At 47.2% G+C, this 60,188-nt stretch overlaps 2 protein-coding genes across 2 annotated transcripts in view; one reads left to right on the top strand and one right to left on the bottom strand.

The window, feature by feature from the left end:
- Positions 1-7,172: 7,172 nt before the first annotated feature.
- On the bottom strand, positions 7,173-48,431 carry TECPR1 (tectonin beta-propeller repeat containing 1). Its single transcript, XM_028706150.2, is given in 26 exon segments — positions 7,173-10,981; positions 12,809-12,928; positions 14,838-14,944; positions 15,679-15,771; positions 16,687-16,822; positions 18,459-18,633; positions 20,582-20,638; positions 21,891-21,970; positions 22,977-23,073; positions 25,441-25,543; positions 26,568-26,695; positions 27,237-27,394; positions 28,260-28,409; positions 29,392-29,547; positions 31,118-31,263; positions 33,289-33,794; positions 34,157-34,302; positions 35,297-35,398; positions 36,234-36,334; positions 37,674-37,848; positions 38,457-38,582; positions 39,522-39,644; positions 42,111-42,293; positions 43,901-44,133; positions 47,943-47,998; positions 48,000-48,431. Coding segments are annotated over 26 exon segments (3,771 nt in total). The 5' UTR covers positions 48,116-48,431; the 3' UTR covers positions 7,173-10,783.
- A 4,869-nt stretch (positions 48,432-53,300) lies between these two features.
- The window catches only part of BRI3 (brain protein I3), a 16,041-nt gene continuing 9,153 nt past the window's right edge, over positions 53,301-60,188 (top strand). Inside the window, exon 1 of the mRNA XM_028705558.2 lies at positions 53,301-53,913. Coding sequence (XP_028561391.1) covers positions 53,748-53,913 — 166 coding nt within the window. The 5' untranslated portion in view covers positions 53,301-53,747. The remainder of the gene's footprint in view (positions 53,914-60,188) is intronic.

Raw genomic sequence — 60,188 nt, 5'->3', positions numbered from 1 at the left:
CCATTAATACCGTCTTCCCACCTCAAAAAAAAAAATCTGCTGCCCAGTTAATTAGGAAGGACCTCTTTAGCCTATAAGATATTGTTTTGAACATAAATAAGATATACCAATGTCCCCCACACACATATCTGTGCACTGACGCCCCCATCATTTGTGGAATGGGTGCAGGATGCAGCCCCTATTTGCATAAGATAATACAAAGAATCACACATCCCTGCATGCCTTCTTGCTGCACTGAATATCTGAAGTTATTCTTATCTTTGCTCATATAAATCACCATTATCACGCTGCCTTTAAAATGCCGTTTGTCACATCCTTCACCGATGCTGCTTACGAGAACCAGAAGTTTGGAGAGACACAACACTCCATTGCGAAGGAAAAGGAAATTGTGAAAAAGGCGTATTCCCTGCTAGGGATTATTAGGAATTGCAGGTAAAACTGCGGCTTTCATAATGCCGTTATACAAATCTTTGGGGTGACTGCGTTGGGAACAGCGGGTATACTTCTGGTCACTACACCTCAAAAATGGGTATTGTGGAGTTGGAGAAATGTCCAGCAAAGCACAGTGAAAATGACCCCAGAGATTAAGATGACCCAGGAGATTAATAATAATAATAATAATAATAATAATAATAATAATAATAATAATAATTTATTTATACCCCGCCCTCCCCAGCCAGGACCGGGCTCAGGGCGGCCAACAACCAATAATAAAAACAGGTTGATTGAAATACAACTTTAAAAACAAGATTAAAATACAACACTAAAACATTAAAATGCCGCCTCATCACAGGAGAAGAAAGGAAAAAAGAAAGAAAGAAAGAAAGAAAGAAAGAAAGAAAGAAAGAAAGAAAGAAAGAAAGAGGAAGGAAGGAAGGAAGGAAGGAAGGAAGGAAGGAAGGAAGGAAGGAAGGAAAGAAGGAAGGAAGGAAGGAAGGAAGGGGAGGGAGTCAAATTGATTCTAAGCCAAAGGCCAGGAGCAACAATAAATGCTTGAAGCATTTAGGACTTTTTGATTTAGAGCAAATGCTCTCAATCGACGTGTATGATATTATGCACTGCATGGTAAAAGAGGATAGAGACAGGTTTTTTCTCCTTGTCCCATAACACCATAGCATGTGAACACCCAGTAAAGCTGAACGTTGAGTCGGGTCAGCCAAAAGAACATACTTCTTCATGCAGTGCTTAGTTAAACTATGGAACTCACTCCCACTGGAGGCAGCGAAGGTCCCTAACTTGGATGGATTTAAAAGATTTGACAAATTTGTGGAGGAGGATGTTATCAGTGACTGTGAGCCACAACGGCTCTGGTCTGCCTCCACCGGTTGCTGGAAACTGCAGGCAGGGAAAGTGCTCTTGCATTTGGGTCGTGCTTGTGGGTTTTCCATAGACATCTGGCTGGCCATCGTGAGAAGAGGATGCTGGAGTAGATGAGCCATTGGCCTGGCCCAGTCTCCAATGCTGGTCCAACTCAGAGCCCACCCATTGGAATTAATTGACACAACGAGCTTAGCGCCATGAATGACAATGGGTCTACCTCTGAGTAGAAGTCAGTTGGTGTCAGGCGTGGAGAGTCCTCCCCTCCCTTCTGTAACTTCCAAGGTAAGAATTAAGGAGCAGCTGATAGATTTATAGTCCTTTTATTACAGCGTCATGTTGCAAACACAAATACACAGCTCTCCGCAAGGAGGCCAGTTGGCTGGTCTAATCCTCCTTCTGGCTTCCATAGCATTTTGGGCGCCAATGGGAAGTTCCTCCCTCCCTCTGACTCCTCTGCTCTCTGATGCATTCGGACCTCTGGGGGTGGGGTCCCCCATGCTCTGAAGTGCCATCTCAACTAGCTGTACCCTCCCTTCTGGTTCTGTTGTCATTATCTCGTAACTGGGTAACTCCTCCTTTAGCTGTTCAGCTTCTCTCTCTCTCTCTCTCTCTCTCTCTCTCTCTCTCTCTCTCTCTCTCTCTCTCTCTGGCTTCTGAACGCTGTGGACAAGGGGGGCGACTTTCCCCCCTCCAGCTCCCCATCAGAAAGAAGCTGGTTTGCCATAGGAATGCATTCCCCAGTCCTTGTCTTCAGACCATTCCCTGACAGTTGGTTACAACCTCATGAATAAAAACACAATTACACCCTGGGTCTAAAACAGGGTCCAGGGGTCAGCAAACTTTTTCAGCAGGGGGCCAGTCCACTGTCCCTCAGACCTTTTTGGGGGGCGGACTATTTTTTTTTTTGGGGGGGGATGAACGAATTCCTTTGCCCCACAAATAACGCAGAGATGAATTTTAAATAAAAGCATACATTCTACTCATGTAAAAACACCAGGCAGGCCCCACAAATAACCCAGAGATGCATTTTAAATAAAAGGACACATTCTACTCATGTAAAAAACACACTGATTCCTGAACCGTCCGCAGGCCGGATTTAGAAGGCGATTGGGCCTTCTAAATTACCTTATTTAAATTACCATGGGGTAACTCGTTTTAGAACCATGACTTCCATCACTCCCAATTATTGGCCACGCTGGCTACGTCTGATGTTGTGGTCTGGGGTTGCGGGAAACCCATTACTATTTCTGCAGCAGGGTCCCAGTCTGCAGCATCCTATAGCTGCCCCACCAGCATGGAAGAGGAGCTTTCAGCCACTGAGAAGGCTTCTTACCCTTTGTGCTGATTGGAGCCAATCAGAGCGAAGTGAGGTAAGTCAGCCACTGGGGATTGGCTCCTTGGGTCACTCTGGAGAAGGTCCATGCTTAAAACTGTCAGGAGCTTGTCCTACACTTGAGTAAGACCCTGGCAGAGACACATGCCCGACCGGCATGTTCTCTCCCTCCTGGTCGTTCATTTGGGAGCTTCAAAAGCTTGCTTCAGCCTGAACATCACAGCGACTGATGTCAACAGACATTGGCACACTTAGGGATCCTCAAAGTCTTCACAGCTTGCGTAATGGACCTCAGCAACTCAGCATTTTGGCTAATCTACTTTTGTTGTTGTTTAGTCATTTAGTCGTGTCTGACTCTTCGTGACCCCATGGACCAGAGCATGCCAGGCACTCCTGTCTTCCACTGCCCCCGCAGTTTGGTCAAACTCATGTTGGTAGCTTCGAGAACATCCAACCATCCTGTCCTCTGTCGTCCCCTTTTCCTTGTGCCCTCAATCTTTCCCAGGAACAGGGTCTTTTCCAGGGTGTCTTCTCTTCTCTACTTTATTTACATATAAATACACACGGAGCACTGCAACATGGCTCCCTCGCTCTTTAGCATCAGACAGCAAAGAGAAAGAACAAAGGACAATAGTCCCACTTCACGGAACACAGGAACACAAACATCCTGTCTCTGTCACTTCCCACTCTGTGGAGTCAAAACATACACCGCCATGTGATAGACAAAAATCCCATGACTGCAATCACAGAGCAGGAATTCTAACAAAAACACCAAAGAATTGTTGTTTCTACAGTGGTACCTCGGGTTAAGTACTTAATTCGTTCCGGAGGTCCGTTCTTAACCTGAAACTGTTCTTAACCTGAAGCACAACTTGAGCTAATGGGGCCTGCTGCTGCTGCTGCGCCGCCGAAGCACGAATTCTGTTTTCACCCTGAAGCAAAGTTCTTAACCCGAGGTACTATTTCTGGGTTAACGGAGTCTGTAACCTGAAGCGTATGTAACCTGAAGCGGATGTAACCCGAGGTACCACTATATATGCTTGAATGCTAAACATTTAGGAATACTGAAAACACAGGGCATTTCCATTCCAAGATAATGGTGTGCAAGTTCTGTTATGAACAATGGACCTTCATGCAAAACACACCGTAAGTCATTCCGAAAGAAGATGTCAGAGCACTCCAGATCATTTGGCCAAGTACGTGCAGGGAACATAGTAGACCTAGTGGACAGGCAACACATGGAGATCTGCATTGGTTGTTGCAATGCACCCCTAATTATCACTTTTGTATAATTATAGAATTCTTGCATACCCTTAGAAGGGGCAGGGCTGTAACTTGCACAAAGGGACCCTGAATTTGCCACTACACTACTGGATGGGGGTTGCAGTAGTAGAACAACTTCTAGAGGCACTACATTGGTAACTGTGGCTCGAAAATTACTTCTGCTGCTGCAGAAGACCAAACACACACACACACACACACACACACACACACACATACACAAAACAGGCAAGAGAGAAAGAACAGCAGGAAGAATTGTTGAGAAAGGTCACCATTGTTTGCTCCCAAGAGATTATGGCAAAGGCACCTTTGCTAAAAGTCAAATCATCTGCATCATTTAGGAAGAACAGGAAAAGGGCTATTAGGCTGCAAAATGAGCATGAACAATGCAGCCCTCACTGCGGGCAAAATGGTTTTAATAGGATCTGCAGGGAACTTGATCTGCCACCAAGTGTTTGATCCTTTCCTATAGACAATCTCTCGTCTATATTCACGCACATACAGAACCCTGGATTGTATTCGAGTGGCATTTTAAGTTCAAATGTCACATCTGATTGGCTAACATAACTCTGGACGCAAGCCAAGGAGAGAGAGAGAGAGAGCCAGAGCTAATGTCTAACTGGATGTGACAGAACATTAAACCGCCGAGCAGCAGCTAAGGAATTCCTTTCTGTTGCTTTCAATAGGACTTTCTCAGGACTCGACCAGCCCCACTGAAATCAATGGAATTCTGTATCTGAGAAGTCGTGCCCACAGATTTGCAGTTTGTCTCCCTTTTGCTCGGTTGTGGTCTGGGTCATTTTAAAAGGCTTTCCCTGGAAGCATGTGGCAGTGTTGGTATCTCGCTTATATCCTCTGTACATGCATAGCCCTTGTAAGCTTATGCAAAGGTGTGGTTGCCATCCACTGTAATCCACAGGGCGGAAGTAGCTCTGCGGCAGGCTAATGTGTGGTCGACAGAGGTGTAGTGGCCAGGATCACAGGGAAGGGCTGGCGCTGTGGGTTAAACCACAGAGCCTAGGACTTGCTGATCAGAAGGTCGGCGGTTCGAATCCCCATGAAGGGGTGAGCTCCCGTTGCTCGGTCTCTGCTCCTGCCAACCTAGCAGTTTGAAAGCACGTCAAAGTGCAAGTAGATAAATAGGTACCGCTCCGGCGGGAAGGCAAACGGCATTTCCGTGCGCTGCCCTGGTTCGCCAGAAGCGGCTTAGTCATGCTGGCCACATGACCTGGAAGCTGTACGCCAGCTTCCTCGGCCAGTAAAGCGAGATGAGCGCCGCAACCCCAGAGTTGGCTGTGACTGGACCTAATGGTCAGGGGTCCCTTTACCTTTAAGCATTAGGAACACTGAAAACCAAAGCGCTTCATTTTAAAAAAGAATGGCGCGCAAGTTCTGCTATGTGCAACAGATCTTTGGGCATACACTAAGGCAAGCATAGTCAATATGGAGTCCTCCTTTCATACAAGAGCGGACATGGCACTCGAACTCAGTACCCACAAGTCTAGCTTGAAGGTTGGTTTCCAAATCTTACCTTTCACAAAATCTAGACATTATTTCCTTTAAAAAAATAATTTAAAAAAATACAGCTTTGTGAAACTTGAGCAATTGATTCATTCTCACAGGCAGGAATTTAACCCGAGAGAACCAAAAAGGAAGGGGGGGGGAAAGATATCACCTTACCTACTTTATAACAGTGTCCTTGTGCAGGGGGAAGACAAAGTTATTAATGCTTTTGGCAAAGGGATCACTAGACTAACAGTTTAGCAAGTGGTACAGAGCGTACTGCTTAAAGTGTATACCTACCTTGAGTAAATATCAGCTCTGCCTTTGTTAGGCTCTGCTTCTTAATGGCACTGGAGGGAGAAAAACGCTGGAGGGGAAGCTGGCACTCTGAGATTGGGTTACTTTTCAGAACGACAACTTTGGAGGGAAAGTATTTATGCAATTAAAGAACCCCGGAGTGCCAATTAAAAATAAATAAATACAAAGAGGACTTTTCCAAACTACAGTGGACGCTCCGTTTGTGAACGTGATCCATGCGGGAAGCACGTTCGCAACCCGCAGTGGTGTGTCTGCGCATGTATGGGTTGCGATTCGGCGCTTGTGCGCATGCGCAAAGCGTGATTTAGCACTTCTGCGCATGCACGATCCCCAAAACCTGGAAGTAACCCATTCTGATACTTCTGGGTTTCAGTGGGTCCGTAACCCGAAAAAACACAACCTGAAGCGTCTGTAACACGAGGTATGACTGTATTCTGGGGAACCTGAAAGGTGTGACTGTCTGTCACTCATATATAATGTAGCGTACTTTTTACTAAAAAATGTTAAAAAAGGGGGGGATAGTCTTATACATGGAGGCAATCTCCCCCCAATTTCTTAATTTTGAGTGCCCAAAAATAGGGGGCGTCTTATACTTGGGGGCGTGTTATACAAGGAAAAATAAGGTCTTTGTTTCTATTGATTTCAAACTGTAAACTGCCTTAGATGCCTTGACAGAAAGGCAGAATATACATAAATCCAATACAGTCAAACCTTGGTTTTTGAACGCCCCGGCTGCCTAATGTTTCGGAAGCCGAACGCCGAAAACCTGGAACTGAATGCTTCTGTTTTCAAATGCGCCTCGGAAGTTGAAGGCGTGTTTCTCAATTTTCCCCATTGAACTTGCTGACGGGCCTTTGATCCTTGGTTTTTTAATGTTTTAGAAGTCGAACGGACTTCCGGAACGGCTTACGTTCGAAAACAGAGGTTCCACTGTACATAAATAATCGATCAATTCCCAGCAACTGGGCCAGAGGCAAAAATGGGCAGAGGGCAGATTCTGTCTCGGTACTGTAGGCCCAGTTTCAACACCCTCCCCTCTCTGTCTTCCACCACACAGGCAAGAGGCATTATCAAAGTTCAAGCCAGGCCAAAAACACTCAGGGTGCAAAGGCAGGGGTAGTGAGGGGTTCAGGAGAGTTGTGAGGGCCAGTTGGAGAGGTCTCAAGGGCTGCATGTGAGGTTTCCCACCGCTGATCTAAACGCATCATGTTAACTGGAGATTCATGCAATTGCCATAGATATCTCTTTATAACCGCAGAGCGAAAAAACAACCACCATAGGGCTAAAGCAACACCATAAAAAACAACAACTTTGGATCCCACCCGAAACTGGAGTGGGGGGCTATCAAAAATAACACTGCTCCAAAGTGGGAAAGGTTGACAAGAACACGAGAGAAAGAAAGAGGCAGGCTGCAGTCTTCACCTTTGATTGTGAAACGTCGCTTTTTTTTTTTACTTGGCATCAAATACGTTTACATATAGAAGCTCTCTAAAATGGAAGGACATGCGACATTAACTGATTTTACTTCAAATATAGAATTGCTCTAAAACCATGCCACAGTGCAATTTCGCTCCCTCTCCGCATGCCATCACACGGGACCGAGAAAGACGCAGAACGTAAACCTCACCCTCACAAAGTGTTCTCCTGGCTCAGACCAATGGAGTCAATGAAATTAATCCCAGGATTCCTGCGGTGCAGAATAGGCCCTTCAGCAACGCAGCTTTCTCTTAAACCAAGGTCTTTCCTTAAAAAGGTAAAAGGTAAAGGTACCCCTGCCCGTACGGGCCAGTCTTGACAGACTCTAGGGTTGTGCGCCCATCTCACTCAAGAGGCCGGGGGCCAGCGCTGTCCGGAGACACTTCTGGGTCACGTGGCCAGCGTGACATCGCTGCTCTGGCGAGCCAGAGCCGCACACGGAAACACCGTTTACCTTCCCGCTAGTAAGCGGTCCCTATTTATCTACTTGCACCCGAGAGTGCTTTCGAACTGCTAGGTTGGCAGGCGCTGGGACCGAACAACGGGAGCGCACCCTGCCGCGGGGATTCGAACCGCCGGCCTTTCGATCGGCAAGCCCTAGGCGCTGAGGCTTTTACCCACAGCGCCACCCGCGTCCCTATGAGGGTCTTTCCTTAGACCAGCTTAAATCCACTGGACTGCTAATTCAGGCACGGGGAACCTTTTCCGCTCCCTGTGTTGCTGAACTACAACTCCCATCAGCTCCAACGAGCACGGCCCATGTCAAAGGGGGTGATGGGAGTCGCAATTCGGCAACATCTGCAGGGTCGAAAGGTTTCCCACTCCTGAGATAATTGGAAGGCATAGTTTTCAACTCAGATGCCCACCCATCAACCTCTCACAGCTATTACATTCTTCTAGACCAGGCTTCCTCAACCTCGGCCATCCAGATGATTTGAGACTACAATTCCCATCATCCCTGGCCACTGGTCCTGCTAGCTAGGGATCATGGGAGTTGTAGGCCACCTGGCTCAGATGTCCAGCAAACAGCTCCTTTTCTGATCAAGGCTGCTGTGCCTTTAATAGTTGCTCCGATGAGGCTTCTGTGATGGGAAAAATCTGTGCCTTCCACATTCTTAGCCACACAGTTCTTGTTTGTTTGTTTTTTCTAAAAAAGTTCAAGAGTTGCAACCTGCAAAGTCCCAGTAGTGAACTTTTGATCATTTTCCTGCTTTCGATTCTGACTTGCATCCAGCATGTAGCCTAGGGCAGACACGTGTTGGAGGAAGCCTTAATGAAGAAGCCCCTACGAGACCCTTTCAGCAAACACAAGATTGGGCTGTCCGTGTTGAACCATACATCAAAAATATTGCATGGCGCAGCTGCGCCTCAACTGCACCACTTTGGCATATGCATGGAGGCAATCGTAGGTTTGCTTTGAAAGGCTCCAACATGTCAGAAATGCCATCGTGGGAAGTGAGGATATAGGTTTGTCTCTCTCTCTAAATGTGCCATTTTTAAAAAAACATATCCTGGTCACATACACCCCACTCCTGCATTCTGAAGTGGTATAGTCTAGGAGGGCTTCTACCAGCACCGATTTAGGGCCCAGCAGAACATGGAACTGATTGTCTGGATCAAGCAGAAATTAGTAAAACACGTTCTGCTCTAGGGGCAACTGTAGATGATTCTGTGGGGTGCCCTATGCGGCTGGCAAGATCCCTCACTCGTGGCAATACAAATCTCCCAAGCTCTGCGAAAGATCAAACCTGGACTAAACGGAGTGGCAGCGCAACGGTTCATGCCCAAACGGCTCCTGCGAACTGCTTTGCTGCAGCAGCAAACAAGGAACAAAGCGTGCATCTTTTATCTCTCCCAAAAGGACGGTCTAATTTTAAAGTGCATCTTGAGAAGAGCTAGAGATAAAATAAGCAGCAAAGAACAAGAACGCTCCAAGTTTATCCACACCTGGTGCAAGTGACTAATGCTTTAAGAAGTGAAGTTGTGTCGATATTTGCTGTTATCAGCTGATCTACATTTTTCTTTTATTAAACTGCATACACGAGGAAATGTCCTTTTTTTCTTTTAAAAAAGAAGGCAGTAAACCAAGTGTTGCCAACCTTTGGCCCAACCAGATGCTGCTGAACTACAACTCCCATCACCCCTGGGCCAAGCTCGCTGGGGCTAAGGTGAGCTGTAGTTCAGCAACAGCTGGAGAGCCACAGGTTCCTCACTCCTGTAATATACCTTCCTCTTTCCACCCCCCAATTACAGACCAGCCTGACCTCCAAAATCGAAAGACAGGTGAGTGATTGTGATCAGCAACTAGATTGGCTGGCAGGGCAATTCAAAAGGGGCAAGGAGTCGGGCTGCTTTGGCTCTCTGCCTCAATTACAAGCCAGGTTACACCATCCAAGCCTTCAACAATATGGTGACCTCCATATGTTATTGGACTATATCTGGAGGGTGCCAGGTTGGCACTATCTAACGTGGGTGAGTGGTGGCAAGGAGCTGTAAGGTGCAGGAGCATCCAATGTGCTTTCTATTGGCTTGCCCCACTTGCAGTTGTTAGAAGATGTGCTGGTGATTTTTCATGGGCGCCAACTGACACAGGGCAGCCAGTTGCTGACCAGTGCTGCTGACTTAACATTGTTTCGCTACTATTTTAGAGCAGATCTAACTGGTACTGCAAAAGGAAAGAAGAAAGCAGTAGCACATTACACAGGATTAATCCTAAGAGTTTCAGTTTCGGCAAATCACCTCCGAAAAGGGAGAGGGATTCTCACCGGTCAAGAATTTGACCTCACACAGCAGATCCAATGAAATTAGTGGGATCATCATTTCACAGGTTTGATGAAAGGGGGGTTGGGGAACCAGGACGTCACGAGTCCTATTTACATTCGTCTCAGTTTTCATAGCAGCTGCCTAAAAAAAGGGCTCAGCTTAATTGGGAAGATCTGGCATCATCGTAGCCTATTCGGCAGTGCTGTGCATAATAAATATTATGAAGAGAATAAATTAATTACAAAAAAGACCCAACAACAACGCCCTCCCACAAAAACAAACATAAAAAAAGGTTCACTTAGAAAAATCCAGTTCTAATGAACAATGCATCTAAAGGACGGAAAGTTGGGACTGTCCTGCTCTTGTTGTTGTTAGACTACAGCTCCCATCACCACCAACCATTGGCTGTGTTGACTGATGGAGCTGGAGTCCCGCTACAATCAGAGAGGACCAGCTTTGATTCCCTGGATCCATGGTTCTGATCTGCAGAGGCTTGTGGCTGTGCAAACTCCTCAGTGTTTCAAGGGGGGGCTTGCATGGGGGGGGTCTTCTATTATAGTCTCCCAAAACCCACTGAAATAAACAAAAGGTCTACAACCAACCACAGAACTAGGCAGATTTGGACTCCTTAAGCCTTCACGAACACACAACTCCCTCTTCCGTCTGGGCAAGACTAAAGTGTTCAGAAACAGGCACAGATCCACTGAAACTTTACACTGATTGGGAGTGCGTGAAGTGAGTGGAGAGGAAGCAAAATCCTACACCCACGTCTCTAGAGAATGGAGCGCATTAACATTGCACAGCGTGCCGGTCCAAGCCCTGAGCCGTGTCCACCAAGACGGTGTTTTGGGGAGGGTCTCCTCTTCCTTCGCTCTCTCCAGTTTCAGTTTCGTTGGGCTCAGTGGGACGCCCTGCAGAGGCTTCCGGGGCTACGGCCTTGGTGCTCTCCATGGCGTTCGCTCTTACTGTGATGTGCTCCCATCCTCCCTGCCAAAGAAGAAAAGGGAAAAATCAGCCACATCTTTGGAGAAGAGTCTGCTGTGCAACAGCTACCCGACATGGACAAGTAAAGCCTCTTTAAGAATACAAGAAGAGCCTTCCTGGATAAAGACCAATGGCCCACTTAAGTCCAGCACCCTTTTGTCTTGTAAATGGACCCGTGGGCAGATTTACAAGCCAGGGAAAATATCCGGAAAATGAGCGAAGTCCCAACCAAAGAAGAATGGCAACTTAAAAGTGATGGAATATGCTCAGCTTGCAGATCTAACTTATAGAATAAGAGAACAAAGAAGAACATTCGTTTAAAGAAGATTGGAAAATGTTTACTGAATATATGGGGGGGAATTGTATACACTTGAAAACGCCGGCAGCATTAAGATAAATTCAACAGTGCAAATTAGTTTTGACGGAAGTAATAATGGGAATACTGAATGGTTTAGTTTATATAAAATAGGCAGGGATTTATGCTATGCAAAATGAAGCATGGAAAGAGAAGGAGGGAAGTCACTGATATTTTAAGGTTGTCTAAATGAATATTCTAAATTGTAAAACAGAAAGTTCATTAAAATTTATATATATATATACTTGTAGTCAAGCAACCTGCTCTTTTGCTATAATGGAATGATTCTTTCAGTCCTAATTTCAGCACGTAGAGAAGACCCTGCGGACACCAGGGGAATGTTTTTGTGGGCATGTGTGTACCTGTAGTCACCATACTGGCAACCCTTGGCATAGTGTGTGTGTGTGTATGTGTGTGTGTGTATACAGTCTAGGCACCTGCCAACCATACATGTGGCTGTTCTACCCGGCTTTGCTTACAAATTTTCTCCAAATGGTGCCCGGAAAATCAGCAGGCCCTAACAAATTCCAGCTGTTTGTGTCTTTTATTATTATTAGTAGTAGTATTTGTAGTAGTATACAGCCCCTGTAGATCATGGGTAGGCAAACTAAGGCCCAGGGGCCAGATCCGGCCCAATCGCCTTCTAAATCCAGCCTGTGGGTGGTCCGGGAATCAGCGCGTTTTTACATGAGTAGATGTGTCCTTTTATTTAAAATGCATCTCTGGGTAATCTGTGGGGCATAGGAATTCGTTCATTTTTATTATTTTTTCAAAATATAGTCCGCCCCCCCACAAGGTCTGAAAAAGTTTGCTGACCGCTGCTGTAGATCTTAGGGCTGATCACAACATAAAATTACAATGTAAAAAACTCGCAAAATCCGTAACAGAAATGAGAACAGAAACAAACCAATCGCCCCCACTTCCACAACACATTTAAAAGGCCATTGGATGTCCATCAACCAAAGACCTGGCTGAACAGGACCATTTTAGCCTGGTGCCTAAAGGTGTAGAATGAAGGCGCCAGGCGAGCCTCACTGGGGAGAGCTTTCTCCAACCGGGAACCACTGCAGAAAAGGTTCTTGGGTTGCCACCCTCCAGACCTCTTGTGGAGGAGCAACACAAAGAAGAAGAAGAAGAGAGTTTGGATTTGATATCCCGCTTTATCACTACCCTAAGGAGTCTCAAAGCGGCTAACAATCTCCTTTCCCTTCCTCCCTCACAACAAACACTCTGTGAGGTGAGTGGGGCTGAGAGACTTCAGAGAAGTATGACTGGCCCAAGGTCACCCAGCAGCTGCAGGTGGAGGAGTGGAGACGCGAACCCGGTTCCCCAGATTACGGATCTACCGCTCTTAACCACTACACGACACTGGCTCTCAGAAGGGCCTCAGAAGTTGATCCCGGGGTCTGGGTAGCTTCATATGGAGAGAGGCGATCCTTGAGGAACTGTGGTCCTGTGCCGTTGAAGGTACTCACCCCAATGCCGTAGTCCCAGGAATGGCCTTTTGGCTCCATTGGCTGGACTCCCGTCCGATGACAGACCGTTCCACAGCTCAAGCTATGGCTCCCTTGTACTTTGTCAGCTATCACCCAGACCTAGAAAACAGGAATAGGGCTGATGATGCCACGCACACCATGTGATTTCTTCCTACACTATTGATTACCAATACTAAAAACAACCAACCAAGGGGGGTGCTTTTCCCATCACCAAAATCCCTGTGCAAAAGGAGGACACGTCCATGTAGCAATTTACATGCTTCTCAGGTGCAGTCAGCTATGCATGTGGACAGGTTTTTCATTCTGGCTGCAGCTTGGGAGTTGGCAAGTTGCAGCCAGCTTCCAAAACATGCAAACAGAAAGAGAAGACAAAAACTCGCATGTTGCAAACGCAATGGATCTCCGTTCAGGCTGGGTTGAAAATGTGAAGTGGCTTTAAACTGGGAATGGGGAAACTCTGGCCTTCCAGATGTTGTTGGACTACAACTCCCATCCCAAATTTCAGCAGCGCCCTGTGCGACACAAAGGTTCGCCTCTCTCATTCCATTCTACAGCATTTTTCAGTGTGGCGCCCAGTCCGAATGGACCATTCGCCCTACCCTAAAACCACCTCTGCTCCCCTCATTTCTGACCACTCTCCATGCTGGTTGGAGCTGATGGGAATTGCAGTCCAAAAGATCTGGCGGGCACCAAACAGATGCACTCTGATGTAGATGTATCAGATCATGGGGACCATTCCAATGTCACAACAGAGAAGAATGAATGAGAAGCACCAAGCAATTAAATCTTGCTTTATTACTTGCAAAAACCGACAGAAAGAAGTGGAAGGAGCCACACTACAACTTTCCATAAACCCCTTTTCTCTCTCTCTCTCTCTCTCTCTCTCTCTCTCTCTCTCTCTCTCTCTCTCAAAGGCTGGGCCAGGATTGGTGGAAGCTGGTCCATGAGGGTTAAGTCTGGTGGTTCCCTCCCTGCAAGAAGTGAGGTTACAGGGAACCAGGCAGAGGGCCTTCTCGGTAGTGGCACCTGCCCTGTGGAACACCCTCCTGTCAGATGCCAAGGAAATAAACAGCTATCTGACTTTTGGAGGGCATCTGAAGGCAGCCCTGTACAGTGGTGCCTCGCAAGACGAAAATAATCCGTTCCGCGAGTCTCTTCGTCTAGCGGTTTTTTTGTCTTGCGAAGCAACCCTATTAGCGGCTTAGCGGATTAGCGCTATTAGCGGTTTAGCGGCTATTAAAGGCTTAGCGGCTTAGCGGCTATTAGCGGCTTAGCAGCTAAAAGGCTATTAGCGGCTTAAAGGCTTAGCAGCTTAGCAGCTAAAAGGCTATTAGCGGCTTAGCGGCTATTAAAGGCTTAGCAGCTTAGAAAAAGGGGGAGAAAAGCGAAAAAAATTGCAAGACGTTTCCGTCTTGCGAAGCAAGCCCATAGGGAAAATCGTCTTGCGAAGCGCATCGAAAAACGGAAAACCCTTTCGTCTAGCGGGTTTTTCGTCTTGTGAGGCATTCGTCTTGCGGGGCACCACTATATAGGCAATCTTTTAATGTTTGATGGTGTTGTTATGTTTTGCTGGAAGCCGCCCAGAGTGCCTGGGGCAACCCAGTCAGATGGTCAGCATATAAATAATAAATTTATTATTATTAAGTGTGCCACTGCCCCACCAACCTCAGGCTGCTCTCAGTTGGCCCCCACCTGGCTACGTATCAGCCCAGGGGGTGGGCCCTGGCTGTCACCTTCATCCTCCTTAGTGCTGCCCTTGTAGAACTCAGCAAGGAAGAGGATGGGGGCAAAACCAGAATGAGTTGGCTCTGCCCGTCATTGGCTCTGGCGCCACCTACTGTTGGACCTCCCTGTCTTACTATAGGGACTAGTCACCACAGACCAGGGTGGTCTGTGCCCTTTCCTTAAGGTAAATAAACAACCTTAGTGAACAATCCTTTACAAAACAAGTTTATCGTGTCCCCTTCAATCATCGTTCCAAAGAGATACATTGACGGCGCACTCAGACCTGGTCCAAAGGCCCAACGGACACTTTGCGGACGTTGTTTGAAATGTGGTCCCAGCTGGAGCCTTGAGGGTAGCTTGGTGTGATTCCCTGGCGATACCACAGATTACCTACAAAAGGAAAAGTTTGGCATGGACATGAGATGATCTGCCCCGTTATTGCATTTGTGAACATCATACTTTAAAAGTCGGAAGACAATCCTGTAATGCAGAAGAGGTGAACTTTTTTTGGTTCCCGAAGTGCTGATCACTGAGCTGGCAAAGTCTTATTTTTCCCCTTCCCATCAACTGATGGGAAGGGGGAGAAGAAGCCTGCATTTTGCGAACATTGGCTGCATGCAAGAAAATTCCCACTGGCAGCCAATGCGTGCAGAAACCCCTGGCTCTCACTCCCTGGGCTGGGAACAAAATTACACACAGATCCCATGAAATTGCACTCCCATGAAATTGATCATTAGGCAAATGTTCACATAATGAGCTGATGATTTCCATTATTTTCGATGGGAACATTTCTAATCCGTGATTTGTCTGATTTCTCTCCCTCCCTCCCTGGTTTCCCTCCGAAATGGTTGAGGATGACCATCAAAACACAAACGAGTAAGAAAGTGGCAAACTCCAAATGTCTGGATATCTGAATCAGCTGTTCGTGTAGCAAGATTCGGGTTCATTGTGTTTGGATAACCGAGATTTCAGATAATGAGAGTTCCAACAATGGGACTTGCATGTACTTCCTCTTGCTCCCTTATCTTTTAAGGTGCCATAAGATTCCTGGTTGTGTTTTGGTGCAACAGATTTAAGACAACTGCGGACTACACCCCTCTGGAAACAGAAAGCAAGCAGCTCACCATTTTTATCCACAACAAAGACAGAGGTTCGTCCAACAGAGACTTGCTTTATCTTCTGCTTCGGGGGAGAAGGAATATGGTACCAGCAGTCACCTGTACAATGACAGAGACAGCCAGACAGCCATGAAACAAGACTAATAATTATAGCATGATTTATAGTCAGTGATGCAAAACCCAGAACCTTCAGAAACACCCGCATGCAGGAATCAACACAGCAGAGGGCCTGTTCTGGCCCTTTTCCAATAGGGCAGCTATACTTTGGCTTATCACATGTTATCTTCACCATACTCAGTGGTGCCTCTAGATCTGGACTTGCACAGGATTCCCCCAGTGGGACCCCCTCCCAGAGTGGATTCACCTTTTTGCCATGGTCCATCTGCTCGCCTTCTTCTGCAAGACCTAATCCACATCACTCCAGAGAGGGCAAAGTGATCTGGGTCCATGCACACAGGAAAACAAGCCTAAAACTCTTCTCCTGGACATGCTAATTTTGTAGGTGCAGGGATGCAGGTGTTGACGTGCTTCAATCTTTCTTCTTTTTACTGTTAATTTTAATTATCTTCAAATGTTTTTAATGGCTCTTAACTGTTTTGATTGATAAAATAATATATATATTTTTTTAAAAAAATTCTAATCGTTTTAGCATTGCCAATACAGTGGTACCTCGTGTTACGTACTTAATCCATTCCGGAGGTCCGTTTGTAACAGGAAACCGCTCATAACATGAGGCGTGCTTTCTCTAATGGCACCTCCCACTGCTGCTGCGCTGCCGGAGCGCGACTTCCGCTCGCATCCCGGGGCAAAGGTCGCAACAAGGGGCATCTACTTCCGGGTCAGCGGAGCGCATAACCCGCAGCATTCGTAAGGGGGGGCGGTACGTAACACGAGGTACCACTGTGGTTTAAATGTTTCCTGCAAACCACTTAAGAGGTTTTACTTCAATCAAAGCAGGGAGTTAAGTTTTGTTAACTAAAAAAATAAACATGTGGCCAGTGGCCACAGGCTTACCTTCAGGTTTCTTTGGCGATACTGAACCGCGATAGAAGATGGAGCCATCGCGGGCCACGGCCCAAACCTGGTGAAATGCTCCAATGGAAACCGAAACGAAGGGCTGATCTGTTCCCACGTGGAGCCAGGATGTTCCCTAATTGGGGGGCAGGGGAGGGGAAGAGAGAGAATGCACTAGCTACCCAATTTCAGTGGTTCCTGAACTTATAAGACAGGTAACAATAACAGAGGATTTCATCCTTCTGCAAAGCAATTTCCAGGGCAAGCAAAGTTGCATGACTGTGTCCTGAGACTGGAACGGCCTACTAAAAATGCACAGGACTTCTTCAAAGACGCATTTGGTTCTAGATGCAAGGTGGGCTGACTACAAGCACCGAAGTTCAAAACTCCAATGCTAGATGTGGTCTCAGGCTGCTGCTGGGGGATGAGGGGGCCCAGTCAGACCCCCTTTGTTGACCTGGTTGGGCTCAGTTAGGGCAATGGGGCACTGCCTCACCAACCTCAGCCTTCCTACTTTCTAACGGGTCCAGAAGGTGGCTCTGTCTGTTCTGCTTCCTCCTCAGCCTCAGTGCTGCCCTTGTAAAACTATGTGGGAGAATGGGGACAAAGGATATGGCCATCGTTGGCTCTGCTTCCATCTGCTGCTGGGGTCCTTCCTTTCCCCAAACCCCTCACCACTTTCCAGAACTGTCTCCATCAGAGGCAAGACAGGAAGGCCTTGTTTAGTAAGTTCAGTGGGGGGGGGGTCACTTGCCACTTGGCTCCTCCCATCCCATCACTGCCTCCCTTCAGTGGTCGTTCCACCTTGCCATTGCTACAATTGTGTAATGTTAAGCATTGGCTCCTGGATTTTCATCAGCCCTCCTCTTCCCCCTTTCCTTTTGTGTCGTGTCTATTAGATTTAAATGGAACACAATGGCAAAAAAGAGGTGGCATTCCGAGTATAGAAATGGTACTTGAATAGAAAGATAGCTAGGATAGCTAGCAAGAAGATAAAACTCCACGGGTCCCCCTAGGTATGTTTGAAGTGAAACTTGCACAGCTGACACAGTTTCCAAGGGGGTAGCCACCTTATTGGTAGTAGAAGCATTTATGGGCTACAGTCACCTATCAGATGCATGAAGTTATGGCTGGGACTGATGGGAGTTGGAGCCCAAGATCAGCTGGAAAAGCATGAAACTTTTAATCTCAGGGTTGTGGGTTCAAGACCCATGTTGAGCGAAATATTCCTGCATTGCAGAAGGTTGGACTTAGATGACCCCCATGGTCCCTTTCCAACTCTAAAATTCTATGATGCGATCCTAACACCTGGAAGGCCACAGGTCCCCCAGGCCTGAACTAAATGAAGATTGACCCTAACATGCCCCATTAAAAAAACAACATTTATAACTGATTACCGAAGAGCATAAAGGTAAAGGGACTCCTGACCATTAGGTCCAGGCATGGAAAACTCTGGGGTTGTGGCACTCATCTTGCTTTACTGGCCAAGGGAGCTGGCGTACAGCTTCCAGGTCATGTGGCCAGCATGACTAAGCCGCTTCTGGCGAACCAGAGCAGCGCACAGAAACGCCATTTACCTTCCCTCCGGAGCGGTACCTATTTATCTACTTGCACTTTGACGTGCTTTCGAACTGCTAGGTTGGCAGGAGCAGGGACTGAGCAACTGGAGCTCACCCAAGAGCATACAAACTAGCAAAGTGCACAAGTGATGTTATTTAGATTCATTTCAGGTGCTCAGTTTGCACAAACACACGAGAAAGTAAAAGGCTCACAGCTGGGTTTTGGGGCGTGATGCATAGTCGACAAAGCACATCTCCCTTGTCGCTGATAGCCCAGAGAGCCACAAACTCGTCCTCAGCAGCCAGAGATTCAGGAATGATGGAAACGTCCCAAAGGGCTATTGGGGGGACTTCCAGCCAAGGACCACTGGTGACGTATCTGCATTTCCTGGAAAGGCAAGGGAGAGAGAAAGGCGGTGAGTAAAAGGGCAATGGCAGAGCACCTGCCTTGCACGCAGGAAGTCCAAGGTTCAATCCCCAGCATCTGCAGGTAGCTCTGGGAGAGACTCTCTGCCTGAAATTATTGGGACTGCTGCCAGCCAGAGCAGACAATACTGAAGATCAATTTCTTACAAATGCACGAACATTTATGATGCTATGAAGCACTGTGAGAAGGATCGTGGGTGGCAGGGTGCAAACACTTTCAAAACCTGATGCAGGGAATTGAGGTGGGGAACATGGCTAAACTTCGAGGGCCAAACAAGAAGAGTTTGGATTTGATATCCCGCCTTTCACTCCCTTTTAAGGAGTCTCAAAGCGGCTAACATTCTCCTTTCCCTTCCTCCCCCACAACAAACACTCTGTGAGGTGAGTGGGGCTGAGAGACTTCAAAGAAGTGTGACTGGCCCAAGGTCACCCAGCAGCTGCATGTGGAGGAGCGAAGACGTGAACCCGGTTCCCCAGATTACGAGTCTACCGCTCTTAACCACTACACCACACTGGCTCTCACAACCCCTTCTTTTCCCCATCTGCAGCTGCAGGATATACAACGGTTTGAGACCCGAGGGGGCCTTGCTAAACACCAGGAACTGGCGCTTCAGGGGCCAGAAAAACCTGAACCTGCAGTCAATGGGAGGCCAAAAACTGCGGTGGGCAGCAATTCAAGTTGTAGGTTTACAGAAGCTAACGAAGGCATGTGTGTTTTACCGATTAGCCAAATGAGCATGATGCAATGTTGGGCCTGGATGAACAGCAGTTCAGCACAAGAAGATACTTAGAAAGCCAAGCTAATAAGAGCACTGTTGTGTGGTGGTCGGGAGGTCAAAGGGCAGAGAGAATAGTCAGGGCACTGATGCCTTCCAGCTTGGCATGGAAATAAAAAAAGTACCCAACTCGTTCCTCCTACATTTACTTTGCTTTATTGGGCTGGGGGGGGGGGGAGGTTGAGTGGAGACTAGATGGCCGGTCCAAAAGGATCTACACTGGCTCCCAGTATGTATCCGAGCACAATTCAACGTGTTGGTGTTGACTTTAAAAGCCCTCGATGGCCAGGTGCATTTCGCCAGGTCGGTGGCGAGCAATGGCCCCAATCCTTACACTAGTCCAGGGGGCAGGGGCTGGGGGTCTCTTCATACTGAAACTCACAAAGACCAGAGAGATCAGGGAGACTGCGTATTCACCATTATATTCACCATTATAACTCTGAATAGGAGTTGTTGGGAATTGCAAGTGGGGCAGGAGTGCTGTTGAACACTCATCGCGTCCAGTTTGCAAGCTTCCCATAAGCATCTGGTCCAGGGGTCGGTAACTTAAGGCCCATGGGCCAGAAGCGGCCCACAAAAGCTGTTTAACTGGCCCACGAACTGCTCGCTTGGTAAGTCCCCGTGCGCTGTGCTAAACCGGCACAGCGCGGCACGGGTATTCTCTTCTGTGGCTCTGGAAATCGCTTCTGCACATGCCCAGATGCCGGAAATTGCTTCTGCGCAGGCGCAATTTTGGCATCTGGGCATGCACAGAAGCGATTCCTGCACCGTGGACATGCGCGGACGCGACTTCTGGCATTGCGCTGCGCCAGTCTGGCCCACGGAGGATCTCTGCGGGAGTGATCCAGCCCATGCCCGGTAAGCCTTGCCGACCTTTGATCTGGTCAGTCACTGTGAGAACAGGATGGCAGGGCTATTCATAGATTCTTATGAACCATCCTTTAACAGCTGCCAATGACTCCGTAGTAAGGCCGTTAACTAAAAGCAGTATAGAATAGAATCAGATTTTAAAAATCAAAAAAGTGTGGTAAGGGAAGCAGGCCAATGTACGTGCAAAGGAAGGGAAAATTCTTTCCCCCTCCCGCAATATACCTGAGAGGTACCTAAACTATTTTTGAGTGTGATGTGCTTTACCTGGCCCAGCGCCTTCGCCGCACAAAGTCCTTCATTGTCTTGTGCCCGTGATAAGACCTGCAGGAAGGAGAGACGCACTGTTTTTTAATGCTGTCCACCGGCAAAAAGATAAAGAGGTCCTGGCCCTTCGCTCCTCTCAGACAAAGGGTGGCTTGTTGGGCCAACCAGGCTCCCATGTTGGGGGTTAGCCACTTGTCACGAGTGAACTTTTGCTGAAGAGCAAAGCAACACCCCGGTGCCAGATTTATTTTTCGTATAAATGGAGCTTATTGAGTTCTGTACAGTCCAATGGGACATGAGTAATGAAACAAATCCAGATCTTCTTGCTGTTGGTTCCATAAACTGATACAGGCACAAAGAGCACCAGATTTTGAATTTACTTTGATCCTCCCCATTTCCCTCCAAGGTGCACAAACTTGGTCCCTTTCCTCTTCACAACAACCCTGCAGTGAGGTCCAGCTCCAAATTTGAAGGAGGCCTTGGTGGGATTAATCTGGTGGCAGCAGCAGCAGCGGATGTGCTGTAATCAGTGCTGGGCTACTTGGACATACAGGTGTCTAGAGAGCGAGGGGGCTGTTCTCTGCCCCCTGCCTCCAAGAAGATCCTAATTTTTTTAAAAGCAAGATTTTAGCATTTGTAGAACCTGAGCTATGAGGCAAAATGTACAAGCACCAATCTTCTCCATTTAGCTTTTTACTTCTCCCACCACTGGAATGCTTCCTGTGGACAACCGTTCTTGGAGATGCCATTTTAATTTCCCACAATCCCCTGGAGCAACACTCTGTGGAGGGCATCGTGGGAAATGAAAATGGCAGTGCCCAGACAGCAGCAGGCCCCGCCTGAACGTTAGGTAAAAATAAATTTTAACCCAATAAATGCAGAAACGAGAATCTCGGGTCACATTCATACTGTACATTTGAAGCACTATGATACCACTTTAAGAAGTCATGGCTTCCCCCGAAGAATTCTGGGAGCTGTAGTTTGTTAAGAGTGCTGAGAGTTGTTAGGAGACCCCAATTCCCCTTCACAGGCCTTTAATTTCACGAGTTCCCTCTGAAGAGGGATTAGATTGTTAAACCACCCTGAGAACTATTGCTCTGTGAGGGCAACAGAGGTCTAACAAGAACTCCTTAGATGTATGGTGTGGAAGTAACCTTGGATGGATTACAACCTAATATTTCCCCCCTGTATTTTTTCTCAAAAGCTTCTGTTCCTGTTGCTATTCTTAAGACTTCATAAGCAGATACAGGGGAGGTAACTTATGCAAGCCAAACCCTTTAGCAGTAGCAAAGAAAACAATAAGCCTTACGCTGGAAAGTCAGCTGCGTATTGCCACCCTTCCCGATCAGTGCCACCCGAAACGCTAAAATCGATGTACCAGTCAGAGACCTGGATTGAGTGGAGAGAGTCAAGACTTCAGAAGGAGAAGGAGAAGAAATCTGATCCCTATCCAGGACCAGCAACATAGATTTTGAGAAAGCTCCTAGCAGGGTGCCCCCTGGTGGCTTCCTCCAGTAGCAGCAGTTGGGTCTGGGAAGCCACTCATCCAGGTTAAAGTCACCACAATGACCTGGAGCAAAGCTATGGTTGGGCACTTTGGGGGAATTGTGGGAAATTAAAAAATGGGAGGTGGGAACAGGCGAGGGGGTGGGCCAAGGCAGTTCTACACCAGCAGTCAAGGGTTCTCACACTGATCCTATCCATACACCCCCAAACGAAAAACTCCCAGTGCAAAAAAGAAAAAAAACTAGTTTAGGGAAAAACTAGTTATCACACAGGGTTTTCCGATATCCTTTTCGAAACTGGAGTAGGCAGCAAATAGAGCGGTGGGACCCGAACTAATGGATTCAAGTTACAAGAAAGGAGAGTCCAACGAAATATCAGTAAGAGCTGTTCGACAGTGGAACAGACTCTCACAAAGAGGTGGGGGAAATCTCCTTCCTTGGGAGATTTTTAAGCAGAGGTTGGATGACCATCTCTCATGGATGCTATAGCTGAGATTCCTGCTTTACAGAGGTTTGGACTAGATGACTCGGGGTCCCTTCCAGCTCTAAAATTCTATGCTTCCAAGAACCTTCCTTCCAGGGAATGGCTGTAGCTCAGTGGTAGAGAATCTGCCTTGCATGCAGGAAGTCCCGGGTTCAATCCCCAGCATCGCCCAATATGGAAGGGAGAGACTACGCTGCCCAAAGCCCTGGAGAGCTGCTACCAGTCAGTGTAGACAATACTGAGATAGGTGGATCAATCATCTATCTCTGTACATGGTGTACAGGCTTGTGACTTGTCCAAAGGCACCTAGCTGGGACAGGGAGGGATCCAACTCTAGGAAATCTATTGCTGCAAGTCAGTTCATCCTTGCAACAGGGCAATGTCCAGAAAGGTCCAGTCCGCTTACCCAAGACCATTGTGGCGACGGGGGCTTGGTATTGGTCTTTGTACACTCCTGCAAGCCGGAGGCATCGCTCCACATATACCGATCCGTGGGGAGGCCCCTGTAAGACAAAACACACACAGGACGCTCAGTGCCTGATCTTCTGTGTGCTGACTCAGTTAAGTCCCACTCTGTTCAGTGGAGTTCAGTCCTGTGTGCTGCAGCCTAAAAGAAACCACTTCACACCAGTAATGCCCTCCTTTCATAACAGAGTACAGTGGTACCTCGTGTTACGGCTGGGATCCGTTCTGGGGGCCCATCCGTAACATGAAATGCCCGCAACTCAAAGTGCTGTATCTGCGCAGGCGCACGGCGCAATTTAGCGCTTCTGTGCATGCGGCAAAACCCGGAAGTAACCCGTTCCGATACTTCTGGGTTGCTGCAGGATGTAACGTGAAAAGACACAACATGAAGCGGATGCAACATGAGGTATGACTGTATTAGGGAGCAGCCTTTGAGACTCTGCTGAGTTGGGTCCATGTGTAACATCCAACCATGGTTTAGCGGTGCTTGAGCTTCTGGGCTCCCTTCTGCTCCTCTGCTATTTCCCAGTGTGATTTTCAGAGCTGGAATCCAGGCCCTCCCTTACGTGGCAGCAAAATGAAGGAAGCTGTGGTCAATTTCAAGGTCATCGATGAGAGTTCTTGCATGAAACATAGTTCCAAGCCCACCTTCTCTCGGTTTCATAAACATCGGAGGCACAGTTGGTGGTGACATGAGACAGAGCCTTTTCGGTGGCTGCCCCAAGATTGTGGAATTCCCTCCCAAAAGAGGTTGGACTGGCTCCCTCACTATCTTTGATGTGTTTTTTTTTAAAAAAAATATTCTGTTGGAAGCCGCCCAAAGTGGCTGGGAGGCCCAGCCAGATGGGTGGGTTATAAGTAATAAATTATTATGATTATTATCATCCTTCTGCCAGCAGTCTAAGACCTTCCTATCCTTTGAAAACTAGGCACAGATTATGTTGGTGGTTTTTTAAAAACTAATAATCTTTTTTACTGATTTTCAAGGATATAAACATACAACATAAAACGGTACGAAATCCAAATATTGAGATTACTCTGAATCTCCTGACTTCCCCTTCATCCCTTCCATGGGTCCTTTTAATTCTATTTTCAACTGCATATCAGTACTTCTCCAATTTTTCATCTTCCTAAGTTATCTATACATTGTTACAAGTGTTATTTAAAATCCTGCTAATGTTTTGACCTGTTTACAATGATTTTGTATATACATTATAAACATTTTCCATTCTTTTTAAAATTTCTTGTCTTCTTGATTCCTGAGCTTCCCAGTTAATTTTGCCATTTTGGCATAGTCCATCAACTTGGTTGGTGTTAATGCCACTTCTAAATGTGTTTTATTGTATTTTAGATACCGTTTTTAACCAGTTTCTATTACTGTGTATTTTATAATGATGTCTTTAAAGTGTTGCTGAGCCACCTTGAATCCCAACTTTGAAGAAAGGCAAGATATAAATACATCAAATCAATAAGCAGATTTATCTTATTCAGAAGTTACATTTCTTGACAAATATATAAGCAGAAGATTTGTTTGTCTTGACAACAAAATTGAGCCGTGCAGTTTCCACAAAGCGAGTCCTAGGCATGCTTTCTTCCACCCAACCACCTGGTCCCCGCATCCATGCTAAAAGTTTTGGGCAAATACACCCTCAAGTGGTGAAATCTAGTATTTACCCAGTGCAGAGAACTTCCTAGGCCTCCCAAGCATGGTGAACTTTCAGACCTAAGAGTCTGAAAGGTCCTGAAAGACCTATATTGGCTCCTAGTACATTTCCAAGCACAATTCAAAGTGTTGGTCTTGACCTTTAAAGCCCTAAACAGCCTCGGCCCAGTATACCTGAAGGAGCATCTCCACCCCCATCATTCAGACCAGACACTGAGGTCCAGCTCCGAGGGCCTTCTGGCGGTTCAGGCACTGCAAGAAGAAAAGCTACAGGGAACCAGGCAGAGGGCCTTCTCGGTAGTGGCGCCCGCCCTGTGGAACGCCCTCCCATCAGATGTCAAGGACATAAACAACTATCTGACTTTTAGAAGACATCTGAAGGCATTTCTGTTTAGGGAAGCATTTAATGTTTGGTGTTTTATTGTGTTTTTAATGTACTGTTGGGAGCCGCCCAGAGGGGCTGGGGAAACCCAGCCAGATGGGAGGGGTATAAATAAATTATTATTATTATTTCGAAATGTTCAACGCACACAGATGTGGGCAAGTCATCTTGCAAGGACCGAAATCCAGAATTAAAACCAGGTTTTGATGCTAGTGGGCAGAGCAAATGGAAATGGTTGCTTGCTTGATGTTAAAAATGACAACTAAAAGAACGTATAGAGTCGGCCAGGTAAGACCAGTAGACTCCAATGGACGTCCCCAAAGAGAGTCACTCTGAAGTTTGCCCCTTGGCACCCCGTACCTGCTGCTGTATCCAGTGACAGGATTCCACCGCTGATTCTCGTAAATGTAGACACACTTCACATCCGACTGCGAGTAAATGTTATCTGTGCTGCTTGCTAGACCTACAAGACCCAGACCATTAATCACACCCTAATATTGTACGTCCATTTCCCATTTTAAATATTGATATCCTTCCCTAAATTAATATATACGGGAATGTGTATGAATGTATATGCATGTGTGTGTCTATAAATACACACAAAAAAAATATAATACTGTATATAATACCAGTCTGTATCTGTATCAGATTTGAAATTGTTTCTACATATGGAATTGTTTTTATTGCTGTCAAAGTGCAAGTAGATAAATAGGTACCGCTCCGGTGGGAAGGCAAACAGCGTTTCTGTGCGCTGCTCTGGTTTCACCAGAAGTGGCTTAGTCATGCTGGTCACATGACCCAGAAAAACCGTCTGTGGACAAACGCCAGCTCCCTCGGCCTGTAAAGTGAGATGAGTGCTGCAACCCCAGAGTCATCCGCGACTGGACTTAACTGTCAGGGGTCCTTTACCTTTACTGTGAGATCTTATGGGAAGCGATTCATAAAGGGTCTGGAAACCAAGCCTTATGAGGAACGGTTGTGGGAATTGGGTATGTTTAGCCTGGAAAAGTGCAGATCGAGAGGAGCTATGATAGCCATCTTCAAATATCTCAAGGGCTGTCCCATGTAGGATGGAGCAAGACTGTTTTCAGGAGGGTAGGACCCAAAACAATGGCTCCAACCTCCAAGAAAGGAGATTCTGACTAAACGTCAGAAGAACTTTCCAACACTAAGAGTTGCACCTCCCTTGGGAGGTGATGGACTCTCCTTCCTTGGAGGTTTATCAGCAGAAATTGGATGGCCCTCTGTCATGTATGATCTAGTAGAGATTCCTGAATTGGGAGGCACAACAGGAGGAAACATTGGGTTGCTGTGCATGTGCACTTGGTCGCCAGCGTGATGGCAGTCACTGAGATATTATTATATAGCAAGATATCCCACCTGTCAATTATAATGCCAGGTCACTGGCAGGTGGGATGTCCCACCCAGGGGAGCCATCTAGGGCCCCCCTGCAAGTACAGAGATGAAAATGAAAATATATTTCTTACCTGAGAAGAAACTTCCTCCATAGCCACCGGTGTAAACCCAGGCGGTGTGGTCGTACCCCACGCCCCAGACTATGCCGCGGCTGTTGCATTCAATCATTCGGAGATGTCCACCTATCTGGCGCCAGAACCTGCAGGACAAAAAAAAAACTGCTCAGCACTCCCCCAGGATACAGAACCATCTAAACCAGCCTTTCTCAACCTGTGGGTCCCCAGATACTGTTGGACTACAACTCCCATCATCCCTAGCTAGCAAGGCCTGAGCTGAGGGATGATGGGAGTTGTAGTGCAACAACATCTGGGGACCCAAAGGTTGAGAACCACTGAAATCAATCCACCTATTCTATAAATGAACTTTTATTTTATTTTATTTTAGCAATTTTAGCCCATCCCTCCTCCAACGAGTTCGGGGACGCACACCTGGCTCCCTCAATAGCCATAAAACAACCTGTAAGGTAGGCTAAGGAGAGTGAGAGAGCCCTTAAATTGGCTAGGAAACAACCCCAGTAGAGACCTCTGAGTTTGCTGGAACAGGTTTGGGCCTGTCCTTTGCTGGTCAATTGAAATTTGCCATGTATTTGATTCCCCCCCCCCAAACCCGGCAAAAAAAGGGCAAATTTGCAGCCACACATATAATCCATTAGCAAGGGAGACTTATTAAAGCTTTCTTACATTTGGTCACACGGTGTTGGGTGTGTCGCTGCCTCCATGTCAGGACTTGGCTCACTAGTGAAGATGTCCCCTTTGCAGGTCACGGACCAGATGGCCTGATGGGAGGGGGAGCCCTGGATCTGCCGGCTTTCGCAGCAGGACATGCTCAGGAGAGCCAGCTGGGAGGCACGACAGGAGGAAACATTTAGTCACGGGGAACACAAGCAGTTTGAGCATTGCAGCTCCTTTAAAATACGAATCCAGAGATGACACTAGACATTTAAAGCAGGGCTGTCCAACTGGAAAAAACTCAACAACTCTGGTCAATAAAATGGGTAGATCACTGCCCGTTTATTTATAATGGAAGTCGATCGCAGTCTCTTGGAAGTTGGACACCCCTGATTTAAAGCATCCTACTATGTTATCAGTCATGGCTTTGCCTAAAGGATCATGGGAATTGTAGTTTGCTAAGGGTGCTGTGAGTTGTTAGGAGACCCCTATTCCCCCTCACAGAGCCACAATTCCCAGAGTTTCCTGGGGAAGAGGGATGGAAAGCTAAACTACTGGGAACTGTAAAATTCTCAGAATGATTTAACTGTCTATCCCAGCCTCTCTCAACCTGTGGACCCCCAGATGTTGTTGAACTACAATGATGGGAGTTGTAGTCCAACAACATCTGGGGACCCACAGGTTGAGAACCGCTGGGATAGACAGTTAAATCATTCTGAGAATTTTACAGTTCCCAGTAGTTTAGCTTTCCATCCCTGCCAGTTTATTTATAGCTGGTCTATCCCTTTCCCCAGAGAACTCTGGGAATTGTGGGAACGAAAGGTCTAAACACCTCTCAACAGCCTCACTGAACTACGTTTCTTGGGATTCTCTGAGGGAAGCCATGAGTGATAAAGTGGTATCATACAGCTTTAAATGTATAGTGCAGATGGGAGCTTTTTTTCAAAAAAAAGCAATATTCAAATCTGATACACAAGGGCTGAATTTCAAAACATGCCCTGTTGATTTCAGCATGCATTTGGTCTTTGAACTCACCCAGTCGTGCATCTCCTGTTCGGTGGCAGCCGCTAGTCGGATGGGCCAGCGCTGCTTGGTTTTTTCCGGCGTATACAGAGCGAAGGAATGTTTGGCCTCGTTCAGGATCTCAACCAGGATGGTGACTTCATTGAGGAACACATGGATGTACTGGGAAAACACACAAAATACAAGCTTTTTTAAACTGAGGAGCACATTTGATAACTGAATCGGGGAATTTTTAAAGAATCTGGTGGAAAGCACTGGGTGAAGGGTCCTAGCTCAGTGGTAGAACACCTGCTCTGCATGCAGAAGGTCCCAGGTTCAATCCCAGGTATCTCCAGGTAGGGTTGGAAAATTCTGCAGTCTGGAATCTTGGGGAGCTACTGCCTGCCAGTGTAGACAATACTGAACTAGATGGGCCAATGGTCAGGAATCTGCCAGTATAAGGCACATTCCCACGTTCCCCACATAGGAGGCCATCATCTAAGATGGTGCCTTGTACTCCAACATGTATTTGGATAATTAGAAATAAAAGTATCCTCCTCTCTCCAAACAGTTTTGTCATATACAGTCGTACCTTGGATTTCGAACGGCTTAGTTGTCAAACGTTTTGGCTCCCGAAAGAACAAAAACTGGAAGTGAGTGTTCCGGTTTCCGAACTTTTTTTGGAAGCCGAATGTCTGTCTGGGCTTCCTATTGGCTGCAGGAGCTTCCGGCAGCCAATCAGAAGCCCCGCTTTGGTTTCCGAACGTTTTGGAAGTCGAACGGACTTCCGGAACGGATTCCGTTCAGCTTCCAAGGTACAACTGTACTTAAAAATGCTAATTTTAGCACAATGGAAGAGATATTCATATATATGTTATATAGGCGCAAATGCTTCCTGGAGGAGAAATTAAGAATTTGGCAATCGACCCATTTGAATGGTACTGCATCTGCTTATTATGCTGCTCATTAATTATATGAAGCAAACAACGCATTTTTTGGACATTTTCACAGAAACGTAGAGTACTGAAAAATTTTCTGGGGTGGGTGGGAAATCCATCTCACATCACGTTATAAATTTACAAAGCAAATCAGCGCATAAAACACAGACACAGCGCAGAGAGCTCGGTGTGGCTTCTCTAGAGAGAATATGGCTGTGCGCCAGTACCTTCTTCTCCTCGTAGTGCATGTAATAGATGAAGAGGATGCTGTCCCGTGTGCCGTCGTTCCCAGTGAACTGCTCGAGGGCCACCCGCACATCAACCCATCTGTAAGGCTTCCAGCTTCTCCACCACTGCAAGGTTCCAGTTTTGACCCAGACAGACTGCAGAGGCAAAAATGAAATGAAATGAATGCAATGCAATGCCATGGAATAAAACCACAACTACCCCAAACTTATCCATTCTGAAGGAAATCAGCCCTGAGTGCTCACTGGAAGGACAGAGCCTGAAGCTGAGGCTGCAATACTTTGGCCACCTCATGAGAAGAGAAGACTCCCTGGAAAAGGCCCTGATGTTGGGAAAGATGGAGGGCACAAGGAGAAGGGGACGACAGAGGACGAGATGGTTGGACAGTGTTCTCGAAGCTACCAGCATGAGTTTGACCAAAGTGCGGGAGGCAGCGGAAGACAGGAGTGCCAGGCGTGCTCTGGTCCATGGGGTCATAAAGAGTCGGACACAACTAAATGACTCAACAACAACAACACCACCCAACAACAGCATTTAGGTGCAGAAGCCACAAGGGGGGCAAATACCTCTGCTCCCTTTCCCTCCATTGCTCCTTCTCTCTACTACAAACAGTAGAGGGCAGAAGGTTATACTACGGTGGTTGTGCAGAGAAAGCAGACAGAGATTTCCCCCCCTTCTCTGGGGCCATCCAGCAAAGCTGCTGGGTGGAAGGTTCCAGACAAAAGTTCTTATTTATGCTCTTGAACGATGGAATTTCTTGCCACAGGATGTGGTGATAGTGATCGACTTACACAACTTTAGAAGTAGGTTAGACAGGTCAAATTCCTTTCGACTCACCCATTGTCAGAATTGTAGGTTGTAAGCATCTTGAGACATGGAACCTCACCCCCCCCCCGGCCTCACTCTGTATGGTAGGGGTGGCAAACACATAGGTCCTAGAACCTCATGCGGCCTCCAATCAATTTTTTTCTGGCTCTAAAGAGACTTTAGCCTGCTTCTCCCCTCCTCCAAGACATGCCCCCATAACAGAGGTATAGTGGTATAGTCATGTTTACTACAGTGGTACCTCGGGTTAAGAACTTAATTCGTTCTGGAGGTCCGTTCTTAACCTGAAACTGTTCTTAACCTGAGGTACCACTTTAGTTAATGGGGCCTCCCGCTGCCGCCGCGCGATTTCTGTTCTCATCCTGAAGCAAAGTTCTTAACCCGAGGTACTATTTCTGGGTTAGTGGAGTCTGTAACCTGAAGTGTCTGTAACCTGAAGCATCTGTAACCTGAGGTACCATTGTACTGTTACAGTCATACCTCAGGACGAATACGCTTCAGGTTAAGCGTTTTCGGGTTGCGCTCTGCGGCGACCCAGAAGTAACGGAACGCCTTACTTCTGGGTTTCGCTGCTCGCGAATGCGCAGACGCATAAAATGACATCACACACATGCGCGGAAGCGGCGAAGCACGACCCGCGCACACACGTGTTATGTTTGATTCAGGATGCGAACGGGGCTCAGAATGGATCCCGTTCACATCCAGAGGTACCACTGTATTAGGAACTTAGCCATAAAGCTCTTAATACATAATGTCAAAACTACATGAAAAATGTAGTTTGGAGAGTTTTCAGCTCATCTCCGAAGTCCTTCAGAGTCCCTCAGCTTGCTCATTTTGAAAGTCAAAATGCAGGAAAAGATGGCAGCCCCTCTCCACGCTTACCTGCTCGACAGCCTGTTCGTAGTGTCGGAAGTTCTCCACCTCCCGCCGAGTCCTTTCCGTGAGCTGCTGAAAGATCTGCTTCCGCCACACGGCAGTCTGTGCGGGGGTGATGGAGAGAGAAAGGGACTGCCCAGAAGAGGATAAGGCTACGGCAGAAAAGGAGGAGCACATAATTAAGGACTAGGCAACAGAACATCCAGAAGGCCTCAAGTTCAATCCCTGCCACTTTGGGTTCAAAAAGGACCAGGAAGTTGGTGATGTGATAACTTCTGCCTGAGGCCAGAAGTCAGGAGAGACAACACTGGCTTAGACAGGTAAGCAATTGCTTCTACCTGGGGAAGGAGCGCACCTCAACTGCCTTGCATGCAGGAGGTCCCAGGTTCAATGCCCAGGCACAGCTGGCAATGTTCCCTATCAGAAACCTAGGAGAGCTGCTGCCTGTCAGTGTAGGCAGTATGGAGCTAGATGGACCACCGAGCCTGACTCAGTATAAGGCAGCATCCTATGTCCCACACCACATATTTAAAGCACATGGGTTTCTGGGAACTGTAGTTTGTGAAAGGAGCCAGGAACTGTAGCTACCTGAGAGGTAACCTACAGTTCCCAGGATTCTCTAGGGGAAGCCAAGTGCTTTATACGTTTGGCATGGATGTGAGGCAACTTCGTACATCCCACCGCCACACACAGACTTCATCGCCCAAGATAGGTACCAAAGTTTGAGGTAGGGTTCCAAGACTGGCTACTAGGAAGAAGAGAAAAAACATAGCACTATGTTTTATCAGAAACCACTGTGTTGTCTCTCCAGATCATGGGTAGGCAAACTAAGGCCCAGGGGCCAGATCTGGCTCAATCGCCTTCTAAATCCCACAGGTGGTCTGGGAACCAGCGTGTTTTTACATGAGTAGAATGTGTGCTTTTATTTAAAATGCATCTCTGGGTTACTTGTGGGGCACAGGAATTCATTCACCCCCCCAAAAAAAATATAGTCCGGCCCCCCACAACTTCTGAGGGACAGTGGACCGGCCTCCTGCTGAAAAAGTTTGCTGACCCCAGCTCCAGATGTTGCTGGACTACAACTCCCATCAGCCCCTACCAACATGCCCAACTATCAGGGATGATGGGACCTGTAGTCCAACACCATCAAGGGACTCAACTCTGGAGAAGGCTAACTTAAAGCAAAGAGATAGTCACACAAATGCCAGGAGTCTTGCAAATCTGAGGGAAAGAGGTCAGCCTTACTCACAGAGACTTCAGGCCTAGTTCTTATAAATGAATGAGACAGCAGACCCATGTCTGGACTACCGTATTTTTCTCTCTATGGGACGCACTTTTTACCCTCCAAAAATGAAGGGGAAATGTGTGTGCGTCCTATGGAGCGAATGCAGGCTTCAGGAAGCTATCTGCAAGCCTGCGGAGCCCAGAGGGAACTCCTGCCGGGCTCCAAAGGTGTGCGGATAGCTGCCTGCAGCCCGAAGCCCGGGGAGCACGGCACTGCGCGCCCCAGGCTTAGGGCAGCTATCCGCAAGCCTGCGGAGCCCGGCGGGAGTTCCCGCCGGGCTCTGAAGGCTTGCGGATGGCAGCAAGCTCCTGGACCCGTTCTGGGGGCTGGGGTTGGGGGAAGCTCGGGCTTCCCCTGCCCCAGCCCCGAGGCTAAAAACGAAGCCAAGAGAGCTAGCGGGATCCATCCCGCTCGCTGTCATGGCTTCTTTGCTCTTTGGGGATTCCCCCCCCCCCAAAAAAAAAAAAAACTAGGTGCGCACTATAGAGCGAAAAATACGGTATACAACTTCAGGCCACTTGTGAGGGTTCAATATTCCTTCACAGAAAGAAAAGAACACCACACTAGCTGGTCAGGAAAAGGTTGCCTAGAATCCATCTCCAGCAACATCTGGATAGTTTTCCTTGTATACTGAACTATTTTGTACAGAACAGCATTCAGTCATGTGGATTCCCACCTGCCGTCTTAAGTAGTACAGGCCAGACACAGGTTTACCAGACACCGCTGCACATGAAACTTAGGTGTGTCTCAACGTTAAGTCCGTGACCAAAGGATAGAGATTTAAAAGTGGGACCTTACAGGGCTGGATCAATGGGAAGGAAGGACCACAGGGGAAGTGTACACATTCAGAAGGGGACATGGAGATGGTTCAAACAGTGGAAATCTCCCCCACCTGACTGCACCGTGAACCACTTGAGGGAGCTGTGTGAATCCACAAAGCAGCCTCCGCCACAGACCCAGGCCCACAACGGATGTTCGTCAGCCTCCAAATGATCCTCTATACCAACGGACAATGTGCCAAAAGAGGACAGGCTGGATGCCTCAGCCGAGGCGCTTGCAGAGGCTGCAGCTGGCTTCTTGGCCTCCTTTAGGTCAATGTTTGTCCACTGCAATTCGGCGGGTTGAGACTCTGGACCCAAGGCAGGCGCTTCTGGGGCATCCGCCAGCCCTTTATCCGCCGCAGGGTTGGCTTCGTCAAGAGGGGATGGGACAAGATTCACAGCCGGGCTTGCGTCCGATTCCGGGGCCTGTGGGGGCTTGTTGTCACCTGCCGCACACCCAGGCAGGCAAACGTTTTCCAGAACCAAAGGTGCCTCGATATCGGACGGGAGGTCTCCATCACTTCGGAATATGGAGTTGGTTTGTTCCTTGATGTCATCCGTGAAGAAACAGCCAGCACTTGGGGAAAGGGTGAAGAGAAAGAGATTGCACCGGATCCAAGCCCGTTATCATTCAGTAGCAAGCTTGCCAAGCAAATTATATATACAGTGGTACCTTGGGTTAGGAGCTTAATTCGCTCCGGAGGTCCGTTCTTAACCTGAAACTGTTCTTAACCTGAGGTACCACTTTAGCTAATGGGGTCTCCCGCTGCCGCTGCGTGATTTCTGTTCTCATCCTGAAGCAAAGTTCTTAACCTGAGGTACTATTTCTGGGTTAGCAGAGTCTGTAACCTGAAGCGTCTGTAACCCGAGGTACCACTGTAGTAGAAGATTATGGTTTTTGTTGTTGTTAAAAGCACATTCTCAGGGTTTCTAAGTTACCTGAGGAGACTTGTTGAGCTGCCAGTCTGCGATCGGTCACTATCTCGGCTGCAAACAATTGCTTTCCATGTTTTCCCACTCAGCTCACTTGGGGTGACGCCTTGACGGAAATAAACGGCTCTGTCCTCACAGCTGATCCCCCAGACCTAGACAGGGAGAGAGAGAGAAGATAAAGCAGAAATGTGTGAGAGAGTAAGAAAAATAGATGTTCAACTCCCTTGCGGCTGACATCACAAAAGAAGTGGCTCCCAGGCTTTGTGCTGTAGCAAGTAAGAGCAACTTCATTATTTGACACAATAATATTTCTTTATCTGATATATTTATATACTGCCTAATGCCAAAATAAGCTTCAAAGCAGTTTGCAGGTATGAAAATGCGAGCATGAAAACAAAGCAGCCATAATTAGAATACAAAACCAAAACACGGAATAAAACAGCCCCATTTGAACACTGAAATATAAACATCCACAATTAAAATACACAGTGAAACGATCCCATTAAAACAGGAGACTCAGGCAGAGAAAAATGTCTGAGTTGACAGGCACGCAAAAAGATGATATGCACATGTATTTCACGTAACAAGTACGTCGGGATTATAAGTCTATGTTTTTAATTCATTTGCTTTATGTAAAATAGAAAATGCAAAGATAATTAAAAATAAGATAAACCAGACTAGTGAAACCTCTGCACCTCTCCTTAGCAAAAGCTTTGAATAAAATCTTGACAGATTTTAACCCTAAACTAAGTTGAAGGCGTGTTTTCGTCTACACATCCAACCATCTACGACCTCACCCTTTTAACCTGAGATGCAAGGCCTGTGTTCTGCCAGTGAGCTACGGTTCTGCTCATCCCGGCTCAGTTGTAGAAGAGTCAATCCTATGAACAGGTTCAAAGTTTTTTTCTTTTTTCTTTTTGCAGGCCTGGTTCAACTTCCAGTGGGGCTAATGGCCCAGACCTGCTTGGATACCTGCTCTGCTGCTTCTAAAGCAGGCATAGGCACACTCCTGCCCTCCAGATGTTTGGGACTACAATTCCCATCACCCCTAGCTAACAGGACCAGTGGTCAGGGATGATGGGAATTGTAGTCCCAAACATGTGGAGGGCTGGAGTTTACCTACGCCTGTCCTGGAGGGAGCCTCACCTGGTCATTCAAGCCAACGTTTACCATCACCATCTCGCCAACCATCTCGATCCAGCTGGTGCCGCAAGGATTGTGAGAGTTCACACCTCTTCTGAACCAGACCTGAGGGGAGAATATCCAAAATTACTGCTCGGTGGCTCCAGATTTCTCTACCAACTCTGTTCCCCTCCCCAATTGAATTCTGAAAATGGAATAAATTATGCAGAGTAGCAATACTCAAGATTCCTGAATTACCGTATTTTTTGCTCTATAAGACTCACTTTTCCCCTCCTAAAAAGGGGAAATGTGTGTGCATCTTATGGAGCGAATGCAGGCTGCGCAGCTATCCCAGAAGCCAGAACAGCAAGAGGGATTGCTGCTTTCGCTGCACAGCGATCCCTCTTGCTGTTCTGGCTTCTGAGATTCAGAATATTTTTTTTCTTGTTTTCCTCCTCCAAAAACTAGGTGCATCTTGTGGTCTGGTGCGTCTTATAGAGCCAAAAATACGGTACTTTATAGGTTAGACAGAAAATGGCAACGGGCTCCGTTTGCGTCACACATTTAAGGGAGTAATCATACCACTTTAAAAAGTCATGGCTTTCCCGCAAAATCCTGGGAACTGTAGTTTGTTGAGGGTGCTGAGAGTTGTTAGGAGACCCCTGTTCCCCACAAAGGGCTAGAATTGCTACAATTATTTCCTCTTCCCAGGAAACCAAGGGAACTGGATTAATAAATCACAGCAACAGATAATGAAGATTCCCCAGTCTTTTTAAAAGTGGAATAGGGGACAGGACAATTTTTTAAGGTACGAAGATACTGCCCTGGGTGATGGGGAGTGGCTGACTGTTATCCTAAACTGTTGTTTTCAATTCCTCTCTTCTGTCATGAGGAATTGAAACATAGCCAGCACTAAATGAAAGGAAACCTTAAACCGCAATTGTGTCTCAAAGCTTCTTACTTTTCGGTCTTTGGTAACTGCCCAAACAACATTCACACCCACTGACACATGTAAGATTCCATTCTCTGGGACCGGTGGCTCCACAATCGTCCAAGAAATTCCTGTCAGAGGAAAAAGGAAGAGAACAATTTGAATCCCTAGTTCAGTTCCAAACAAGAAGAAAAATATGATGCTTTTATTGACTTTTTGTAAATTTATGACCTCAAGAAAAACACGCTTCGGAAAACAAGGGATACGAGGGGATACGAAATACAAATCAAACCATCAACAAAATGTGAACCCTGTGCTCCCTTGGGAAGAAGGGCAGGATATAAACTTAACAAAATAAAATAAACACCTGCAAATTAAAACCACTTAAAGATATCTCCTTCATAATCATAGTAAGGTAGCACAAAGGCAACAATAACCCATCATAAGCACACCAAAGCCAGAGCAAACTATTGTTTCTACACCTCAGTCCGTGGGTTTTAAAGGCCTCTTTGGAGCTACCAATGGATGGTGCCTGCCTCACTTGACGTGGGATTAAATACAACCATGGAGCCACCAGCAAAAAGGCCCTGTTCCCCAGGCAGACAGTCTTTGCAGGAGAGCACCTAATCAAGGTCTCTGAAGCAGATCCTAAGCTATGGACTTAAAAGCAGATGACACCGGGAGGGTGAGGCGGCAGGGAGCTTGGCAAGGTTCATGCGCAGCAACGGAGCACCTGATTGGCTCCTCACCCTCCCGGTAACCGACAGATGCGTAGCGCTGGGAAGCCAGGTGAGCAACGAACGCTGCTACAGCCTTTAAGTCACCTGATCCTAAACAGTTCAGCACTTGAGGGTCACCGTCAAAAGCCTCCCGTGACTGCAAATGTGTGGGATGTAATCCACTGGGAGCAGTCAAATACAACATTCCTTGTTTTGCTAGAGAGCGCATGCAAGGGGATGTTTGGTCCAGCCAGTCGAAACTTCCTGTTCCTCCTGGGCTGGAGCATGTGACTAGTGGGTGGGCATGACCTTTCTAGACTTGGTAAAAGGACAAGGCATGCTGCCTCTTTCTCTCTTTCCCATCTTCTTTTTGTCCTGCGAACTTCCCGGACTGCTAACTGCAGTCACTAGGTCAACCCACATATGGGGTAAACCTGTTTGTATATGCTTGTAACTTTAACCCTTAAGCCTGCCTTCAGGGATCACGCCGTGCTCGCCTGATCTTGAGTAAACTTTCTATTTATTGCTTATGAATAAGACTGTGGTGTCTTTATTCTGTTAGGAGCCAGATTGAATTGTGTATTGTCTTAAGAAACTCGCACAAGTTTGCAACTAGTTTCCGGCTGTGCATGAGAAGGGGAATGTGAAACTCTGCTAAGTAAAGGAACTTGCTAGAGCAAGTTAGGAAGCAGATTAATAAACAATATATCCTCTCCTTCCGCCCTGAACATGCCCACAAAATGGGGCTTACCTTGAGGGTTGTTCCTGTCAATCCCTTCCCTCACGATCGCCTGCCCTTCCCAAAGAGTTCCCCAGAGAAGGTCGTACGGCCCGCAGCTGATCTGGACGGCTTCGCCAGGGGTGGCAATTAAAGACCACGAAGAACCTTCCGGATTGTGATGGCAGACATCTTCCCTGTACCAGACCTGAAGTGAGGGGGAAACGTGTAGCCTTCAGGAACAGCAACTGTTGATTTTATATGTTTGTCTATTTAATTTTATATTTTATATAAATTTCCACTGTGCCCTTCCTCCCAAATAGGAGCCCAGAGTGGCAAATAACACCTGTAATTTAAAAAAATAAAACAAAAACGTATTTAAAGTATTCTGCCCTGCCCCTGCCTGCCAGAGGCTACCTCTGCAAAGTTGCCCTCATGGGTATGTACCTCTTGGGGATGAAAAAGGTTCTAGAACAGTGTTGCTCCAGCTGTTTTTGGACTACAACTCCCATCATCCCTAGCTAGCAAGAGCAGTGGTCAGAGATGATGGGAATTGTAGTCCGAAAACAAATGGGAGACCCAAAGGTTGGGAAACAACTGTTTTAGATTGTATCCAATACTACTCCAACTCAAGAGAAGACACACTGAAATTAATGAACCTAAAATGAGTTGTGTTCATTAGTTTCAATGGGTCTACGCTGAGTAAGGCCAGCACTGGCTAGAGCCCTCTGCATTCCTGGTGCAGACCGGCTGATGGATGGATGGACCAACACTCTTTTGCCATATGAAAGAATCCCGAAGGCAAATAGGTGCTACCTTTCCTTGCAAAGACACGGCCCAGACGGACAACCTTCCCACTGGCTCGTCTGTAATCTCCCATCCTCCGACGGAAAGATCATTGAAAGGATCCGGCAACTGTTTGGGATCCTGTTGGGATGGAATCTACAGCAGCAAGGGCAGAAAACACGCTTTGAATTACTTTCCTGTTGGTCCAGAGTCGACATTCTTCCCAGCTGAACTTATTGTTTCTTATTAAGAGCAGCTCATTTAGAAATTGCTTGCAGATGGTGTTACGATATGCCCCCCTAACAACATATGGGGTCCCAAGGTTGAAAAATAATATACCGTATTTTTTGCCCTATAAGACTCACTTTTCCCTCCTAAAAAGTAAGGGGAAATGTGTGTGCGTCTTATGGAGCGAATGCAGGCTGTGCCGCTATCCCAGAAGCCAGAACAGCAAGAGGGATCGCTGCTTTCGCTGCGCAGCGATCCCTCTTGTTGTTCTGGCTTCTGAAATTCAGAATATTGTTTTTCTTGTTTTCCTCCTCCAAAAACTAGGTGCGTCTTATGCTCTGGTGCGTCTTATAGAGCGAAAAATACGGTAAATAATATTACAACTATCCTTCCCTGAGGGGGGGGGGAATGTCACTACAAAATCGACCAATGGGATGCAGGGGTAAACGTAATGGATGTGAATGGAATGAAAGGATGGATTGGAGGTGAAGTTGCTGGAACCCTCCACACCGAAATATCTTGTTGCAAGTCCCACTGGTTGCGCCGTTAAATTTAAAAAATATATGCTTTCTGCCAAAACTCGCAGGGCTGTTCAGAAACACTAAATGCCTCAACCCAGATGGAAAGCAATGGAAAAACCCGGAAACAGCATCCTCCAAGAGCCTGGAAGAAGAAAATCACCTTTGCCCGGCATCAACACAATCAGGTGGACACCACTGAAAAGGCCCTGCTGCAAGGAATCCGGGGTTAGATCTTAGGTTGTGCAGCAGAGCCACTGCGAAAGGCCTTGAGCCAACCCTGACCACCTCCAGACACATTGCAAATTTGAAAAATGGATGTGGGGGGGGGAGGAAGGGGGAGAGACACCTTTGCCCATGTATCTCGCGACTTGTATCTCCGGTACCGAATCCACCGCCTCCGTCGCACACAGGAATTCCACCTCTTGTCTTTGGTATAGGTGGCTGGGAAATCTATGGCGTATGTCCAGCCCTGAAAAAGGAAAAAGAAGGAAGGGGGAGAGAGCAGTCAGAAAAATATTTTTGTCAAGTATTGTGTTTACCAGAAAAAAAGCTCAATATACTCTAGGCACGAACTAAGCACCAACCTCTGGCAAAATTAGCAATGCTGCTCTTACAAAGCAGCTTTTAATCCGCCAATACATAATCACAGAATTGTAGAGTTGGAAGGGACCCCGTGGGTCATCTAGTCCAACCCCCTGCAATGTAGGAATCTCGGCTAAAGCATGCTGCGATCTGATTGCCTGCCCAGCCTAATAAGAACCACTAATCAACCTAGCCTGGTTCTCGTGGCACATTAAATCAGGGGATAGGAACTTCAGGCTTGGGGTGTACATGTGGCCCTCCAAGTCTCACTATCTGGCCCTCAGAACTCTCTCCAGCCTACACTTTCTCCCCAGGCCACACCTTTCACTAGCTTGACTTTGCACTGGCCTTGAGTATTTTTTGCCTGGCTGGAATTTGCCCTTCAACTCTGATCATTCCTCTTCCTTGCCTGGATGGAGGACAGAGAGGGGGGTGCGAGTCAATGCGTACTGTACAAAGGAAAAAATTATACCCATTGCTCAACTTTTGCACCTCACCCTGCACAGCGATTGCACATGGCCCTGGGAAGACTGCCCAAAATGGAACACACGTCTTTTGTTCTGAAAAAGGTTCCCTGCCCCAGTTTTAAACGATAGGTAAAGGTAAAGGTACCCCTGCCCGTACAGGCCAGTCTTGCCAGACTCTGGGGTTGTGCGCCCATCTCACTCAAGAGGCCGGGGGCCAGCGCTGTCCAGAGACACTTCCGGGTCACGTGGCTAGCGTGACAAAGCTGCATCTGGCAAGCCAGAGCCGCACACGGAAACGCCGTTTACCTTCCTGCTAGAAAGCGGTCCCTATTTATCTACTTGCACTTTGATGTGCTTTCGAACTGCTAGGTTGGCAGGCGCTGGGACCGAGCAACGGGAGCGCACCCCGCCGCGGGGATTCGAACCGCCGACCTTTCGATCGGCAAGCCCTAGGCGCTGAGGCTTTTACCCACAGCGCCACCCGCGTCCCGTTTTAAACAATAGGTTAAAGTAAACTAGGGTTTAAAGTGAGCTTGCACTTTGCTCCTCCACTGCTCTTAACTTCAGTGCCCCCCCAGAGAGGAAATAAACTAGAGGTTGACTTGCCGTTACATGTGAACCGCTGCTTACAGTTTGTCTGTCTCCTGACAAACCACGTTGGTAAGAACAAACCATGGTTTGCTAGGAGCCTACCAGGCAAACCACGAGTGCTGGTTTGCACATAAACTGGGCTAGGGAGAGGCTGCCCGATGTTGAAGCTGGGCTTCTAACACTTATAAAGAATAACATCTGCAATAGCAATACTATCCCTCTAAGGCAAAAGGTGCCAATAGCTTTGGCCTGGTGGGTCAAAGCCAGGTGCTGTGGGTGCCAGTCACAAAACAGCTGACGTAGCATGACATCTTCAACATCGGATAGGCCCAGCCAGGGCAAAGGTGAACTGAGCAGGAGCTGAGACTAAATAGTCTCTTGTGCATTGCAGATTTTGAAGAGGGTATTTACAGAGACCTTTCGTTGGCCTCCTAGGTGATGTCAGTGGCCACAATGATGCCCACGGACACAATTTTTGTGGCCGGTCCTCTAAGGCTTCAATCCTAGACATGCTCACTTGGGTGTAAACCCCACTCAAATCAGCGGAGACAGATTACTCACTATACTTCGTAGGGAGCAAGTCCCTCTGAAATCAGTGCAACTTCCAAACAACCACAGTTAACAAACTCTGCACGTTTTATCTATTCATAACCGCAATGCACAGAACTATCGCAAGAAGAATAACACCATAATGAAGGTTGCTTGACGTCAATACAGATTTGCAGGTACAAGAATCTTTTGTTATTATTTATTAAATTTGTCTACTAAATCTAATGAGCCATCTGTTGCTATCCAAATCTAAGGACCTCCTGGCGCTGTTGGATTCCAACACCCACCACTCCAGCGACTGGAGGGTTAATCAGTTATTAATTTGACGTGCGCTCCAGCATCAGCATAAAAAGAGTACAGAAGGGTTACAAGAAAAGATAACTGGAATGGTAGCAGTAATAGTCCCAAAATGGAATAAGTAGTACTAGGAGACACAACCTTGCCGTGACGTCACAGACACTATCCAATAGGTGCCTGTATAGCAGTGCAACTGCTGAGTCAGCATAAGGCTGCTTGCTTGTACACTCACAGTTCCTGGGCAAACCTAGCCTTTGGAGACACCCTGAAGGCCTAGTGGTCCCTGCTTTCTAATACAAATAGCTCCCCCAGCTCAACGCCCCTGGGTAGCAAGTATGAATGCAGCAATGTATTTTGGAAGCAAGATAGCAACCCTTCCCCTTCCACATTGCTCCCTCCCTCCCTCCTCGCAAGAGGACGTGGATCCCTTTTCGATATTTTGCACCTACCCCTTTCTCTGTGGGGTCCCCTCCAAAATTTTCATCCACATACCAGTCAGCTTCCCATTCCCAGTGAGGCGACGGCAACTCAAAGCTTTCGAGCATCTGATGCTTCAGCCCACTCACATCGCTCCACTGCCAGCGGTCACTGGGCAATAACTTCTCGCAGAAGCCAATCACGGGATTCCAGCGCTGCCAGGGAGCGAACAAGAAAACAATCACATATTGTACACTCTCTTAATCTCAGGTCCCCAGGCATTGCTGGACTACAAATCCCATTGTCCTCTGCTGGTGTGGCTAATGGACGATGGGAGTTGTAGTCCAGCGACATCTGGAGGGCCACAGATGTTTGACTTAGACCCACATTGGTAACCTTAGATTGCCTCTGCCTGGAGAGTACATTTTGGGGCTCCAATATTCAACAGGTTAAATCAATTAAGAAATCGTTTGTTCAGCTGAACAAGTTGAACGGCTCAGGACTGCAATACTTCAAGGACCGCCTCTCCCCATATAAACTGACCCGGATTCTGCAATCACCATATGAGGTCCTCCTTTGTGTGCCTCCTCCATGTGAGGTCTGGAGGATGGCATCACGAGACTGGGCCTTTTTTGCAGTGGCTCCCCATTTGTGGAATGCAAAGATATACTCCAGGAAGGCTCACCTGCTACCTTCATTATACATCTTTAGGCACTAGGGGAAAACATTCCTCTTCAACCAGGCCATTGGCTGATTAATATTCTACAGCCTGTTAAAAATTTTTTTTGGGGGGTATTGTTTTGCTTTGTTTCTATTTTAACTACGTATTTGTGCTTTTATCCTGAATTTTTATCTTGTGAACCACCCTGAGATCAATATATAAATTTAAGAAATAACAATTAAAAAAATTAAAAGTACCCCATTAGTCAGCCAATAGATTTCCAGGATATATGCGCACAAACTGAATATAAAAGTAAAAGCTTGAGTGAAGACTCCAAAATTATATAAGGGTGGATCTACACCCGGGGAGGAAACCCACTATAGATACCATATTTACGCGAGGCCGCCTGTGGTTTCTGATAAACTTTCGAATAGCACTTAAAGACAAACTGCAACAAAAAACAACAACAGGAAAACATTGAAGGAATGCCAAATTAAAACCCAACACATTCTGCACTCAAATGTTACCGTACGGGACAAAGCATGAATGAGAAACTCTGTTAGATATAGGGCAGGCATCTCCAGACCCACTGACCCTACTTGAATGTTTCTGCCTGGCTGGAATGTGTCCTTGATGATGCATTGTTTGGACAGAGGACAGAGAAGAATAGCGTGAGTAAAATTGGGTGTGTGGAAACTAGCCTACTTTACTGAAGATAGTAATATTTACACGGTGGCTCCACCTAATTCTGCTGGGAAGCAACAGGCTTATTGCCCTCATGCTTTTGGGCTTCCCAGAGAAGAAGAAGAGGAGTTTGGATTTGATATCCCGCTTTATCATTACCTGAAGGAGTCTCAAAGCGGCTAACAGTCTCCTTTCCCTTCCTCCCCCACAACAAACACCCTGTGAGGTGACTGGGGCTGAGAGACTTCAGAGAAGTGTGACTGGCCCAAGGTCACCCAGCAGCTGCATATGGAGGAGTGGAGACGCGAACCCGGTTCCCCAGATTACGAGACTACCGCTCTTAACTACTACACCACACTGGCTCTCTGACTGGTCACAGGATGCTGGAATAGACAGGGTTTGGGTCTGATCCAGCAGGGCGCTTCTTAGCTTTAACTGCCGGCTTCCATTGTGTGCTCAGCCCTTTCCTTTGCATACCTGGTTCTCGTAGGTTTCTTCCTGGTACCGGATGGGGACGTCGTTGGAGTGGATGTAAACGTAGACCTGGTGGTCGCACGCAATTCCCCAGCAGCACTGCTTGACGGCAGAAACCCTCTTAAACTCCAGCTCCCCATCTCTGCAGAGTTCCCAGTACTGGCCGGCAGTGGAAAGAGTGTAGACGCGGCCGAAGATGTCGACCGCCCACAGGAGAGAACCGGACGTGCTCATGGCTGGGAAGGCAAAGGGAGAGGGAAGGAAGCACAAGCATGGAGGCTGGATCCAGTTTCTTTGAAGTCTGCCCCGAAAGTTGAAAGCTGCAGCTTGTAATGCAAAAGGCTTAAGGGTAAAATCCCATACATACTTAACCTGGGAGTAAGTCTCACTGAACCCAGTGGGACTTACTTTTTGAGGTGGCAGGTATTGAAATTGAAATTTTGAAATTTGAAATACTTTATTGTCACTTGTACAACTTGTATACAGTGAGATTACACAAGCACCTCCCACTCAGCTCTCTTAGTCTTAATTCCCCTCGTTTACTGACGCACACCCACCCAACCCGAAAGTCAGTTGCCCTGTTGTTATCTTTTCATTCAGCAGCCTAACGGCCCACGGATAGAAGCTGTTCTTTACCCTGTTGGTGCGACTAATCATGCTTCTATATCTTCTGGCCGAGGGCAGGAGATCCAGAAAGTGCCGGCCAGGGTGTGAATCATCCCTGAGAATTTTCCTCACTCTCCTGAGGCAACGTTCTTCCGCTATTTCATCCAGAGGATTCACGGGACAGCCCATAATATCTTGTGCTGTATTCACCACCCTCTGTAGGCACTTCCTATCAGTTGATGTCAAACCAGCGTACCACACCGTGATGCAGTATGAAAGGACACTTTCTATTGTGGACCGGTAGAAGGAGAACATCAAATGTTGATTGACATTGTTCTTCCGCAAGACTCTGAGGAGATGGAGTCTCTGTTGGGCTTTCCTAACCACCTGGGTTGTATTGATTTTCCAAGTAAGGTCTTCACTGAGATAAACTCCTAGGAATTTAAAGGAAGAGACTCTCTCCTTGCAGGGCAAGGCTGTACAGCGCTGCATGCTGACACTGGTAGGGCCCCCCTTTCTCTCAGGGCCCCCCTTCTTCTCTTTCCACACCCAACAGACTATCAGGGGAGGGTCAGACTGCTCTTGCCCAAGGTCTGGCCTGACTACTTACAGCGACTTTTTGAAATTAGACCAAGTCTAATTTCAATATATATAGGCAGGGCTTTTTTTATTTCAGCAGGAACTCACTGGAACTCAGTTCCCACACCTCTCATTGCCATTCTAAGACAAGGAGGGAGGTGTTCATGGTGAGTTCCAGCACCTCTTTTTCTAGAAAAATAGCACTGCATATCAGATTGCAGCCCAAGAAGATCGAAGAACAAAATGCAATAAATTAATAAATGGGTGCTACCGCCTTTACAACACAGTCCTAAGCGTGCCGACACATAAAGACATTCATACAGAAATCCATGGGCCCTTGGAAGTGCATTTAAGATTTGCAGCCTTATTTTTGGCCATACAGGGCAACCATATAATTCTAGAGCTGAAACGATAAATTGGAGTTAATCTAGTTCACTGGTCTTCAATTGGCAGGTAGGGACCCACTACTGCCCCATGGCCTGACCCAAGGATCCCCCTCTTGTGGAATGCTCTCCCCAGAGAGGCCTTTGTTGTATTTCTTTAGGTGTCAGGCAAAAACTATTCTCCCAGGCCTCTGGCTAATTAAGCAATCTATGGCCTTTTAAACTGTGTGTGTGTGTGTGTGTGTGTGTGTGTGTGTGTGTGGAGGTACTGTTTCTGCTTGTTGCTGTGAAAGTTGGACAGTGCCTTATATGCCTCCTTCCAGCAACTCCTGCAGCCAAGCTGTTGCCAAGCGTCTTGCTCTGTTTTCCTGTGGACTGCATCGGTCAGACCAAGAGGGGGGTCTCGTCATCTGGGCAGCCCAGGACCCCCCTACACACTGCCCAAGCCTGCGCCCCAGGGAGGTCACTTCAGAGCTGCCAACACAGAGATTTGGCTTCACCCCGGGAGGTGCATCCCATTGTCTCTCGAGACAGGCAGATACCAACAACCATGTATTTTTGTGTTCTTCTATTGTAAACCATCCTGTGATCTTTGGATGAATGGCAGTATGGGAATTAAATAAACTCAATTAATTTAATAAATAATAAAAAGTAGGTCACAATAGTAGCACTAGCACAATACAAATACAGTGGTACCTTGGTTTACGAACTTAATCCGTTCCGAAAGTCCGTTCTTAAACCAAAGCATTCTTAAGCCAAGGCGTGCTTTCCCATAGCAGCAGGGGACTCAATTTACAAAAGGAACACGCTCAACAGGAAGCAGAACATGTTCTGCTTCCAAGGCAAAGTTCACAAACCAAAACACCTACTTCCGGGTTTGCAGAATTTTCAATCCAAGTTGTTCATAAACTAAGCTGTTCTTAAACCAATGTACCACTGTATATGATAAACGGAACCCCAAATGCATGGGGTCTGAAAATGTTGCAGGCTACCATTTTGTTCAGCCATCTACTCTGTGTAGAATCCATAATGCAACCTTGACAGATTGGTTATCAAGCCTTTGTTTAAATACCTCCAGTGACGGAGAGCTCCACCTTTCTAACCAGGAAACTTTCACACAGTATTTAATATCCATTTGATTCAGGCCTTCAACTGACCTGAAAACCAGCAAAATAATATCGGACTTGGATTGGAGAAGGTTCAAGTGCCCACTTAAGTCACAAATTCACTGGGTCACCTTGAGCAAGCCACTACCTTCCATGGCCTGTAGACTACCTCACAGGGTTGTTGAGAGGATAATATGGGGAGAGGGGAACCAATGGATTCAAGTAACAAGAAATCAGATTCTGACTCAACATCAGGAAGAACTTTCTGACCGTAAAAGCTGTTAAGACAGTGGAAGGTGGACTTTCCTTCCTTGAATGTTTTAAAGCAGAAATTGGATGGCCACCTGTCATTACTGATCTAGCTGAGATTCCTGCATTGCACCAGATGATCATTGGGGTCCCTTCCAACTCTACAATTTGATGACTCTATAAAATGGAATCAAATGTATCTGTGGGCTCCTCCTTTGGGCTCCCCATGGGCGTCTGGTTGGCCGCTGTAAGAACAGAATGCTGGACTTGATGGGCCTTTGGCCTGATCCAGAAGGGTCCTTCTTATGGCTGGACTGGCCCTCTGCAATGTACGCACCTCACTAACCTTTGGAGAAAGAATGCCCAGAGGGTGTAGGGAGGAGAGGGGCGCTGCGTTGGCACAGGGAAGCAGAGATCAGCACAGCTCGGTTTTGAAGCCGAATGCAGAAGGAGCGAGCCTACTCTGTAATTCTGTACACACACCTGCTTGGAGATAAGCCGCACTCCACTGAACAGGTAGCCAGGTCAGGTGCATCCCTGACCCTGAGATTGCAGGGACCAAACCTGAGACTGAGGAGCAGCCCCGGGTTATGTCATGGGGAGGTGCGACCTGGAGATGGGGGTTAATTGGGAAAGAGGATAGCAAAAAAAACTCCAATCCTCCCCAATGTCCATGCTACAATTTGCAACCGGCTCCTGCCAGTCTGAAGCTTGCAAGCTTCATGCACGGCCTTCTTGGTTTTTATTCATTTATTATTATTTTTACTATTATTATTATTATTATTATTATCATCATCATCAACCGCGTCCCCGCCCACCTGGAGATTCAAGCCCCTCCACCTGCCGCCTGGAGGTGGCGAGGCAACCCTGGAGCCTTCAGGCCAGACCCTGCTGCTGAGAAGGCACGCACCGGGCGGCGCTGTCAGCTGCCACAGCAAACGAGGCGTCGGAGCGGTCATGTGCCATTGCATCTCTGAAAACGCAAAGCTCAGCGACCACCATAAGAAAACCGAAAGTTATGGCCGCGAAGGGGCCCGACGCGAACTGCGATCTACGATGGAACATCCCAGCCAAACCCGAGAAGCTCGCCTATTAGACCCGCTCGGGGTCTAATCTCCTTACCTGAACGTCCAGCACAGCCGCCTTGGGCTTTTCCTCCACGTCTTGCGCACCGGCAGCGGCAGCGGCAGCAGCGGCAGCAGGAGACGCGCGCAGCTCCGGCCGCTGCCTCCACCAGCAACCGCAAGCTGGATGGAGGACGAGGAAATCCGGGCCCACAGGAGCCGGCCGCTCATTGGCCGAGAGCGCGAAGCCCTCCGCTGCTATTGGCTGCGGGCGGAATCAGATGGATACATGGCGTTCTATTTTCCTGCACGGTGTTCTATCTCCCCCCTGCGTCGTAAGGCGAGCCGTCCGCCCTCCCACGACCGGCTGCTCCCGTATGACGCCAAGGGGTGTGCGCAAGAACGGTCTGTGGTGGGCCATCTGGCTCTCGGTTTTTTCCCTCACTTTCTCTTTCCAGTTTCTGCAGCTGGAATGAAAAGAGAAGTAGGAAGGAGTTGGCTGGAAGGGCTTATTGCTTTTGCCTGCGAATATGTTACGTGCTTTGTTCTGTGCTCTTATGCTGTAAACCGCCCCGCGATCCTGGGATGAAAGGCGGTATAGAAATTGAATAAATGAACAGCCCTCTGATTGCTTTTTGCAGTTATCCTTGTACCCATCCACCCCGCATGGTAGGTTAGGCTGTGGGAGGCAGTGTACTGGACCCCATGGCCACCCAATGAGCTTGGTGCCTGAGTGGGGATTCGAACCCTGATCTCCCTTAGATGGTAGAGCATGGGACCCAGGGTCGTGGGTTCGAGTTCCATAATGGGAAAAACAATTCCTGCATTGCAAGGGGTTGGATTTAATGACCACCCAACTATGATTCTATGAAATAGCTCTCCCAGGTCATAGCCTAACACTCCGTTACACCACGCTGGCTCTCCAGAAAATTGGACTACATCTCCAATCAGCCCCAGCTAGCATGGCCTGTGGTGGTAAATGATACTGAGCAGGAACCTCAGGCCCAAATGTCGCCCCTCTTGGCTCTCTCCAGGCCACACCCCTCCTCAGCCACACCCCTTATCCCAGGCCATGCCCCTCATTGGCTTTCTTTGGTATTCTCTCTGAGGTTTTGCTTTGATTCTGCCTGGTGAGAATGTGTCCTTGCTTTCTAATAACGCCCTTTTGTTGGCTTGCAGGGAGTGGGATAGAGAAGGTGCGTAGGAACAAGTCTAGTGTACAAAGGCAAAGTTATTGGCCCTGGCATGTACCTTGCAAGGTTGCCTAGATGCGAAGGAGGTCCCTGGGCTGAACCAAGTTTCCCTACCTCAGTCAAGCACAATGGGAGTTGTAGTCTGGCAACAACTGGAGGGTTACCGTTTCCCCATCTCTCACTTAGGGCCTTTGAACTAGAAAGGTGTGCCAAAGTCTTCGTGGAAAGGTGGGTTCTCGGGCAGACTTTGGAAGTGAGAGAGGTGGCATCTCACAAGCTTTATTGATGAGAGAGGCATCTCGAAGTCTGGGGGAAATTAAATGCACTTTGGTTCCTGCTCATAGCACCCCGTTCGCCCTGTTCATAACATCCCGGTCACCGTTTTCCACCTCCACACACCGCCCTACACTGTTATGTGTGACTGCCAAGTAATTTAACTTCACGTGAGGTTTAATAAGGAGGAAGAAAAGGATTCCATTTGATAATCCATCGGCATGTGACCAGATGGCAGCCGCCTCTGAAAGCAGAATTGATACTGTCTCCCCGCCCTTTCCTTTCTAAGCAGACAAGGCTGCTTTCCTTGAAATGAGAACATTTCCTGCTGATGAAAGATGACAAAGGACGAGCCTGTCTGAAAAGGGTATGTGTGTGTGATGGGCTTAGGGAGAGACCCATAACAACAGGAGAGCATATGCTTTGTATGCTGAAGGTTGAATCCAGCGATACATCCAGTTAAGACAGATCAAGCAGTAGGTGGGAGCAAAAATTCATTTTCCTGTTGCTCTGGAGAGCTGCCAGTCAGAACAGACAATATGGGGCTCCCTGCATTGCAGGGAGTTGGTACTAGATGGCCCTCGCGGTCCCAAATATTTATTGTACTTCTGCAGAACTTAGGGTTCTGCCAAGCATGCCGTGCTCTGATTCGGGCTCAGTTTCTGCCAGCCACCTACGTTTGTTACTAGGCAGAGGAAGGAGGGCCTTTAAGAACAAACTTACAGAGAACAGGTCCAGCAAGGACTATTAGTCACAAGAGCTAAATGGAGCCTCCACGCTCAGAGGCTGTATATCTGAACAACATATTCTAGGGACGTATAATGGGGAGTCTTGTGTTTGGGGCTGCTTGTGAGCGGCTCCTCAAAATATGTGTGAATAGTTGGACTGCAAGGGGATAAGGGGAGGGGGTTCAGCTCTTTTCCCTCGTGTGACTATTACAGCAATACAAATGGACTCCAGGTGCTCAGTTTATATGTGAATAGGGCAGACACTTGAATAAGCAAATGTTGCTCTCTTAATCACATTTAATGCTGTATTGTTTTTAACACTTGATTGGGAGCCGCCCAGGGGAAGCCGCTGGGGAAACTCAACCAGATGGGCGGGGTATAAATAAATAAATAATAATTGTTATCTGCTTTTGTCCTGTGAAAGGCCACTTTCTCAACTCAAACCACATCAACCAATTTTGCAGACTGCAGCTCACATTGGTTCTAGCCAATAGGGAGGATGGACGGTGCTACGCCTTCTGGTTCAGAAGAATCATAGAGTTGGAAGGGATCCTGAGGATCGTCTTGCAGGAATATGCAGCTGTCCCTTATGGGGATCGAACCTGTAACCTTTGTGCGATCAGCACCGCACTCTAACCAACTGAGCTATACAATGTGGCACTAGTAATATAAGCCATTGTTTTGCTAATTGCATTTATAGCCCACCTTTTTCTCCAAGGAGCTACAAGGTTTTCCCCTTCATTTGAGTCCCACAACAACCCAGTGAGGTGTGTTAAGCTGAGAGCCAGCAAGCTCCATAGTTGAGTGGAGATTTGAACCCTGGTCTCCTAGGTCCTAATCTGTTACACTGGCACCCTGAGCTGTCTCTATTGGACTGAAACATCAGTAGATCAATCGGCTAAGATTAATCCATTATTTTCTGTTCAGTTAAAATGGGTGGCGTTAATTAACCGAACATTATTTTTTAATTAATTTGTGGTTTTAGTTAATCACAAAGGACAGAAATGCCTCTTTGGAGATGGGGACTCCCTCCTAGAACAGCCCTCCAAATGCCCCCTGCTATTGAGTCGTTACATAAATAGAAATCTTGTTGTTTTTTTAAGTGAATTTACTTGTGCACAAATTTATATAAGTTACATTGATTACAAATCACTTGGAATAAAAACCATTCTGCAATATTTTACTTAAGAGCTGGAAGTTGACAAATACCCCTAGGAACAAATAAATAAAGTATAAAACTCCCGTGGGTGAATTGTCTGAAATCGAGAGACAGACCCTGACAGGCTCTTTAAAAAAGCTATTTGAGAAGGAAAGGAAATGTAAGTGGGGGGGGGGGGGCAGAGGCACTGAGTTAATAGGGAGCTAATTGTTCTTTAACCTTGGGGAATAGGACACTGTGTGCTCTGCTGGAATATATGGAGAGGGCAGAAAGAAACTGCCAATGGTGGGGGCTCCCAGGCAGAAGGGGAATCAGACCCCCCCTTGAAGAGGCCTCCCCCCACCCCCACGGGAAAATCACAATACAGAAATAAAGCCGGTGTAGCCTTGTGCCAGCCTGGAGCTCCATTGACAGAGGACTTCACTAGATGAATGTCAACCTGTCAGACAAAGGTCCAGACTCTGTCAGGAATGATGGGGGGAGCGGCTAATATGAATGTGGTCCCCCACCCATCGGCGCCCAGGCAGCAGAGCAAAGGGGTGTGTGTGTGTTTCCTGTTCTTGCTACAGAGAGTTACAAATCGGCAAGGTGCAGCAATCCTCTTCATCTGAAGATGCAATTTTGCAGGACATGGTTGGGAAGCTGCACTTGTTGACTTTCACCCTGTTTTGCAAAGGCACAGAAGACTTACCTGGAAAATGGAGAGAAACGAAAGGAAGAGGGTGACCGACCTGAAAAGGTACCCACTTCCCCAGCAGGGGACAACAGAGAGACCTGAACTTCTCCTTGAAAAAGTGTAGTTTTAACAACAACAACAACAACAACAACAATTTATTATTTATACCCCACCCATCTGGCTGGGTTTCCCCAGCCACTCTGGGTGGCTTCCAACCGAGTATTAAAAACAATACAGCGTCAGACATTAAAAACTTCCCTAAACAGGGCCGCCTTCAGTTGTCTTTTGAAAGTAATTTAAAACTGTTCTTGAGACATTCCATTCCGAATAATTCATTCCACTGATGATAGGTGCATAGATCCTCTCACCCCCCACTTAATGAAATATCTGAGAAAGCCCCCCCACCCGCAAAGGTCATGGGCATTGCTATTTGAATCATGTGCCTGCACCATGTCATGTGATTGATTACACAGGGCGGGGCTTACCTGAGCGCCCCTCATATTTTAGTTACCGTAAGTTGGCACGCCTGGACAGGTGGGTGTCCTGCGTCTCCCCCCCAACATAAATCCTGGCTATGCTAGGAGTAAGCGGTTTCACCATGGGCATAGCCAGGAATTTTGTTGCAGGGGGCTCTTTTTTTAGGGAATCAAAGTTGTTGATGGTTGTTTTTTTTAATGAAACCACCCCATAAAGAGGACATTATGGGGTGGAGGCTGGCTACTCAGGCTGAGTCCCTATCTGCCCACAGACTGTATTGCCAGAGTAGTGCGTGTTCTGGTTATCTCCCACTTGGACTACTGCAATGCGCTCTACGTGGGGCTACCTTTGAAGGTGACCCGGAAACTACAACTAATCCAGAACGCGGCAGCTAGACTGGTGACTGGGAGCGGCTGAAAAGACCATATAACACCGGTCTTGAAAGACCTACATTGGCTCCCAGTACGTTTCCGAGCACAAGGCAGCCCTGTTTAGGGAAGCTTTTAATGTTTGATGTATTACAGTATTTTAATATTTTTTTGGAAGCTGCCCAGAGTGGCTGGGGAAGCCTAGCCAAATGGGCGGGGTATAAATTATTATTATTATTATTATTATTATTATTATTATTACGCCCATGAGTCCCACTGCATCCAATAGGCCTTAACCTCTGATCTAGTTAGACTGGCGAGGGAGAATGCGCCTCCTCTCGCTTATTTCAAAACGTGGCGGCCTGCCAGCCCTTGCCCCACCTCCGCCCTCCTCCTGCCCCTGAGCGGGGCGGCCCCCGCCTGGCTCTCACCCGGCCCTGGAACCCCCTCAGCCAGCTGCGTAAAGAGAGAGAGTGCGCGCGCGCGCACACACATGCATGCGCGCCGGGGCGTCTCCTTTAAGAGGAGGTTTCCCTGCGCCTGCCGGAGTCTCCGCCGTGTCTCCGCCGGGGGAGCCTCCTCTTCCCTCCTCCTCCTCCTCCTCTTCTTCCTCGGCGTCACGTGAGCCCGAGTCTTGTGACTGGCCTGCGAGGAGCGAAGCACATTGCCGCGGCGGGCGCGCCGTGCAGCTCCGGAGTTGCGCGGGTGCGTTCCTGGCGCGAGTGGGCAGGATCCGTCCATGCCCAGGGGGCGAAGGCGGCTTGCTGCTGTTGCTGGAGCTGCCGGCTTAGCGGGGCGAGGCTGCCTTCCCTTCCCGCCCTCCCTCTCCACCCTCCGGGCGCCGAGCCTGCCGTGCGCTCTCCGCCTCGGAGAGTTGCGCGCCCCTCCGCGCTCTCCCGCCTGCCTTGCGGGCTTCTCCTCGCGGCTGATCCCCCGGCGGGGGCGGCCAGGAGCAGCCTCCGCCGCCGCCGCCCTCCCCTTCGAGGATCATGGACAGCAAGCCCCTCCTCCAGGATAGACCCCCGGCTTACAGCCCCGCTAGCCAAGCGGGCGCCGGCTACGAGTACGGGCCGAACAGCTACGGGGCCATTCCGGCGCCCCAGCCCGGCTTCCAGCCGCCGCCGCCCTACACCTACCCCACCGGTCCTGGAGCTGGTAAGCCGGGAGAAGGGGGGCGGGCAAGGAGGATCTGGGTGTGGATTCTGCGGGAGGGGCGTTTAATGGAGAGGATCACCCCCTCTCCTGAACCTGTAGGAGTGAGGCAGGTTTCAGAGCACTGGGAGATGGGGGGCTGCAGCCCCACAAGGCGCCGGGGGGCTCGCCTGTCTCCATCCACACCGCGCGCTGGCGGCCGCAGCAGACAGAGGTTTGGGGTGGGAGGGGTGTGGGTGAAGGCGGGTCACGTGGTCAGGGCAGGAGACAGGCTTGACCCTCCCGCGTCCCTGGGTGTTGGGAAAGGAGTCCCAGGGGCTGGGCGCCCAAGTCAGGCTAAGTGGGTAGTTCTTGCGATAGGAAACGCTGCTCTTGTTGCATGTTGTCAGCTGTCAAGCAGGAGAACTTTTGCAATGTCGAGAAGGGGAAACGGGATTTCAGGGTTATGCAAATCATAACCCTTGAGGAAGGGTTTCCTGCCTTTAAAAAAAAATAATGAAAAGTTTGGGTTAGGAAACATTTTTCTTATTCTTGGATCAGTTACACCTTATTTAAAAATAAAAGTACAGTGGTACCTCGGGTTAAGTACTTAATTCTTCCCGAGGTCCATTCTTAACCTGAAACCTGAGGCGTCTGTAACCTGAAGCGTATGTAACCTGAGGTACCACTGTATGCAAGAGTGGGGACTCGTATACTGGTTCCCAGGAATGGTAGTTTTCTGTAGAAAAATTAATTTATTAAAAGTAATATTCCGCCCTCCCTCCCAAAGGAGCCCAATGTGGCAAACACATCAGCCTTAAAACAATACAATAAAAAGTGCCACTTATTTCACAACATACTTTTCTAGATAATAATTTTAAGGCTTCAAATTTAAGATTTTAAACAGTCCAGAAGCTGTTGCACGAGAAGTAGGATTTCTTCCAGTTACTGTTAGAGCTCCCAAGCTAAACATTCCAGGGGTTGTTTTTATATTTAAAAAAAAAACAACAAGCTGTATTTCCTGCCTTTAAAAGGCAGCTCAGAAAGGCTTGTCTGCTTTCCCTTTCTGTTTTCCCTCTTAAAAATTGGACAGTGCAAAAATCCAGCCAGCCTGGCTACGCTGATTGAAAAGGCTTCCAAAACAGTTTAAACATTTAATATGATTTTTTAAAATAAAAAGCTTAATACTGTCTGGGGGAATTGTAGGTACAAAATATATGTAATTTAGATACCCCCCACCCCGTACATTAGAAATGTTTTGTTTGTAGCTCTTTACATTGCACATATGCCAGAGCCTTGTGAGTTGGTGAGACGTGTTAAACAAAAGGAACCAGAGTTGGAAGGTTGTGAATTGAACTTGGAGTCTCCCAGAATTGAGTCCTGAGTCTTCCTAAGAACCTGCGTTGTTTAGGTCAGGTTCCGAATTACGATAGCCTTTTCTATGGTGGTAGAATTCCACTCGCCCTCTCTCAGCAAGGCCTTGTTATGGTTTATTCGTCCAACAATTCTAGAGAACTCTTAGAATTCTAGAATCCTCTGGGGGTCCAGATTCCGCTGGACTAGAACTCCCACCAGCCCTGTCCATTGGCCATACTGGTTGAGGTTGATGGGAGTGGGAGTCTTAACAGGCTCACGGGTTTCCACTACCTCTGATCCCCCTTACCATTGGTTCCTGGTCATGATGGCTGCACTGAAACTCTGGGTTCAGAGGCAGCATATTTTTTATTTTTAGCAGGGATGGGGAACCTCAGGTCTAGGGGCCAAATGCGGCCTTCCCAGCCTGTCAAGGACCAGAGGAATGGTGGGAGGAACCAACTAGGGAACAAGAAGGCTCAGAGCCCGGGGAGTGGTGGTAGGACAGCAATGAGTGGTCAGAGGGAGATGATAGGGTTGATGGGAGTTGTAGTCTACAATGTCTGGGGGGCCACTGGTTTTTAAAAGTCCCTAAAATGGCAGAGATAATATAGTTTGGTGTGGAGCGGGCTGTTTAGCTGGCTTGCATTTATTCTCTTTTTATAATTTTATTTATAGTTTCCGTTTATATACATTTCAATAGTTTAACAATAGTTGTAACTTTTCAAACCTCGACTTCCTCCTCTTTCTGCGGTTCCTTAAATTTATTTTTATCATTTCCTGCACATTCTAAATTAACTTACTGTTTTATTCATCTATTTTAATTATATTTTCTTTTGAAACTGCAGGTTACAGTAATCCTGCCAATGTCTTTATCTGTTTACAACTTGTTTGTAAATATTCAATAAACCATTTCCATTCTTTTACAAAAAGTTTATTATCTTGATTTTTTATTCTTCTGGTAAGTTTTGCCATTTCTGCATAGTCCATAAGTTTTTGTATCACTTCTTCTCTCATTAGGACTTCTTTCCATTTTGGGCCATGTAGCATTCTTGCAGCTGTAGTTGCATACATAAATAAATTTAGTCATGCTGGCCACATGACCTGGAAAGCTGTCTGCGGACAAATGCTGGCTCCCTTGGCCTGAAAGCAAGATGTGCGCCACAACCCCATAGTTGCCTTTGACTGGACTTAATTGTCCAGGGGTCCTTTACCTGCCTTTTACCTTTGCACCTATAATTCCCAAGATAAAAGCTTCTGGGTTTTTTAAAACAAATGCTATCTTAAACATCTTTTTCAATTCATTTTATATCATTTCCCAGTAAGCTTTAACAAGACAACCACATATGATAAAAAGTACCTTTCTCTTTGCATTTCCAACACTTATTCGACTTCTATTCTTACATTTTTGCCAATCTACTAGGTGTTAGATACCATCTATATAACATTTTCATGTAATTTTCTCTTATACCATAACATGCTGTAAATTTTATATCCATATTCCACAATTGATCCCATGCTTCCATATCTATATTATAACCAATATCTATTGCCCAATGTATCATTGAAGATTTTATTTGCTCATCGTTTGTCTCCCATTCCAATAATATCTTACACATTTAAAACAGCACTTTGACATTACATTCTAAAAGGTCTCTCTCCAAGTGTGACATTTGTTCACCAAACCCTCATTTCTTGTCTTTCTTAAATACTTCGTTCAAATGATGGTATTCTATCCATGCTGTTAACATTCCTGATAAGTCCTCAAATTCTTTAAATTTGAACTCTCTTCCCTCCTCTCTTAATAAATTTCTATAAGTTGACCAACCTTCCATCATAATCTTTTTCTTTACAGCTATGGCTTGCAATGGTGAGAGCCAAAGTGGTGTTTTTGTCTCCAATAAATTTTTATATTTATCCCATAGTCTATACAAATTTCCCCTGATTACATGGTTTGTAAATCCTTTATGTACTTTCATCTTTTCATACCACAAATAAGCGTGCCAACCAAAAATATCATGACCTCCTAAGTCTAAAATATGCGAATTTTTCAATGTCAACCATTCCTTCAACCAGCACAGACAAGATGCTTCATAATATAATCTCATCCAGGAGGGAAAAAGCTCATCTCTCTTTCGCATCTATCAGTATTTTATATTTTATTCTTGGCTTTCCTCCTTGAGCTGGCTTGCATTTCTTACAAACTACAACATTCTTCAAAGCGGTAAAATGAGGGAGCACTTAGATGCTGAAGTGTTTCTTGGAGTTGGGGACGTGACCCCAGAAAGGTGATGTCACAGGCATCACCCAGTAGGTTCTTGTGAAACTTGCGATTGCAGATGGGATCCATTCCGGAGCTCCGGTCGGATCCTGAGGTTTCCGCAACTGGAGGTGCCGCTTCTGCGCATGGTGCGTAGAGCGCTTCTGCGCATGTGGCAAAAAGAATACTTCTGGGTTTGCCGCTTTCGCAACCCGAAGTTTACGTTACCTGAGCGTAAGCCGAGGTTCTACTGTACTTGCATTCCATGAAGCTGGGGGAGTGGGGAATGTATTCAGCCCCAACCCCTCACCCCAAAGCACAACATATCTGAGGCTTGCGTGCCTGTAAGAAGCATTTTTTCCTTGATGGAAACATCAGCTTCAAGGAAAGGTTATCTTGTTCCCTTGCAACAACTCATAGCTGCAGTAAAAAATAGCCCAGGAAAGGGTGCTTTGGGACAAAAATTCCAGTTCGAGTTCAAAGGGTAATGAGCTCATGCTTCTTTAGTAACCCCGTGGGGAGTTCAGCTTGTGGTTAAGGAGGATGGGTGGATGGGAAAAACGTTCTGGAACCTGAGTGACCTGAGAACTGAGGGCCGCCCACTCCCTTCTGGGGGGCCGCATGCTACTGAGGCAAGAGTGGGTTGAGCAACGAATGTCCACCTTTGTACAGGCAAGGAAGAGGCGTTAGCAGAGTGCAGGGGGCACAGTCCAGTCAGCCAAAGTGACCTGAATGCCAGAATGGCTTGGAGCAATCTCTGCGGAGAGAGCAGCTGTTAAACCATTCGGAGTACAGTGGTACCTTGGTTCCCAAACTTAATTTGTTCCGGAAGTCCGTTCTAAAACCAAAGCGTTCTAAAACCAAGGTGCGCTTTCCCATAGAAAGTAATGCAAAAAGGATTAGTCCGTTCCAGACTTCAACCCCCAAAACAGAAATTTAACATGAATTTTACTACCTCTATGGTTGTTTGGTTAATAGTTCTCTTGGCTTTGCAGCTTTTATCCATTTCTGCAGTCACACAGTCAATTAATCAGTAGCTGAACTGGGTTCTATGCAGTCACAAAAACAAAATTAACCGAAATAGCTGCACAAACAAAAACACGCATATCAAAAACAAAAGCGCCAAATATAAGCTCTAAATATCTAATTGGAAGCAGGGTACTCAAATCAGAAATGGAAAATTCAAACACGAAGAACAACACTTTAATCAGAAGCGGAGGACTAAAAATGGAGCACGTTCGGCTTCCGAAAAAAAGTTTGCAAACCAGAACAGTCACTTCCTCGTTTGCAGTGTTTGGGTTCCAAGTTGTTCGAGAACTAAGTTTTTCGAAAACCAAGATACCACTGTATTGCCACTCTGCCATATTTGACAGGCAGGCGGGGCCAAAACAGCCTCACTGGCCAAATGGATCTCCCTGGTGGGCCTAGTTAGGCCTGTGGATTGAAGGCTCCTCACCCCTCCTTTAAATAAAATAAATCTTTCTAATAGTGAACTTGGGTGGTGTGGTAGTCAAAACTGAGGGGAGCTGGCAAAGAGGCGTGAGGGAATCCTGAGGCTTTCAAAAACCTAACTTTTAAAAAGTTATTCCAAAGAGGGCATGAAGGGCGGTATATGAATTAACACCACAGTAAGGACTGAACTTGTGCCATGCTTATGGAGGGCAGAGCAGGCTTCCCCAACCCGGTGCCCTCTGGATGTTGTTGGGCTCCAAATTCCAATCCACCCCAGCCGGCATGGCTGGTGGTCAAGCAAGATGGGAGTTGTAGTCCAGCAAACATCTGGAGGGCCACAGATCTTGGCTCCCAATGTAGAGCGATGCTGATAATTAACCTCCATGGGGGGGTGTTATTTGGGGGTCACAGCGGGTAAACGAGCTTAATTCCAGGTAGCCCCACATGTTGATGGCAATGTCTGATGGCCACGTGAAAAGCCCCAGGGCTGGGTGTGTGAGTAGTGAGTAGTGACACCTGTGGCACAGCCATCTTGCCTGTGAGATCCTGGCTGCATGATGTTTTTTAAGCAGGAGGAGGTGGGCTGTTTCTTTAATTATTATAAAGCACTTATCCATTTTCTTGGCTGGGAACTGGGACCCTTGGCTGAGTTCTCAAACTGTAGGTTTTCTTTTGCCATTTCCGTGGTGCTAAAGTATGCTCTTTGAAGTTAATAATTAGCCGAGTGTACGTCCGTAGGCCTGAAAACGGAGGAGAACTGAAACCTAGGAACGGTTTGCTATTGCATATGGTGAATATTAAGTCTTATCTGGAATACTTTGTCCCAGTTCCATCTTGATGAGTGCATGAGAGCGTGAGTGAGTGCCAGGAAGCACGTGAGAGAGAAAGAGGGAGAAAGAATGAATCCACAAAAATACCAATCCATAAAGATTTATCAGCTATGTGGTCTCTTGGAAGCAAGGCTTGGGGAGGGTCCCACTGTCCTATTTATTGCCTGTGTTAACACAGATCTGTCCTTCACTTCCCCCACCCTTGGCTCATTTAATCATTTTGGAAAGCTGACTTTATTCAATAGATAGGAATGCCTGAAATAAATAGTGTTTTTCAATAATAAAAACACTCTGCGTTCAGACATCACACCGAACCATAGTTTATTTTTTGACAGTAATATTAAATATTACTAGTAATAATTAAACACAATGTGCAGTACTTCTCACATGCTATAAGTTACCTT

Source organism: Podarcis muralis, chromosome 14 (assembly GCF_964188315.1).
Source record: "Podarcis muralis chromosome 14, rPodMur119.hap1.1, whole genome shotgun sequence".
In the NCBI taxonomy this organism is placed as follows: Eukaryota; Metazoa; Chordata; class Lepidosauria; order Squamata; family Lacertidae; genus Podarcis; species Podarcis muralis.
This window is presented reverse-complemented; position numbering and strand designations above follow the sequence as displayed.